The following is a 72089-nucleotide window of genomic DNA, read 5'->3' as shown; positions in this document are numbered from 1 at the left end:
TGGTAAAGAATATATCATTGATTAGAAGACTAATTGGTCAGGTATTAAAATATCTGAAGAGTTATATTAGGAAAGTTCTAACTTTGTTATCTGAATATTTACCTTGGTGCCCCAACTTCCTAGTTAATTACATTTACATGATTAGTTTAAAACCTTTTGTCAATAGGGGGAGCTGTTAGCATTATTTATTTTTTTACATTTCCAAATTAAACTGCCTCGTACTCAATTCTTGCTCCTACAATATGCATATTATTATTACTATTGGATAGAAAACAATCTCTAGTTTCTAAAACCGTTTGAATTATGTCTGTGGGTGAACCAGAACTCTTTCTACAGCGAAACTCATGACAGGACATGCGAAGCTCTGAAAAATAGTCTCTGATCTCGGATCAGTTTAAAACTCTGTGTGTGCCCTATGGCTTGACATGAACTGCACCCGCCTTCCCCTGGATGTCAGTAACCAATGAGAAGTGGAATGGTGTCTCTAGGTGTTTCTCAGAGTTTATAAAAGGGAATGGAGTGAGATGTCCCTTCTTTTCGACGCTCGCCAGGACGCAAGGGAGGACATCAGAATCGCATGCTCAAAAGCTCTCGTTATTGATCAAAGATATATCCGTCTGTGATTTAATTCGATATAGGTGTTAGAAACATCATAACGAAGTTATTTGAAACCGATTTATATCAGTTTATGCGAGTATATTGCTATTTTTCTGAATTTCCTTAGTATTGCGTTTGAGGATTTGGGCATGTGTGTGCCGTGTAGCTATCGTTAGCTGCTAGTTCCGAAGTTGAGGAGGTCGTTTTACAACAAAGCAACGATTCTTTTGGACAAAGGACACATTGCCCAAGATACTGATGGAAGCTCGTCCAAAAGTAAGAGTTATTTATGATTTTATTCCGTATTTATGTGGAAAAATGTAAACGCAGTTGTCAGCCATTTTTTGCGGCACTAGTCTGGCTGTAACTCACAATGTATGTCTAGTAACGTAAATTTAAAAAATCTAAATCAGCGGTTGCATTAATAACCAATGCATCTTTCATTAGCTGTCCAACCTGTATTTTTTTAGTCAATCTAATCGATAAATAATCGTAAACTTAGGTGCCTTTCCAAGATGGCGCCGGCCAGAATGCATGCCATGTTTTGACAGATTACATTGCATAACCACGATTTGTGATGCTAAATATGCACATTTTCGAACAAACTCTATAAGCATTGTGTAATATGATGTTACAGGACTGTCATCTGAAGAATTCTGAGAAGGTTAGTGAAAAAATTAATATATTTTGGTGGCGATAACGTTATCGCCCCTTTTGCCTTGATTCAATGCTGGTGTGATGTTAGCTCATGTGGTATGCTAATATAACGATATATTGTGTTTTCGCTGTAAAACACTTAGAAAATCTGAAATATTGTCTGGATTCACAAGATCTGTGTCTTTCGATTGCTGTAGGCTGTGTATTTTTCAGAAATGTTTTAGGATGAGTATTTTGGTAATTGACGTCGGTCTCTGTAATTATTCCGGCTGCTTCCAATGCTATTTCAGATTGCAGCTGCAATGTAGAACTGTGATTTATACCTGAAAAATGCACATTTTTCTAAAAAAACATATCCTATACCATAAATATGTTATCAGACTGTCATCTTATGAAGTTGTTTCTTGGTTAGTGGCTATATATATCTTTATTTAGTCGAATTAGTGATAGCTACTGATGCAGGAAAAAAATGGTGGAGAAAAAAAGTTGTGTCTTTTGCTATCGTGGTTAGCTAATAGATTTACATATTGTGTCTTCCCTGTAAAACACTTAGAAAATCGGAAATATTGTCTGGATTCACAAGTTCTTTGTCTTTCAATTGCTGTAGGCTGTGTATTTTTCAGAAATGTTTTAGGATGAGTATTTTGGTAATTGACGTCGGTCTCTGTAATTATTCCGGCTGCTTCCAACGCTATTTCAGATTGCAGCTGCAATGTAGAACTGTGATTTATACCTGAAAAATGCACATTTTTCTAAAAAAACATATCCTATACCATAAATATGTTATCAGACTGTCATCTTATGAAGTTGTTTCTTGGTTAGTGGCTATATATATCTTTATTTAGTCGAATTAGTGATAGCTACTGATGGAGTAAAAAACTGGTGGAGTAAAAAAAGTGGTGTCTTTTGCTAACGTGGTTAGCTAATAGATTTACATATTGTGTCTTCCCTGTAAAACATTTTAAAAATCAGAAATGATGGCTGGATTCACAAGATCTGTATCTTTCATCTGGTGTCTTGGACTTGTGATTTAATGATATTTAGATGCTTGTATTTACTTGTGACGCTATGCTAGGCTATGCTAGTCAGCTTTTTTACTGTGGGGGGTGCTCCCGGATCCGGGATGAGTACCAAGTAAAAGTTAATCATGTAATAATAATTACAGAGAATTGATTTGATAAAATAACAGTCTTCACTTTTAATGATGCCAAAGACACGACAACAGTACCTTTCAGCTCTGTGTTCTTTCCTTAGATCATCAATCTAACATTCGCTGAATTCTAGACTGTCAAATAATGCATTGATGTCCTCTCGTAATATATCCAAGTGATCAAGTTTGACATTAGACCGGTGGAAATCTATCCTTTGGTCTGATGAGTCCAAATTTGAGATTTTTGGTTCCAACCACACATGATCTCTGCATGTGTGGTTACCGCCGTGAATTATGGAGGAGGAGGGGTGATGGTGTGGGGGTGATTTGCTGGTGACATTTGCTGGTGATTTATTTAGAATTCAAGGAACACTTAACCAGAATGGCTACCACAGCATTCTGCAGCGATTCGCCATCCCATCTGGTTTGCTCTTAGTGGAACAATCATTTGTTTTTCAACAGGACAATGACCCAACACACCTCCAGGCTGTGTAAGGGCTATTTGGCCAAAAAGGAGAGTGATGGAGTGCTGCATCAGATGACCTGGCCTCCACAATCTCCCAACCCGATTGAGATGGTTTGTGATGAGTTGGACCGCAGAGTGAAAGAAAAGCAGCCAACAAGTGCCCAGCATATGTGGGAACTCCTTCAAGACTGTTGGAAAAGCATTCCAGGTGAAGCTGGTTGAGAGAATGCCAAAAGTGTGCAAAGCTATCATCAAGACAAAGGGTGGCTACTTTGAAGAATCTCAAATATAAAATGTATTTTGACTTGCTTAACACTTTTTTTGGTTACTACATGATTCCATATGTGTTATTTCATAGTTTTGATGTCTTTACTATTATTCTACAATGTAGAAAATAGTAAAAATAAAGAAAAACCCTGGAATGAGTAGGTGTGTCCAAACCTTTGACTAGTATATACAAAAGTATATGGACACTCTTTTAAATTTGTGGATTCGGCTATTTCTTCACACCCGTTGCTGAGAGGTGTATCAATTTGAGCACACAGCCATGCAATCTCCATAGACAAACATTAGCAGTAGAATGGCCTTACTGAAGAGGTCAGTGACATTCAACGTGGCACCATCATAGGATGCCACCTTTCCAACAAGCCAGTTTGTCCAATTTCTGCACTGCTAGAGCAGCCCGGTCAACTGTAAGTGCTGTTAGTGTGAAGTGGAAACGTCTAGGAGCAACAACAGCTCAGCTGCGAAGTGGTAGGCCACACAAGCTCACAGAACGGGATCACCGAGTGCTGATGTGCGTAACTCATAAAAATCATCTGTCCTCGGTTGCAACACTCACTACCGAGTTCCAAACTGCCTTTGGAAGCAATGTCAGCACAATAACTGTTAGTTGGGAGCTTCATGAAATGGGTTTCTATGGCCGAGCAGCCGCACACAACCCTAAGATCACCATGCGCAATGCCTCTTCTCAAAACTCGAGTTAAGCAACGTTGAACCCCACCATCCCTCATGCCACCTTAAAACCTCTTGACGCTAGGGGTCAGATTTTTATTTTATTTTTAAATAACGTTCCCAAGGTAAACGGACTATTTCTCAGGTCCAGATCGTAGAATATGCATACAATTGACAGATTAGTTTAGAAAACACTCCAAGTTTCCAAAACTGTCAAAATATTGTCTGTGAGTATAACAAAACTGATTCTGCAGGCGAAAACCTGAGAAAATCTAACCCGGAAGTGATTTATTTTTATTTTTATCTGTGTTTCCTGGCCTGTCTTTCTTCCATTTAAAGGGGTATCAACCAGATTTTTCCCCCAATGGCTTCCTCAGGCTGTGACCAGGCTTTAGACATAGTTTCAGGCTTTTATTTTGAAAAATTAGCGAGATTTTTCAAAACTAGTCAGGTGTCCTCTGATTAGTTCCTGCGCGCGAGAGGGGTAGCGCTCCATTTTCTTTCTCTCTTTTATTGAATAGGTTAAGGTCCGGTTGAAATATTATCGATTATATTTGTTAAAAATAACCTGAGGATTGATTATAAAAAACATTTGACATGTTTCTACGACCATTACGGATACTTTTTGGAATTTTCGTCGAACGGAACGAGGCTTTGGTTTTCTGAACATAATGCGCAACCCAAATGGCGTTTTTTTGTTCTAAAAGTAATATTTATCGAACAAAAAGAACATTTGTTGTGTAACTGGGAGTCTCGTGAGTGCAAACATCCGAAGATTATCAAAGGTAAGCGATTCATTTTATTGCTTTTCTGACTTTCGTGACCATGCTAATTTGGGGCTAGCTGTTTTAATATTGATTGATACACTCACAAAAGCTTGGATTGTTTTCGCTGCAAAGCATATTTTCAAAATCTGACACGATAGGTGGATTAACAACAAGCTAAACTGTGTTTTGGTATATTTCACTTGTGATTGCATGATTATAAATATTGTTAGTAATATTTTGCGCCCTGCAATTCAGCGGGGAGCTCTTGCGGAACAGGTGCTGCAGGCTGGGGGGCAGGTGCGTGGGGGTCAGGATGACCATCAGCCTCCTGCTCGGCTTTATAAATCAGCCTCCAACAGTCTGGGGACACAACAGAGGAGTGGAAGAAGTCTACGTTTTGAACAGTTTATGACTGTTAAAATGAACCTCTTAGAGGGCAGGGAACTGTCTAACAGAATCAACCTTCTCCAGGTAAGTGTTTCTGCTGTGGATGAAGTCTTAAGCCTCACTTCTGCTGCAGGACAGTTTCTCACAAAGTGACACTTTCTCCTCTATGCCTTGGTCTACACCAGCCATCTGGTAGACAACTTAAGCATCCTAGACCTTCCAATCTGAAAACACAGATAAAGAGGTTTCTGTCTAACCTCTGCATGTAGGCCGTTATTGTAAATAATAATTTGTTCTTAACTGACTTGGCTAGTTAAATAAAGGTTCAATTAAAAATTAATTAAAAATGAAGAGTGGATGCTAGAGATTATATTAAATTCTATTTTAACTGAAATTTAGTTATTTTATCTTAAAAGGCCCATGATTTATTACTTCAATTCTGTAATTTGAGCAAAATGAGCATCATTTTACTTTGAGCAGATAGGCTGTTACGAATCCCTTTGGCCCGGCAGTCTAGGGGAGATGGTAACGAGACCCGTAACATAACTCATGCAAAGTATAATAGTGAAAACGTAACAGTGAAAACGAAAAACCAGACAACTAAATTACCGTCAAACACTGATGGTTTATTTGGTAAACACAGGATAACGGACAAAGTGACATGTAGTTGCTAAACCAAACGAGAGATCTACAGAGAGATTGCATGACAGAGAGATTGAAACAGAGAGATCGAGCTCCAGAGAAAACAACTGAATGGGTTTTTAAACCAAGGGAAAGGGGATGTGATTGGGTAATGGAAACAGGAGGAGGTGTGTCTTCTGATTGATGACTGATTGGTGACTGACTGGGGAATGATGATTGCCACCTGTGAGGGGAGAGAAAAGATACACACACAGGATACCGGTATCCGTAACATAGGCCTACTGCAGACTATAGGCCTACTGCACTGCACAATGAGCGGGCCCTATTTAGACTTCCCCCGTGTGGTGTGACTAAGAATCAAGTGGGAGAATAAACAGCACATCATAATTAAGCATCCTAGGCCTAGGATCCTAGGTCCTAGGTATAGGATGCTTAATTACATGTGCATTTACACTGTAACAACTTTTGTAGTTAACTGTAACTACTTATGGTTATAATCTAATAAAAACATGTGCCTAGTTGTAATTGTGGTCTGTAATTACAGAACTGTAACAACAAATGCTTGTACCGTACTTATTACAAATGTGCAAGTTTACACTAATTCACCAACTTAGTGTTTTGCGTCATCTGAGCTGCATCTGATTCATGAACAACTTTGACAAAGGTTGCGATCCCTTGTGGATGTACTGGGTGTCTGAGAGATTATGCTCAATAGGCTCTAATTACTTAAACATTAATGTGCACTGTTCAAAATATATCTCCAGTCAATGTTGTTGCTGGCACTTCCCCATAAAATAAAGCATACCATCTGGTCAACTTGGTTGAGCTAACGATAACAGATTTAATGCGAGTGTCATCCCACACCATTTCAAAGCACATGTGATGTTTGCCTAAGTACAATGTAATTACTAGTTGTTACACAGCATATAGCTAGTTAAAATGAAGTGCATCTTGAGGGGAACGTGCATGTGATTAATGTGTACTTATACAGTACATTACCCATCCTGACAACCTGGCCCTCATTTTAAAGTTTCTGGAAGTGTGATCCAAGTGGGAGAAAAAACACACTAGTACTTCATAGAATACATGCAATATTCACATAAGTAGAATGTAATTACTAGTTGTTACACAGGTTTTAGTTCATTAAAGTGTATTTACTTGTAGTTACAGTGTACAGTAACACTTTACTTGACACCCAACATCATAACGAGTTATGACACGTCATAACCATGTCATAATATGTCATAACGGCTGACATAACCAGTCATAATATGGTCATAACACTGTCATGACCCATATATTTACAGCTGTTGTGACATCCATTGCGTTATTTTATGGCTGCATAAGAGTGTCAAAACCCACATTTATTAGAAATGTGTTTTTTCCCTGCCAGGAAGTTTCCTTTCGTTTGAAAGTTTGTTTCTTAAGTCCTTTGTTGTTGTAATTAATTCTTAACAGTCACGTTTTTTTAAATCATATTTTAAATAACTTGTAGAAAATACACTTTTTGAAACTGTCATAAAGCAATATGACCCTCCTGTGTAACTTTACGTGAACTAAGAAAATACATTTTATGACACTGTCAAGAAGCATTATGACCTTCATAATCATATAAGCCAGCTAGGCCTATCAGGTACATGCCCTTATGTCAGTCATTAGTCAAAAAGAGGATGTCTTGACCTGCTCCTGAAATCTTCTTCTGCATTCATCCCAGTCATCAGAAACAGAGCATTGGAGTAGGTGCATGTCTGACATCAATGTGTGCGCAATTACAATGATAATTTATCATGGTCAATTTCAAAAAAAGTTATATAACATAAACATACTGTTGACAATTAGGCTATGGTGTAATAGATTGTTTGCATTGTGTGGTAGATTTTGTGGGTTTTCACACTCTTATGTAGGGGTCATAACCAGCCATAAAATAACGCAATATACTGTGTCACAACAGGTCTAAATATACACTAGACACACAAAAGTATATGGACACCTCTTCAAATTAGTGGATTTGGCTTATTCAACCACACCTGTTATTGACAGAAGTATACAATTGAGCACACATCCATGCAATCTCCATAGACAAACATTGACAGTAGAATGGCCTGACTGAATAGCTCAGTGACATTCAAGGTGGCACCGTCATAGGATGCCACCTTTCCAACAAGTCAGTTTGTCAAATTTCTGCTCTGCTAGAGCTGCCCCGGTCAACTGTAAGTGCCATTATTGTGAAGTGGAAATGTCTAGGAGCAACAGCGAGTGGTAGGCCACACAAGCGAGTTCCAAACTGCCTTTGGAAAAAACGTCAGCACAAAAACTGTTAATCGGGAGGTCCATGAAAGGGATCTCCATGGCCGAGCAGCCGCACACAAGCCTAAGATCACCATGAGCATTGTCAAGCGTTGGCTGGAGTGGTTGAAAGGAGAAGTTGTTCCCAAACCTTTTATAGTCCCGTACCCCTTCAAACATTCAACCTCCAGCTCCTTCACCCCCAAGCACCAGGGTCGGCGCACTCTCAAATGTTGTTTTTTTGTCATCATTGTAAGCCTGCCACACACACACTATACGATACATTTATTAAACATAAGAATGAGTGTGAGTTTTTGTCAAGACCCAGCTAGTGGGAAGTGACAACAAGCTTTTATAGGACCAGGGCAAAAATAATAACAATCAATAATTTTGCTCTTTATTTAGCCATCTTACTTAAACAAATTTATTTGTTCACTGAAAATTGTGAGTAACTCACCACAGGTTAATGAGAAGTGTGTGCTTGAAAGGATGCACATAACTCTGCAATGGGTTGTATTGGTGAGTGTCTCAGTTCTTTAATCATTTTCCACACACAGTCTGTGCCTGTATTTAATTTTCATTCTGGTGATGGCAGAGAATCCACTCTCACATAGGTACGTGGTTGCAAAGGGCATCAGTGTCTTAACTGAACAGGGTTCTCTGAGCGCAGCCCAATACAGATATTTGTCAGTGGCTTCTGATTAACTTCTCTGCGCTACGGATCCCTTTTACGGGATAATTTTCCTAAACAACCGCTGAATTGCAGGGCGCAAAATATTACTAACAATATTTATAATCATGCAATCACAAGTGAAATATACCAAAACACAGCTTAGCTTGTTGTTAATCCACCTATCGTGTCAGATTTTGAAAATATGCTTTGCAGCGAAAGCAATCCAAGCTTTTGTGAGTGTATCAATCAATGCTACAACAGCTAGCCCCAAATTAGCATGGCCCCGAAAGTCAGAAAAGCAATAAAATTAATCGCTTACCTTTGATCATCTTTGGATGTTTGCACTCACGAGACTCCCAGTTACACAACAAATGTTATTTTTGTTCGATAAATATTACTTTTATAACAAAAAAACGCCATTTGGGTTGCGCGTTATGTTCAGAAAACCAAAGCCTCGTTCCGTTCGATGAAAATTCCAAAAAGTATCCGTAATGTTCGTAGAAACATGTCAAATGTTTTTTATAATCAATCCTCAGGTTGTTTTTAACAAATATAATCGATAATATTTCAACCGGACCGTAACCTATTCAATAAGAGAGAAAAAGAAAATGGAGAGCTACCCCTCTCGCGCGCAGGAACTAATCAGAGGACACCTGACTAGTTTTGAAAAATCTCGCTCATTTTTCAAAATAAAAGCCTGAAACTATGTCTAAAGCCTGGTCACAGCCTGAGGAAGCCATTGGAAAAGGAATCTGGTTGATACCCCTTTAATAGGAAGAAAGACGGGCCAGGAAACACAGATTTTCTTTTTTTTAAATCACTTCCGGGTTAGATTTTCTCAGGTTATGCATATTCTACGATCTGGACCTGAGAAATAGTCTGTTTACCTTGGGAACGTTATTTAAAAAAATTAATAATAATCTGACCCCTAGAGGTTCAAGAGGTTAAATAAATTTTTCACACAATCCGCTTAATTCAATTTCGATGAGGCTCTCTTGTTCAGATATCGGTAAATGGACTGGAGGCAGGACATGAAAGGGATAACGAATCTAGTTGTTTGTGTCATCCGTTTCGGGAAAGTACCCTCATAATTGTGCACCCAAATCACTCAGGTGCTTCGCTATATCACATTTGACATTTTCCGTGAGCTTGAGTTAATTTGCACAAAAAACATCACACAATGATGGAAAGACCTGTGTGTTGTCCTTGTTAATGCAGACAGAGAAGAGCTCCAACTTCTTAATCATAGCCTCAATTTTGTACCGCACATTAAATAAAACATCATGCAGATAGGCCAGGTGTGTGAGAAACTCATCATCATGCAAGCGGTCAGACAAGTGAAAACTATGGTCAGTAAAGAAAACTCTAAGCTCGTCTCTCAATTTAAAAAAACGTGTCAATACTTTGAAAACCAGCGCACTTCTGTATGTTGTAAAAGCGTTACATAGTTGCTGCCCATATCATTAATAGTGCAGAAAATACACGATAGTTCAGAGGCCTTTTTCACTGTAGTGTCCAAAACGTCCTTCAAGCGGTCAGGCATTCCTTTGGCAGCAAGAACCTGTTGGTGGATGCTGCAGTGTACCCAAGTGGCGTCGGGAGCAACTGCATGCACGCGCGTTACCACTCCACTATGTCTCCCTGTCATGGCTTTTGCACCATCAGTACAGATACCAACACATCTTGACCACCAAAGTCCATTTGATATCACAAAGCTGTCCAGTACTTTAAAAATATCTTCTCCTGTTGTCCTGGTTTCCAGTGGTTTGAAGAAGAGGATATCTTGACTCCCCATAAACGTAACAGACATATACCAGGAGCTGTGGCAGTCCCGCCATGTCTGTTGACTCATCCAGCTGTAACGCATAGAATTCTCCGGCTTGTATGTGAAGCAGTAATTGTTTCAAAACGTCTCCTGCCATGTCACTGATGCGTCGTGAAACAGTGTTGTTTGATGAAGGCATTGTGTGTATAGTTTTTTTGGCCTTTTGCCCAAACATTTTCCCAGCCATATCCGCGGCAGCAGGAAGAATTACGTCCTCCACAACAGTATGGGGCTTGCCTGTCCTAGACACTTGGTAGCTCACCATATAAGACACTTCTAGACCCTTCTTATTAATGGTATCTGTTGCTTTTATACATGACTTACTACACGAAAGTCGTCTTAATTCTCGCTCAAAAAACTCCCGTGGCTTATTTTTCAAATTGGCATGATTTGTTTGTAAATGTCTGCGCAAGAGTGAAGGTTTCATCGAGTTGTGAGATAGTACTTTTGCACCTATAACACACTGTGGCTGAGGAAAGGCACAACTCCCAACATAAGTGAACCCCAAATCAATGTAGTTCTCATCATATTTGCGCCTCTTCGATGGTCCAACGTTCCTGTCTGTTGTTCGGTGCTTTCCCGGGTAAGGGGCAGCAGCTCTTCAGCTGCATCAGATTCAAAACTATCAAAAACATGACCGAATACAAACAGTGTAGCTATTCCCTCCGCAAGGCAATCAAACAAGCTAAGTGCCAGTATAGAGACAAACTAGAGTCGCAATTCACCAGCTCAGACACAAGAGGTATGTGGCAGGGTCTACAGTCAATCACGGATTACAAAAAGAAAACCAGCCCCGTCGCGGACCAGGATGTCTTGCTCCCAGACAGACTAAATAACTTTTTGCTCGCTTTGAGGACAATACAGTGCCACTGACACGGCCCGCTACCAAAACCTGCGGGCTCTCCTTCACTGCAGCCGAGGTGAGTAAAACATTTAAACGTGTTAACCCTCGCAAGGCTGCAGGCCCAGACGGCATTCCCAGCCGCGTCCTCAGAGCATGCGCAGACCAGCTGGCTGGTGTGTTTAAGGACATATTCAATCAATCCTTATCCCAGTCTGCTGTTCCCACATGCTTCAAGAGGGCCACCATTGTTCCTGTTCCCAAGAAAGCTAAGGTAACTGAGCTAAACGACTACCGCCTCGTAGCACTCACTTCCTTCATCATGAAGTGCTTTGAGAGACTAGTCAAGGACCATATCACCTCCACCCTACCTGACACCCTAGACCCACTCCAATTTGCTTACCGACCCAATAGGTCCACAGACGACGCAATCACAACCACACTGCACACTGCCCTAACCCATCTGGACAAGAGGAATACCTATGTGAGAATGCTGTTCATCGACTACAGCTCAGCATTCAACACCATAGTACCCTCCAAACTCGTCATCAAGCTCGAGACCCTGGGTCTCGACCCCGCCCTGTGCAACTGGGTCCTGGACTTCCTGACGGGCCGTCCCCAGGTGGTGAGGGTAGGTAACAACATCTCCACCACGCTGATCCTCAACACTGGGGCCCCACAAGGGTGCGTTCTGAGCCCTCTCCTGTACTCCCTGTTCACCCACGACTGCGTGGCCATGCATGCCTCCAACTCAATCATCAAGTTTCCGGACGACACTACAGTGGTAGCCTTGATTATCAACAACGACGAGACGGCCTACAGGGAGGAGGTGAGGGCCCTCGGAGTGTGGTGTCAGGAAAATAACCTCACACTCAACGTCAACAAAACAAAGGAGATGATTGTGGACTTCAGGAAACAGCAGAGGGAGCACCCCCCTATCCACATCGACGGGACAGTAATGGAGAAGGTGGAAAGTTTTAAGTTCCTCGGTGTACACTTCACGGACAAACTGAATTGGTCCACCCACACAGACAGCGTTGTGAAGAAGGCGCAGCAGCAGAAATTCGGCTTGTCACCAAAAGCACTCACAAACTTCTACAGATGCACAATCGGGAGCATCCTGTCGGGCTGTATCACCACCTGGTACGGAAACTGCTCCACCCACAACCGTAAGGCTCTCCAGGGGGTAGTGAGGTCTGCACAACGCATCACCGGGGGCAAACTACCTGCCCTCCAGGACACCTACACCACCCGATGTCACAGGAAGGCCATAAAGATCATCAAGGACAACAACCACCCGAGCCACTGCCTGTTCACCCCGCTATCATCCAGAAGGCGAGGTCAGTACAGGTGCATCAAAGCAGGGACCGAGAGACTGAAAAACAGCTTCTATCTCAAGGCCATCAGACTGTTAAACAGCCACCACTAAGATTTAGTGGCCGCTGCCAACATACTGACTCAACTCCAGCCACTTTAATAATGGGAATTGATGGAAATTATGTAAAAATGTATCACTAGCCACTTTAAACAATGCCACTTAATATAATGTTTACATACCCTACATTACTCATCTCATATGTATATGTATATACTGTACTCTATATCATCTACTGCATCTTGCCATCTTTATGTAATACATGTATCACTAGCCACTTTAAACTATGCCACTTTATGTTTATATACCCTACATTACTCATCTCATATGTATATACTGTACTCTATACCATCTACTGCATCTTGCCTATGCCGTTCTGTACCATCACTCATTCATATATCTTTATGTACATATTCTTTATCCCTTTACACTTGTGTGTATAAGGTAGTAGTTGTGGAATTGTTAGGTTAGATTACTTGTTGGTTATTACTGCATTGTCGGAACTAGAAGCACAAGCATTTCGCTACACTCGCATTAACATCTGCTAACCATGTGTATCTGACAAATAAAATTTGATTTGATTTGATTTTGATTTATCAGTGTCCATGCTAGATGGGCTAAGAACAAATGTAGATCTACTGATGCTAGCTTTGGATTTTCTTGTGGAAGCAGAACAACTTGTGTCGGCGACAGGTGCAGGTGTAATACTGCTGGTTGTAGCAGTACTACAAGTAGAGCTGGTATGTGTCTCTGTAGATGCGGGCCTTACTTTTTTTTAACCATTTATACATTTTTGAGCAAACGGAATGAGCAGCAGCTACGTTTGGCTACATACGGAAAGTTAGTGGAATTCCCGCGAGAGAGTAACGGTTAATGTGATTGGATGTTAATTATTTGACTAGGCTACCTGTTTTTGACATTGTGTTGTTATTTCACTGAACACTAGATGGATGAATTCTCAGGCGAGAAAAAACCCTCATGAAAATGTATAGCCACTTTGGAAAATGTAAAGGGACTGTTTGAAAATGTGAAGAATAAAAAAAAACGAATAACAATAAAAAAATATATACAGTGGGAGAACAAGTATTTGATACACTGCCGATTTTGCAGGTTTTCCTACTTACAAAGCATGTAGAGGTCTGTAATTTTTATCATAGGTACACTTCAACTGTGAGAGACGGAATCAAAAATCCAGAAAATCACATTGTTTGATTTTTAAGTAATTAATTAGCATTTTATTGCATGACGTAAGTATTTGATACATCAGAAAAGCAGAACTTAATATTTGGTACAGAAACCTTTGTTTGCAATTACAGAGATCATACGTTTCCTGTAGTTCTTGACCAGGTTTGCACACACTGCAGCAGGGATTTTGGCCCACTCCTCCATACAGACCTTCTCCAGATCCTTCAGGTTTCGGGGCTGTCGCTGGGCAATACGGACTTTCAGCTCCCTCCAAAGATTTTCTATTGGGTTCAGGTCTGGAGACTGGCTAGGCCACTCCAGGACCTTGAGATGCTTCTTACGGAGCCACTCCTTAGTTGGCCTGGCTGTGTGTTTCCCCCTCCCGGATACGCACCAGATTGAAAGCGCTCCTGAGATCCAATTTTGTGAAGAAGCGCGCCCCGTGCATTGACTCAATCACACTGGCTATGAGAGGTAGCGGGTAACTGTACCTCACAGTGATCTGATTGATACCTCGATAGTCAATACACGGGCGTAAACCTCCATCCTTCTTCACAAAAAAGTAACTCGAGGAGGCAGGTGAAGTTGAAGGCCGAATGTATCCCTGCCCCAGAGATTCGGAGACATGTTTCCATAACCGCTGTCTCCTCCTGTGACAGAGGATACACGTGACTCCTGGGAAGTGCTGCGTCTACCAGGAGATTTATCGCACAATCCCCCCCATCGATGGGTCTTTTTACAGAAGGCGATAGCCAAATCGGCATATTCAGTGTGGATGTGCACGGTCGAGGCCTGGTTTGGATTTTCCACCGCAGTTGCACCTATGGAAACACCTACATACCTTCCCGAGCACTTACGTGACCATCCCTTGAGAGCCCTCTGTTGCTACGAAATAGTGGGGTCATGATAGGCCAACCAGGGTAGGCCCAGCACCACGGGAAACACAGGAGAATCAATAAGGAAGAGTTTAATTCTCTCCTCATGACTCTCCTGCATTATCATGCATAGGGGAGCGGTGGCCTCCTTAATCAGCCCTGACCCTAATGGTCGACTATCTAAGGCATGCACAGGGAAGGGCATATCAACAGGAACAATAGGGATCCCTAAACTATGTGCAAATGAACGATCAATAAAGTTCCCAGCTGCGCCTGAATCTACTAGCGCCTTATGCTGGGAATGCGGGGAAAACTCAGGAAATTCTATGAACGCAAACATGTGAGCAACAGGGAGCTCTGGGTGAGTCGGGTGCCTACTCACATGGGATGATCCACCAGTGCCCTGCCTGCTACCTCGACTCCCTGGAGAACCTCCCCAGCACTGACCAGCAGTGTGCCCTCTGCGGCCACAGGTGGTGCAGAGAATGGCCCCCACCCGGTACCCCTAATAGTATCACCTCCTAGCTCCATAGGTGTTGGATCGGAGATGCTGGGGGATGGAACTGATGGACCCCGATCCGGACGTCCACGGGAGGCCAACAGGTTATCCAGCCGGATGGATAGGTCCACCAGCTGGTCAAATGTAAGGGTGGTGTCTCTGCAGGCTAGCTCCCGACGAACATCCTCGCGTAGACAACACCTGTAGTGGTCGATCAGGGCTCGCTCATTCCATCCCACGCCGGCGGCCAGAGTTCAAAAGTCCAGTGCAAAGTCTTGTACGCTCCTCATCCTCTGTCTGAGATGAAACAAGCTTTCCCCTTCCGCTCTCCCTTCAGGTGGATGATCGAAAACCGTCCGGAAGCGGCAGGTGAAATCCTCATAGTTATCCAACGTCGCTCCTTCCCTTCCCCAGACGGCGTTGGCCCATTCAAGTGCTTTCCCAGATAGACAGGAGATGAGGGCGTTCACACTCTCGTGTCCCGAAGGAGCCGGGTGGACGGTCGCCAGGTAGAGCTCCAGCTGGAGTAGGAACACCTGGCACCCAGCAGCCGTCCCATCATATTCCCTCGGGAGCGCGAGACAAATCCCTCTGGGTCCAGGTGAAGGAGGGGTGGACAGCGGTGTGGGTTGTTGTGGAAGCTGGGGTGATGATGATGGGATTGCTGGAAAAACTCCTCTCTCCCATCGCTCCATGGTTTGCAGCACGCGATCCATGGCTGTGCCAAGACTTTGCAACATATTTGCGTGCTGCTGGACGCGCTCCTCCACAGGTAGTGGAGGGCTGTGTGCACCTGCTGACTCCATTGGTTCGTGTGCGTGTTTCTGTCAAATTTCTAGGTAAGACGGAGTCAGGCGCAGGACACAGAGATGAGTAATAACCGTTACTTTACTCAAAAACAATATTCCATAAAGGAGACAAATAATCCAGGTCACAAAACGAGACAACTTGACAATAACAAACACGCACAAAACCAAGGGGGAAACCAGAGGGTTCAATAGGGAACAATGATTATGGAATGGAAACCAGGTGTGTATAATGAAGACAAATCAAATCGAAAATGAAACATGGATCGGTGGTGACTAGAAAACCGGTGACGTCGACCGCCGAACGCCGCTCGAACAAGGAGAGGGACCAACTTCGGCAGAAGTCGTGACAGGTGGGAATGGATTATAAAAAATAAAAAAATAAAAAAAAATCTTCCTGGAGGGGGGACTGTGGGAGGGGTCTTGAATGGTTGAGGGACAGCTATTGGGGAACTGTGGGGGGGGGGGGGGGGGATCTTGGAGGGTTCAGGTTTCACAAGATTGTGATCATGAAAAAGGAAACTATGAAATTTTATATCACTCTCATGCACACGCACCCTCACACATAAGGATGGCTCTGTTGCGGAAAGACTGATACATGTTTGATGTTGGATTGTTTGTCCTTCATGTTCTAATACTTTAATGTTACCCCTTCCTTAAAAAAAAAGTTTAAAATAAAAATCGATGAGAAAATGTGCAGAATGTCAGCCAAAATCCATCTCGCTCCATTATCTCCCACTGTGCTTCCTCTCACCACCATATTTGTGTGTAAGAATGCTGTTAATTGACTATAGCTCAGAATTCAACACGATAGTACCCTCCAAGCTCAAGCTTGATTACAAACAACGAGACAGACTACAGGGAGGAGGTGAGGGTTCTTGGTGTGTGGTGTCAAGAAAGAAACCTCACTCAACGTCAACAAAACAAAGGAGAAGATTGTGGACTTTAGGAAACATCAGAGGGAGCACCCCCCTATCCACATTGACGGGACAAGAGTGGAGAAGGTGGAAGTTTTAAGATCCTCCGTGGACATATCACTGACAAACTGAAATGGTTCAGACTGTGTGGTAAAGGCACAACAGCACCTCCTCAACCTCAGGGGGCTGAAGAAATGGGGCTTGTCACCTAAAACCCACAACATTTTACAGATGCACAATTGAGAGCATCCTGTCGGGCTGTATCACCACCTGGTACGGAAACTGCACCGCCCACAACCGCAGGGTTCTCCAGAGGGGGGAGTGCGGTTTGCACAACGCATCACCGGGGGCAAACTACCTGTCCTCCAGGACACCTACTGTACAGCACCCGATGTCACAGGAAGGCCAAAAAGATCATCAAGGACAACAACCACCCGAGCCACTGCCTGTTCACCCCGCTGTAACTGAGTCAGGTGTGTAGGCCTCCTTGCTCGCACACGCTTTTTCAGTTCTGCCCACAAATGTTCTATAGGGTTGAGGTTAGGGCTTTGTGATGGCCACTCCATTACCTTGACTTTGTTGTCCTTAAGCTAGTTTGCCACAACTTTGGAAGTAAGCTTGGGGTAATTGTCCATTTGGAAGACGCATTTGCGACCAAGCTTTAACTTCCTGACTGATGTCTTGATATATTGAAGCAACATCTCCACATAATTTCCCTCCCTCATGATGCCATCAATTTTTTTAAGTGCACCAGTCCCTCCTGCAGCAAAGCACCCCCACAACATGATGCTGCCACCGCCGAGCTTCACTGTTGGGACGGTGTTCTTCGGCTTGCAAGCGTCCCCCTTTTTCCTCCAACCATAACGATGGTCATTATGGCCAAACAGTTCTATTTTTGTTTCATCAGACCAGAGGACATTTCTCAAAACAGTACGATCTTTGTCCCCATGTGCAGTTGCAAACCGTAGTCTGGCTTTTTTATGGCTGTTTTGGAAAAGTGGCTTCTTCCTTGCTGAGCAGCCTTTCAGGTTATGTCGATATAGGACTCGTTTTACTGTGGATATAGATACTTTTGTACCTGTTTCCTCCAGCATCTTCACAAGGTCCTTTGCTGTTGTTCTGGGATTTATTTGCACTTTTCGCACCCAGGTATGTTCATCTCTAGGAGACAGAACGCGTCTCCTTCCTGAGCGGTATGATGGCTGTTTGGTCCCATGGTGCTTATACTTGCGTACTATTGTTTGTACAGATGAACGTGGTACCTTCAGGCATTTGGAAATTGCTCCCAAGGAGGAACCAGACTTGTGGAGGTCTACAATTTTTTTCTGAGGTCTTGGCTGATTTCTTTTGATTTTCCCATGATGTCAAGCAAAGAGGCACTGAGTTTGAAGGTAGGCCTTGAAATACATCCATAGGTACACCTCCAATTGTCTCAAATGTCAATTAGCCTATCAGAAGCTTCTAAAGCCATGACATCCTTTTCTGGAATTTTCCAAGCTGTTTAAAGGCACAGTCAACTTAGTGTATGTAAACTTCTGACCCACTGGAATTGTGATACAGTGAATTATAAGTGAAATAATCTGTCTGTAAACAAATGTTGGAAAAATGACTTGTGTCATGCACGAAGTAGATGTCCTAACCGACTTGCCAAAACTATAGTTTGTAGTGGAGTGGTTGAAAAATGAGTTAACTTCTCCAATCTAAGTGTATGTAAACTTCCGACTTCAGCTGTTAAATGGTTAGCAGATGTTATTGCGAGTGTGGGGCCACCCGAGTGGGGCAGCGGTCTAAGGCACTGCATCTCAGTGCAAGAGGCGTCACTACAGTCCCTGGTTTGAATCCAGTCTGAATCACATCTGGTTGTGATTGGGAGTCTCATTGGGCGGCTCACAACTGGCCCAGCATCGTCCAGGTTTGGCCCCCACAGATTATCAAAGAACGCTGATTGGTCCAGCCATACCGTGGATGGAAGGCAGGGGCTCAAACAGTTTGAATCTGGTCGTGGACAGACTGTGTCCGTGTAACAAAGGGGTGGGCAATTCCTGTCTTTGGGCACCTGATTGGTGTCACAGTTTTGCCCCAGCTAACACACCTGACTCCAATAATCACCTAATCGTGATCTTCAGTTTAGAATTCAATCCCGCCCTATGGGACTCCCGGTCACGGCCAGTTGTGACACAGCCTGGGATCAAGCCCGGGTCTGTAATGACGCCTCAAGCACTGCGATGCAGTGCCTTAGATCACAGCGCCACTCGGGAAGCCCTTGTCATCATTTTTCATGACTGACCAGCCGTTAATCCTTTCACATCTGGCCCAAACAGAGAAACTAATTTACTGCCCCGTCAGAACACCCTGTGGCCAGAGGAAAACAGATCAATCACAGCACACGTATATGCATTAGCTAATGTACATTCAAACCTCAATCCTGATACATGCACAGCCTTTTGGTTGAGCAAATTCAATTTCATATAATTTCAAGTTTTTCAAACTGGTGATATATTTACTGCTCTGAAAACTGTCATATCCATTTAATGTAAATGTTTAGCTCATTGTAAGGGGTCTAAAGAAATGTCAGAACTTCTTAAGGCTAGGGTGCAGTATTCGGAAGTTTGGATGACTGAGGTGCCCAAAGTAAACTGCCTGTTACTCAGGCCCAGAAGCTAGGATATGCATATGCATGGTAGTATTGGATAGAAAACTCTAAAGTTTCTAAAACTGTTAAAATAATGTCTGAGTATAACAAAACTGATTTGGCAGGCGAGACCCTGAGCACAATCCATCCAGGGAATTTTGTTTTGAGGTCATTGGATTTTCCAACGCATTTCTATGGGAAGCCTGATTTATTAGGCCACAGATTGCAGTTCCTATGGCTTCCACTAGATGTCAACAGTCTTTCAAAATAGTTTTTTTTTTGTTAGGAGAAATGAGTCCTATTGAGTCCTATTCTTTGTAAGTGTCACTCAGGTGGACCCTATTCTTTTTGTGCGCGTGAACAACTGCACGCTCTGTGTTGTTTTTCTCCGGTATTGGAAACAGTTTATTCCATCTTAAATTTGATTGATTATTCACATTTTAGGGTACCTGAGGTTGGATTAGAAATGTTGTTTGAAATGTTTGGACCAAGTTTACAGGTAACTTATTAGATACTTTGTAGTCATGTTGGGCGAGTTAGAACCGGTGTATTTCTGAATCAAACGCACCTAATAAATGGACATTTTGGGGATATAAAGAAGGAATTTATCAAACAAAATGACCTTTGTGTAATAGACATTTGGGATTGCAAAAAGATGCAGATCTTCAAAGGTAAGCGATTTATTTTCTTGCTATTTCTGACTTTCGTTATGCATCTGTTTGGTTGGAAAATGGTTTTCATGCTTTTGTATGCAGGGCGCTGTCCTCAGATAATCGCATGGTGTGATTTTGCTGTAAAGCCTTTTTGAAATCTGACACAGCGGCTGGATTAACAAGTTAAGCTTTATTTTGATGTATGACACTTGTATTTTCATGAAAGTTAAATATTTGTATTTCTGTCATTTGAATTTCGCGCTCTGCAATTTCACCGGATGTTGTCACATCTATCCCGTTAACGGGATTTGATACTTAAGAAGGTTCTACAGTTCGCTTACATTTCCTCTTACATTTAGCACATTTGAGTTATTGCATTCTATTGGATATTTTCAACCAGTGCTGTTAACCTCAGTTTGTGTCTAATTCACACCTGTCGTTTAGACTCCAAACACTGTGCCAGAAAGTTTAATGGATTTGTATTTTGGCTCCTTGGGGGAACTAGATCTGCTTTTCTGGACAGCCGGGTTCCTGAGATAGCAAAAGTACCCACTTCCTCCCATTGACTGGTGAATAGCCTTCCTACCAGTCAGTGAGAGAGAAGAGAACCATGGAGGACAACAGCTGAGCAGGCTAGGTACAGGACTGGCAACCTCCCTTTAAACATACCCTAGCACAAACCCGACAACTAGTTCTGACAATCATGGCTACTTTAGAGCCTGTACATGCCCAAGTATACCTACCCTTGGTGAACGTTAGATGCCACAAACCTCAATTATACATTCAGTGAACACTCCCGTTCCTATGTCAAACTCTTGCTCATACATGAGGAAAAAAAGCCAAACTTTCCCATGGTTCCCCAGGTTAATGAGTTAATAATTACCTGATTAATTTAATCACGTAATTATGAACCATTAATCATTCGATGAGCAGCAGTCGTCACATTAATCAATACAACATCACGAAAATGACCATCAGCCTCCTGCTCGGCTGCATACATCAGCCTCCACCAGTCTGGGTACACAACAGAGGAGTGGAAGAAGTTTATGTTTTTAACCGTTTATTACTGTTTATTACTCTCCACGGTAGAGGAGAGCCACACACTTGAACTCTGACTGGAGGTCCTAGATAATCATGGTGTCTATGGTCAGGATAGCCATGAAGATAGTCTGCCTTGAAGATATCTCCACACCTCTACTAGAACTGGGAAATGCCAATGACCTCACGACACAATATTATCACGATACTTAGGTGCAAATATGATATGTATTGCGATTCTCAGGATTCTCAGGATTCTATATGTATTGCGATTTGATAGTGATTTTATTGCGATTCGATGTTCCAAGCGTATTGCTCACCATATGTCTGCTGCAGAGGGACAAGAGAAAGCCATGAGAAAATGAGTTTTGATCAGTCGTGGAAATAAATATCTGAAAATAAATTGGCTCTCTATTTAAAAAGAAGATGTAGAACAAGCTTTGAAGGAAAAATACTGGAGTTTTGGTGCACGTACATCAAACTAGAGAAAATATGTTATCAAAACGACACAATATATCAGGGTCTCAACTTCGGTTCTAGAAGTGGGGGGGACATAACCTGGCAGGGGGTCCTCCCTTAGAATTTCTTTGGTTATCTAAGCTCATTTCCTGCATTTCTACTAGGGCTGTCCCCGAATAAAACAAATCTTGGTCCACCAAGAGTAGTCTTTTAACTAGATACATAATTAATAGCTTCAATTGATTGGTAAAAATTTTTCAACGTATATTACAGACAGAAATACTCCGCAACACTGCCTCAGACGATACCGCAGGTGAAGAAGCCGGATGTGGAGGTCCTGGGCTGGCGTGGGTACATGTGGTCTGCGGTTGTGAGGCTGGTTGGACTTGCTGCCAAATTCAAAAAAAGTATGTTGGAGGTGGCTTATGGTAGAGAAAGGAACATTCAATTATCTGGAAACAACTCTGGTGGACATTCCTGCAGTCAGCATGCCAGTTGCACGCTCCCTCAAAACTTAAGACATCTTTGGAATTGTGTTGTGTGACAAAACTGCACATTTTAGAGTGGCCTTTTATTTTTTTATTGTCCCCAGCACAAGGTTTTTGTGCATATGGAACATTTCTGGGATCTTTTCAGCTCATGAAACATGGGATCAACACTTTACATGTTGCTTTTATATTTTTGTTCAGTATATAAGTCTTTGTATCTCAAAATCATTGTCTGGTTAATCTACATTCTATCTACAGTAAATCACAATTATACAAATCTAAACAGTCCCGAGCTCACTGGCACAGGAAACTCTGAGGGCCTGGAATATTTTATACAATGTTGCAAGTTCGCTAGTGCAAGCTTAATAGTTGATACAATATTTCAAGTTCGTTGCAGACAGGCCATGTAGCCAATGTGATTAGTAGGATATTTATTTTTATCAGGATAATTTCTACCTGCAGGCTGCAATGTTTTTATTTGTTGACTTTATGTAGGCTATTTTTACATAGTTGGCAATGGCAATAGAAGTTACTTTTTAGGATTGGATAGAATTTTGATTAACCACAATTTTGAGATATGAAGACGTTATTATAAATTAAATGAAACTGTTTCCCTAGAAATGGTAAGATGAATTGGCATTCAACATGAGAAAGGTTGCTGACTCCTCGTGTAACCTATTACCGGTAACTTCAGGAGAATAATGGCAGAATCTGCAAAAGCCAGCAGGAGCGGGAGGAGAATAGTTGGGTCAGGTTAGGTTTTCTTCTTCTGGTTATTTTGATCTCTGGCGCCCTCTTTAGGCAGTTGTCTTATTTCATGAAACCGTAATCTTACAGCATCAAACAAGCTCAGTGAATATAGGTGATTTTCACTACTCTCTACAGTAACAAATATACACAGAACATTCACACATTAATGAATTATCAATAGCTAATCGGGGGTGTTGTTTTCAAGGAAATGTGTACATTCTGTTGCCTTTTTCAAAAAAACAAGGGTGTGTGTGTGCCTGCATGCATGCGTGCATCCATGCGTGTGTACCATAGAGAACGATAGAGGGCTCTTTTTATCTGTCCCATTATGGCATCTGTGAGTTCTAGTGGCATGCATTCATGGATGCCAAGGGAAGCCAGACCAAAAATGACCAAAAAACATTCAAATTCATTTATCTTTTGTCTTGCTGTGTTTCATAAATGTCCTTCCATTTGCAAGAGGCTGAATATATTTCACCGGAGAAAGCATCCAAGCAAACGGAACAGCTCCCATCGGTCTCTGTATGTGTAGCTCGTCTATGCTGTCTGGTCAAAAAGAGTATGACATTTTTGCCGCCTGTAGCATTGAATTTAAGGGAAACCAGCGAGCATTTGGGTTCCCTTGATAAAAACAAATCAATAATAATAGCCAATAAGCATTCAGCTAAACTGAGTAAGCTAAGCTGTGAATTGTCCTGGCGCACCCAAAAAAAGTCTCAAGGGAAGCCAGTTTGGATTAGAAGCCAAACGTCATTGACAGAAAACTTGAGTTGTTGCATCCCATTGTGTCGTTGTTCTCCAGTGGCTAGCTAGCGAAAATCGTCCCTTTCCTGAATTAGCCATGGATGGAGATAGGGATTTGGACTTGTGGTTTTACTTAATTCTCCGTACTGGCCAATGATTATAACGGCGATTCTGATCCAACCATTAATTCATACATTGTGCTCCTTGACATTTAAAAAATAAATAAACATTGTGCTCCTGGCCTGAGAGGATGGAAGTTTAACATGTAGCTAGATGCAGTAACGTTAGGCTAATGTTAACTAGCTGGCCTGGCACATAGTTGCCCATGAAAGGAAGTTAGACTAGCGAGCAAGCATTTTACCCAGGTAGCCTAGGACAACAAAAACTAAAAGTGTGTATGACCGTTTCATCAACATGAAAGAGGAGGATGGCATTGGCGTTTCTCTACAAGTAGGGTGAGTCAACATGTTTTTTCTACTACACACACACACACACAGACACACACACACACACACACACACACACACACACACACACACACACACACACACACACACACACACACACACACACACACACACTGCTTGCTCGCACACACACACACACACACACACACACACACACACACACACACACACACACAGTAGTCCGAAAATGTCGGAAACATTAACTTGCTTGACCATGCTGTAGGTCATGTAACTGTTTGTTACATGCAATACGTTTTGTGGACTTCATCAGACAGATGTAGCTCTAATGAAACAAAGGTGTGGTTGAATTTATTTTGGCACTGTGTCTTCTTATTGTCTTGGCCTTAGGCCTAAATATCATGGTGTCAAGGAATATGAACTAACAGGTTATAGAGCAAACAACGCAATTATCACAACACATAGGTTGTAATATGGCTTTATTTCCCTGGCTTGTTTTCCTGCTGATTTTACCCACTTACCGCTACTGGTGAGCGCATGGGCAGCGCCATTGCGGCATCTCCATTTTGATTTAGTCAATTTTCTTCTTCTACTATGCTATGAGTTAGTAATCAAACTGAAAGGGTGCATACTTCCAACAGGTATAAAGCCAAGTTTGGGGATTTACTGCCACCTGCAGGTATGGAACATTTGCTCATGAGTATAAGTCATTGGCTGATCCATCCTGATGACCCGTATGGAATTATGTAATCCTTCCTTAACCCATAGAAAGTCCCACCCAGTTGACCACTTCAAAATGATGAAAGTCCTCAATGGTGCTGCCCTTGATAAAACAAGATTGTGGGCACTAGAGTCCTCTATCTATCTATATGGTCAAGTTCACTGAGTAGTCTTGCTTCTGCGACCACACTTTCTCTCCGTTCATTTCCCACCACACGTGACAGTTGTCTTTAATGTTTTGTCCACAAAACGCTTCACAACTCAACTTGTTAGTGGTGCCTATAAAGAACGAGATACTGTGAAGACTGACAAATATACCGAGCAAACCAAATCAAGCACAAATATTTGAAAGTGTTTGAGCCAGGTGTGCTCCCTACCCAGGTCAGTGGTCTCTGTACTTCTGTCTCTAGGCACGTTGTCTGAGGAGGATGGGAGGTAGAGCAGTCATCAATCCACAGCCTACTTACCTTGGACCTTTAGTCCCCTGGATGCAGAAGTGGTAAGAACCTTCCCACTGTGCTCCCACAGGCACACACACACACACACACACACACACACACACGCACACGCACACGCACACGCACACGCACACACACACACACACACACACACACACACACACACACACACACACACGGGTAGATGCCCTCATCTGCTTTGGAAGCGCCGTAAACCCACAGATAACTCTCACACTCGTTTGGAATTAAAGACAAAACAGCAGACAAACTTTTAAAGCCGAGCTTGATGATGAGTTGGGTGTTAGTGCTGGGCTACAACAAAAACACATGCAACCCCTTAGGAGCTTTAGGACAGGAGTTGAGAACCAATGGTGCATCGCTTGTGTTAGTATTCCGGTTAAGTTTCCTTTCACATCCTGACACAGTTGTTCCACGAGGGTTAGGACATGGGATAGCGATGCTGTCTGCTAGCTCTGAGATATCGCCGAACAGGACTGAGTTGTTGAACGGTTGGGCTTTGACCACAATCACCTCTGTCACAGACATGAGGCAGGTGTCTGCTGCCTTCCTCCTGGAACATAGATACATTAAAATATACAGTGTACAACAAGCTATCAGAAATACACACACAAGTCTAAATTTAATCTGTAATGAAACATTGTCATTACTAATGATCTTCTCTAACATATCAGCCATTATATTCAACAGCTATTGATAAGAAGAACATTGTCCAGTTCAACACACTTCATCATATTTTAAATGTACAGAGTCTAAAATCAACAAATAAAGTACAAAAGGTATACACAGCCGATGTGGTTCCTGTACCATTAGAGACTGAAAATAGACGTACTAAGTCAGTGGAGACCTTGGTTGAGACCATGCAGTTTCCAAGCCATCCACAGTTTATACTGACACTACTGTACATAGTACCAGGCCAGTCGTACCAGTGTATACAGTACCACTGCACTGACACATTACACTAATAGCTCTGTTATTGATAAAAAGCCTCTCAATTTGCACAATTTACGCATTTCTTAAGAGGACACTCGATCACACTGGTATCTCAATCATATAAATTGAAAAAGAAAATGCCCAATGCTTGTTCACCATTAAAAACATATGTTGTTCTTTATTATAAAAGCTTAAATAGTTGCTTAAATAAAAGTATTTGTTTTTAATGGTCAGCCAGGGAGGTCGTCCTGGCCTGCTGACAGAGTGTGTATCCGTATCGTCTCTCCAGCAGCTCAGGTAGAACCTGCAGAGCAAACGTCTCCGCCCTGGACAACCCACGGTGCTTTCAAGACAATTGAGAACAAAACAAAAAAAGGCTGAATCATGATGACATCAGTGATCTTCAGGTCGTAGATCTAGAAAGAGACCAGAGTTACGAATTTACAATTCCGAGTTGAAAGTTCAAAACTTATTTTCCCAGTCGTAGCTCGTTTTTCCCGAGTTCCCAGTTGTCTTGAACTCACTAAAGTCAGATTTTGCAGTTCCGAGTTAACAGTTGTTTTGAGCACGGCACAAATCATGCTTCATTGACAGCATGGCCAATGTTGAATGTTTATAATTTTAAACTAGGAAAAAAGAGCCTTAATCTTAGACTTGGGACCACACAGCCACTCCACTGAATAGCAGGCTAGTGATTGCTTCGCAATGCTTGCAGTTAGCCACACTGATTCCTTCCAAACCACTCATTGTTGAATTTGCATCCAATGTGCGTCTTTATGTTGAATGGCCGAATAAAACCGATATGCTTTGTCTATCATTTCTCTTCCTTATTTCTCTTATATGATAAGGATTAAAAAGGATTGGCCAGTAGACTATCGACTTGATTCATGAGGATGACTGCTAGCTAGACTTTGAAAGTATGATGTTGATCAGTCCAATCAAAGCTATTGTAGATTTCATGTGATTTGATGTCATTTTATCTGTGGTCAATGATCTTGAGCCTCTTCGAAGGGCACTTCTAATGTAACTCTATGGCAGCACCCAAGTGTCTTGAATTTTCTAGCTCTACCCTTAGACTTGGCAGTGACGTAGTGTCCCCATGAGTGACAGAACACTGAGCCAGTCACGGCTCAACGCTTCGTATTTTCTGCTGGCTTGCCCCACACCACAGAAAGCACTGAGCTAGGCCGAAACACCTGAATTTTGTAACTGCCTTACTCAAGAAAATAAAAAAGAGACCATGTTTGTATGCAGCTTTATTAACTCAATGATATATATATATTTTTTTACATTATTTGCAAACTGATGTGTGACTCGTATTAATGCCAGAATAACATGCAAAACAGGCAAGCCCCCAAAAAACTAAAACATTTTGGCTCTGCCCCACCTGCCCTGAATGACAAGTCGCAACTGGACAGCACCCACATCTCCATAAAAGAACCATCCAGAAATGAAAATCTTCCACTCTTAATGTGCAGGTGATAGGTTATGTGATGCGTAAAAGACACTGCTGAATGTAGTGGCAAGGTGGAACGCATGACTCGTTCATTCGGCAGAACAGAAATGTTGGCCTATACGCCTACAGGAGGGAGCTGTTGAGGATAGTTGGCTTTGAAGTATATTTGCCATTGCTAAAGCAACTTGAATTGTCTGAATGGTACTCTCTTTGTTTTTGTTTTCTTTACTGGTGAAGAAACAACTGAGCCAGCCAAATAAAACCTTTTGGTTGTACTACATTTTTACACTAGCACCTCTATTTCACTTTCGGTAACGTTGTTGTATTACATGGTACGGCGTTGTATTACATGGTACGGCGTTGTATTACATGGTATGCCGTTGTATTACATGATACGCCGTTGTATTACATGGTACGGCGTTGTATTACATGGTACGGCGTTGTATTACATGGTACGGCGTTGTATTACATGGTACGGCGTTGTATTACATGGTACGGCGTTGTATTACATGGTACGCCGTTGTATTACATGGTACGGCGTTGTATTACATGGTACGGCGTTGTATTACATGGTACGGCGTTGTATTACATGGTACGCCGTTGTATTACATGGTACGTTGTTGTATTACATGGTACGGCGTTGTATTACATGGTACGGCGTTGTATTACATGGTACGGCGTTGTATTACATGGTACGGCGTTGTATTACATGGTACGGCGTTGTATTACATGGTACGGCGTTGTATTACATGGTACGGCGTTGTATTACATGGTACGGCGTTGTATTACATGGTACGCCGTTGTATTACATGGTACGCCGTTGTATTACATGATACGGCGTGGTATTACATGGTACGGCGTTGTATTACATGGTACGCCGTTGTATTACATGGTACGCCGTTGTATTACATGGTACGCCGTTGTATTACATGGTACGCCGTTGTATTACATGGTACGTTGTTGTATTACATGGTACGGCGTTGTATTACATGGTATGGCGTTGTATTACATGGTACGCCGTTGTATTACATGGTACGCCGTTGTATTACATGGTACTTCGTTGTATTACATGGTACGCCGTTGTATTACATGGTACGGCGTTGTATTACATGGTACGGCGTTGTATTACATGGTACGCCGTTGTATTACATGGTACGGCGTTGTATTACATGGTACGGCGTTGTATTACATGGTACGGCGTTGTATTACATGGTACGGCGTTGTATTACATGGTACGGCGTTGTATTACATGGTACGCCGTTGTATTACATGGTACGGCGTTGTATTACATGGTACGGCGTTGTATTACATGGTACGCCGTTGTATTACATGGTACGGCGTTGTATTACATGGTACGCCGTTGTATTACATGGTACGGCGTTGTATTACATGGTACGCCGTTGTATTACATGATACGGCGTTGTATTACATGGTACGCCGTTGTATTACATGGTACGGCGTTGTATTACATGGTACGGCGTTGTATTACATGGTACGGCGTTGTATTACATGGTACGCCGTTGTATTACATGGTACGCCGTTGTATTACATGATACGTTGTTGTATTACATGGTACGGCGTTGTATTACATGGTACGGCGTTGTATTACATGGTACGCCGTTGTATTACATGGTACGTTGTTGTATTACATGGTACGGCGTTGTATTACATGGTACGCCGTTGTATTACATGGTACGGCGTTGTATTACATGGTACGCCGTTGTATTACATGGTACGCCGTTGTATTACATGGTACGGCGTTCCCCTCAGGCTTTAAAGGGATGATTTTTGACCATATATGGTTAATTAGGAGCATTTTGAAATGCAAATAGCCAAGGTCGTGCACGAGCACTGAGGCTGAGAACAATTGGTATTTATCAGTGGTTATTTTATACTGGTGTGCGTATGACACTCATAGGATTGTTTGATAAATCACACTTTTTCTATGCATATGAACATTCTAAATCCGTTCGTAAGTAGTATTTTTAGAATAGTTTCTACGCAATATTGATTAATGAGGCCCCAGGAATCTTTTGTGACCATGGGAGATTTCTACGTTTACTCACCTCTCTTTTTGGGCACAAGGTTGTTCAGTTTCCTATAGGCCAACACCAGGTCCACTTTACAGCCATAGAAAATACCAGGCAGAGACACATGCATGCGTAGAAACCACTGTGAATGGCTAAAAGGGAAGGAAGTGAGATATAATCTTATCACATTCTGTGCTGAGACAGTAGCTACTAGTCTAAGTTACTGTTACAATAACAGCACCTTACATCAAATCTCTCACAAATGGCAAGGCCAACATCCTGTTCAAACAGACTCTTATGGGCGATTTTAAGTATTTCATGTTACTAAGGAGTGTGTTTGGGGTCCTACCTGGTTGGAGGAGTAGCAGCCCTATGTCCCGACCCAGGGCATTCCTGGCGATGCAGCTGATAGGCACATTGAGGAATTCAGAACGGACCTCAGAGATGGACAGAGTGCACTGGCCATAGACCCCACTACTCCTAAAAAGGCTGAGGGTCAGATGGTGAGAGAGTGAGATGGTCACAGTCACAGTGTAGGACAGAGCTCTATAGACATATACACACACACTCACACACACACATACATACTCATGCACACACATGCGTACGCACACACACAAACACAAACTCTCGCTCGCATGCACACAGACGAACAAACACACAAACTCACGCACAAACTCATCTCTAAAAAGATGCATACTGAGATACAGAGTGTATACTACATGTTTTAAAAGAGTACTCACATTGTTGTCTTTGTCACGTTGAGCTGTTCTATGTGGTCAGTATGCCTTCACCGACCCCAAGAAATGCTGAACACACCAGCTCTATCCTTGAGCCTGCCATCAAACAGAAAACACGCAGTCAGCGGCTGTGACATGGCCCAGAAAGACTAAATTACCCAGAAGTCTTCACACCAGATTTCTATTACACACTAATGTGCAAGGGATGAGAGATAGCATTATCTACAAAAAAGCAAGACGTCATAATTTCACACTTGGTTCAACCACAACGGAACAAACACCATTGTAAATCAACCTATATTTATGTGTATTTATTTTCCCTTTTGTACATCATGGCAACACTGTATATAGACATAATATGACATTTGAAATGTCTTTATTATTTTGGAACTTTTGTGAGTGTAATGTTACTGTCCATTTTTTACTGTTTATTTCACTTTTGTTTATTATCTATTTAACTTTGATTTGGCAATATAAACACGTTTTCCATGCCAATAAAGCCCTAAAATTGAAATTGATTTGCGCTCCCGAGTGGCGCAGCGGTCTAAGGCACGGCATCTTAGTACTAGAGGCATCACTACAGACTCTGGTTCACTCCTGGGCTGTATCACAATCGGCCGTGATCGGGAGTGTCATCCGGGTTTGGCCGGGGTAGGCCGTCATTGTAAATAAGAATTTGTTCTTAACTGACTTGCCTAGCTAAATAAAGGTAAGGCTGGCTACATTACATAGTCAAGCATAATGCACCATTTCTCACACCTAAATTACAGCCACAATTTAGAAATGTTAATAAAGCCTTAAGAAATTAAGCCAACAGGTTACTTATAAAAGCTTTATACCTGTTTAATAGGTTAATAAGATAAGGAACACTGCATTAAATAGCCTACCTTATTTTGGATATAGCCTTTTATGGTGCATAATAAAGATCATAGCAACAGTTGGTATAGGAGAAGCCATTAACCATATGTGTTGTTTAACACAGCCGGTTTGCTCAAGTGAATGCATCCCCACTCTATCCAACCTGCCCATTCAAACTGAATAACACAAAGTGACACAACCTCTCATGTCATTCCCCCTTGCTTGAAGAGTGCACTTTGCTGGCTGCGCTTTCATCCTGACTTACCTTGGCAGTGGAAGATGTGGCACAACAGAGTTTTTAAAAAGCTTTTTAAAATTGTTATTTCACCTTTATTTGACCAGGTAGGCCAGTTGAGAACAAGTTCTCATTTACAACTGCGACCTGGCCAAGATAAAGCAAAGCAGTGCGACAATAAACAACAACACAGAGTTACACATGGGGTAAACAAAAGTACAGTCAATAACATAATAGAAAAATCTATATACAATGTGTGCAAATGGAGTATGGAGTTAAGGCAATAAATAGGCCATAGTAGCGAAGTAATTAGAATTTAGCAAATTAACACTGGAGTGATAGATATGCAGATGATGATGTGCAAGTAGAAATACTGGTGTGCAAAATATTTTTTTAAAGTAAATAAAAACAATATGGGGATGAGGTAGGTAGTTGGATGGGCTATTTACAGATGGGCTGTGTACAGCTGCAGCGATCGGTAAGCTGCTCAAATAGCTGATGCTTAAAGTTAGTGAGGGAGATATAAGTCTCCAACTTCAGCGATTTTTGCAATTTGTTCCAGTCATTGGCAGCAGAGAACTGGAAGGAAAGGTGGCCAAAGTAAGTGTTGGCTTTGGGGATGACCAGTGAGATATATCTGCTGGAACGCGTGCTATGGGTGGGTGTTGTTATGGTGACCAGTGAGCTGAGATAAGGCAGAGCTTTACCTAGCAAAGACTTATAGATGAGTCATGAGAAAGCAGAGGAGGAACTCCCCTGACATGATGTCAGGGGAGTGTCCTGTCTTTTAATAAACCAACTCCTCAAGGACTTGCATTTAAGTGGAATGAAACCCAGATTACGGAACCGAATTACAAAGTGCGTGACAAAACACACAAACGAAAACCCAAGGGATATCCAGCCCTATTCAGCAGTGAATGCACTTCATTTGCGGGAAATCCATTTCTAGGCCTAATGGTATTTTGCCAGAAAATTTCTTAGGCTATAGTCTACACACAATTGTTCCCTCAAGGCGCTACTCTCAGTGCGTCTCTGCTTTTAGAAGTGAATGAGTATTTACAACTAACCACCGTTTCTTTGTTGAAATGTAGACACCATAAATTATGTTCAAACTTATAAATTCATTAATAATTGTTTTGTTGTAAATTTGTCAGTCAAACTTACCTTACAAATGTAGTTGGATGCACTTTGCTTTGTTTGTGGTGAAATGGACACCTCCTCATTTGGCATGTAGCCTATCTATAGGCTCTCCCTTGGCGGAGTTCCCAGACCCGACACTGTGACCTGGTCTCAGACCATCTTGTAGAATTCTGTATGTAAATCCAATATACTCCATTTAGTATGATATGTTACGTTTCGTGTGGTATGTATTAATTTGTGGATGTCTAACACCCATTTCATATGACATATTACGAATTACGCAATTCGTATTATATATTATGAATTTGCAAAATGTATGATATTTTACGAATTTGCAAAAAGTATTATATGATACGAATTCTAGCTATGTGGCTAACGTTAGCTAGCTGGCTAACGTTAGCTAGGCTAGTGTTTAGGGTTAGGGTAAAGGTTAATTTTAGGAGTTAGGTTAAAGGGTTAAGGTTAGGGTTTAAGGAAGGTTTATCTAAAAGGGTTATGGTTAGGGTTAGGAAAATGGTTAGCTAACATCCTAAGTAGTTGCAAAGTAGCTAAAAAGTAGTAATAGTTGAACAGTTGCTAATTAGCTAAAATGCTGAAGTTGTCCTAGACGAGATTGAAACTCAAAACCTTTGGGTGGCTAGATGTTCACGTTATACGTCCACCATGACCAACCACCCTATTTTTGTTTTTGTCTTAAGCAATCATCTGTCTTATTTAACCATACCAAACATAACATATCACACTAATTTGAATGTACCGGATTAACATTTACTATGTTACGTCTAGTTCATGAGACCAGGCTGGACACTTTTAACCTACTGTACCTGGACCTGCTTTTGTCTCAAGAGTGCATCTTATGCCTGGTTCCATTACACGAGCCCGTGTTCTACTTTGCGCCACCGCCACTGGGCATTTGTGAGGTTAGAACCTGGCCTAGTAATAATTTAAATGTGATGTGTATATATTTTTGTCACGAATCCCGCTTCCTGAGTCTGGGTTTGCCTGTGTGTCTGTCCTGGAGTGTGTTTCAGGTGTCCTGGAACGCACCCTGTCTGGTTGCCGGGCGAATTAGCTCATTGGGAGATTGGTTTCACCCGCACCTGTTTCCCGTCAGTAATCTGCACACCTGTCCTGATCATCATCTCTACCCTTCAAAAGCTCTGACCTGACTTCCATTCCCTGCCGGATCGTTAGCCATGAATAGTATGTTGTGCCTGAGTACCAGACTCCAGTTGGATAGAATTTGTTTTGTTGTTTTCATTTACGTATTGCTTGCCTTGAACTTACCTCCGTTTGTTTTGTCTTCAGTTACTCACCTGGATCATTCACTCCATTCCCGCCTGGTTGACAGAGGATTCTGCTACTACATTGGATTCACCTATTTCCTCTCATCTACTCACCACCGCTGCCCGTTACGCCATCTGGATATATCTACCTTTTCACATTTCACTGTAAATAAATACTCACCTTCTTCCTACGCTCCTTGTCCTGGTCTGCTTCTGGGTTCGATCTTGAAAGATCGTGACAGAACGATCCGGCCAGTAATGAACCCAGCGGACCTGGACTCCGTTTGCCATGCCATTACCCTGCAGGAGAAGAAATTGGGACAACACAATACGGCGCTACAGGAGATAGCGCCGTGACTTAAATGACTTAAATGTAAAAATAGCGAGTTCGATCCAGAATTTATCTGCTAGCTTGACACAAGTCCAGGATCAGCTCAGTTTGCAGGTGATTCATTCACTACCGGTTTCACCCATCTCACCTGCCGTGTCTGAAGCGGTTCCATTTCGTGAACCCAAGGTACCGACGCCTGATAAATATGAAGGGGATTTGGGAAAATGCCGTTCGTTTCTTATGCAGTGTGGGTTAGTGTTTGATCTACAGCCCCATTCTTACGCCACTGACAAGGCTAGGATAGCCTTTGTTATTGAACTGTTGCGTGGAAGAGCTCTGGAATGGGCTTCAGCCGTTTGGGAACGACAGGGAACCTGCACGGCTTCATATCAGGAGTTCACGGGAGAGATGAGGAAGCTTTTTGATCATCCAGTCCGAGGTAAGGACGCAGCTAAACGTTTGTTCTCTCTTCGCCAAGGAGATCGCAGTGTGGCAGATTTTATGATTGCGTTCAGGACATTGGCTGTGGAAAGTGGTTGGAATGAGGAGTCACTACAAGCGGTTTTTTACAAGGGGTTGTCAGATGAACTTAAGGATGAGCTGATTTCTTATCCAGAGCCTAGTGACTTAGACAGCTTGGTCGCTTTATCTATTCGGGTTGATAATAGAGTCCGAGAGAGAAGGAGGGAGAAGCAGTGGGGTCTATCCAATCAATCTGTAACTCGGTTACCATTCGGTTCAGGAGGTGAACCAGGACGTATTGATCGTTATTATCCACAAGGGATTAGTGGAGGAGTCTTGCCACCAGATTCTGAACCAATGCAAGTGGGGCGACACGGGCTAACTAAGGAGGAGCGCCAAAGTAGACGTGAGACCAATAGCTCTTTCTACTGTGGTAGATCGGGACATTACAACTCCGCTTGTCCACAGCGCCCGTTAAACTGCCCGGCTCGCTAAATTTGGGAGGAATTTTAGCGAGCCAGTTTCAATCTCTCAAGGATCTTGTCAGACCCCGTTTTCCTGCGACCCTTATGAATAAGGATCAGAGTTTTGACCTGAACGCTTTTATCGATTCAGGTGCCGATGGCAACTTTATGGATGCCGACTTGGTGGAACAGCTGGGGCTTTCCAAGGAGCAATTGCCGGAAGCCATTGAAGCAACCACTCTGAACGGCAGTAGTCTGGCACGGATCACTATGAGGACTGAACCGGTTAAGATGTTGGTGTCGGGAAATCATTCAGAGTTTATCTCTTTCTTCATTTTGTCCTCGCCCCATGTTCCTCTGGTTCTTGGTTACCCCTGGCTGAAGGAACACAATCCCTCGTTTGATTGGGTGACAGGGAAGGTAACTAGTTGGAGCATTGAGTGTCATGCTAACTGCCTTAGGACTGCCTGTTCTCCTGCTGTTTCCAGTCAGGTCAGTGACTCTGCTCCTCCTGATTTGTCCCTGGTTCCAGAAACATATCACGAGTTGGGTGAGGTATTCAGTAAACAGAAGGCTCTGTCTCTTCCTCCCCACCGACCTTATGATTGTGCGATTAATCTGTTTCCTGGATCTGCCTTTCCCAAGGGACGGTTATACAGTATCTCTCGACCGGAACGTGAGGCCTTGGAGACCTACATCAAGGAGTCTCTAGCTACAGGTCTCATTCGGCCATCGTCATCACCTTTGGGAGCAGGATTTTTTTTTGTGAGCAAGAAGGATGGTTCTCTTCGACCGTGTATTGATTATCGGGGTTTGAATGAGATTACGGTTAAGAACAAGTATCCCCTGCCCTTGATGAGCTCGGCTTTCGATTCCTTACAGGGTGCTACGGTTTTTACGAAGCTTGATTTACGTAATGCTTATCATTTGGTTCGGATCAAGGAGGGGGACGAGTGGTTGACTGGGTTCAATACTCCGATGGGACATTTTGAGTACCAGGTGATGCCGTTTGGACTGACCAACGCTCCGGCGGTGTTCCAAAGTATGGTGAATGACGTTTTGAGAGAGATGATTGGGATTTTTGTGTTCGTTTACCTGGATGATATCCTCATCTTCTCAAAGGAGCTTTCTAGCCACGTTCTGCATGTCAAGCAGGTCCTGCACCGGTTATTGGAGAACCGTCTGTTCGTGAAGGCGGAGAAGTGTGATTTTCACGCCCATACAACGTCCTTCCTCGGGTACATCATATCCAGGGGAGAGATCAAGATGGACCAAGAGAAGGTTCGGGCGGTTCGGGATTGGGTCCAGCCCGGTACAAGATTGCAGCTCCAGAGATTCCTGGGGTTTGCGAATTTTTATCGGAGGTTTATCCGTGACTACAGCCGGGTGGCTGCACCTTTAACTGCCCTGACGTCTTGCACCAGAAAGTTCTGTTGGACTCCTGAGGCAGACCGAGCATTTCTGGACTTGAAGAGCCGATTCACCAACGCCCCGATTCTCTCTCAACCTGACACTTCCCGTCAGTTCGTTGTGGAAGTGGACGCTTCTGATGTGGGTGTGGGCGCCATCCTGTCCCAGCGTAGCTCCACTGACGGTAAACTCCATCCCTGCGCTTTCTACTCTGGTCGTCTTTCTCCAGCTGAAAGAAACTACGATGTGGGTAACCGGGAGCTTCTCGCTGTGAAGCTTGCCTTGGAGGAGTGGCGGCACTGGTTGGAGGGAGCGGAGCAACCGTTTGTGGTCTGGACTGACCACAAGAATCTGGCTTACGTACAATCGGCTAAACGTCTCAACGCCCGTCAGGCTAGGTGGGCCTTGTTTTTTGGACGTTTCAATTTTTCCCTGACATTCCGACCTGGGTCTAAGAACGGGAAGGCGGACGCCCTGTCCCGGATGTTCTCTAAGACGGAGGAGAGTGGGGTCAAGACTGAGACGATTCTTCCCCAGAATGTTGTCGTGGGAGCCGTTACATGGAGGATAGAGGAGGATGTGATGGCGGCCCTTCGGACGCAGCCCGGCCCCGGTAACGGTCCACCCGGTTGGTTGTTCGTACCCGAGTCGGTCCGTTCTGCTGTCCTTCAGTGGTCCCACGCCAGCAAGATAGCTTGTCACCCTGGCGTTGCTCGGACTATGGCACTACTGCGCAGACGTTTTTGGTGGCCTGCCATGGGAGAAGATACCCGGAGGTTTGTTGCCGCATGTCCTGTTTGTGCCCAGAACAAGAGTACCAATCGGCCCAGCTCTGGGCTTCTTCATCCCCTACCTATTCCTCGGCGACCTTGGTCGCATCTGGCCCTGGATTTTGTCACGGGATTGCCCCCTTCTGTTGGGAACACGGTCATTCTGACCATTGTGGACAGATTCAGCAAGTTTGCTCATTTTGTTCCTCTCTCCAAGCTTCCATCGGCTACGGAGACGTCCGAGATCCTGGTCAGGGAGGTTTTCAGGGTTCACGGATTGCCCAGTGACATTGTGTCTGACCGTGGTCCTCAGTTTACCTCTGCTGTCTGGAAATCCTTCTGTTTGGCCATTGGAGCTACAGTCAGTCTCACTTCTGGATTTCACCCACAATCTAATGGTCAAGCGGAGAGAGCCAACCAGAAGATGGAGTCCACGCTGCGTTGTCTTGTCTCCTCTGATCCCACCTCTTGGTCATCTCAATTACCCTGGGTTGAGTATGCCCATAATACCCTTCATCTGCCACTGGGATGTCCCCCTTCCAATGCCTTTACGGATACCAACCTCCTTTGTTTCCTTCTCAGGAGAGGGATCTCTCGGTTCCTTCTGTCCAGACCCATATTCGTCGTTGCCACCGGACCTGGCATCGGGCCAGGAAGGCTCTCCTTAGAGTTTCTGACCGGTATCAGATACAGGCGAACCGTCGCCGTATTCCTGCCCCAGCTTATACGGTTGGAGATAAGGTTTGGTTGGCTACACGGGATCTTCCTCTACGGACGGAGTCAAGGAAGTTGTCACCTAAGTTCATTGGTCCGTTTGTAGTGGAGAGAATCATAAATCCTGTGGTGGTTCGACTCAAGTTGCCTGCAACACTTAGAGTGCATCCCACTTTTCATGTCTCCTGTCTCAAGCCGGTTCACCTCAGTCCTCTGTTGCCTCCTCCTCCTCGTCCTCCTCCTCCTCGGATGATCGGAGGTGGTCCTGTCTACACGGTGCGCCGCATCATGGACTCCAGACGGCGGGGTCGAGGGTACCAGTTTCTAGTGGACTGGGAAGGATATGGTCCAGAGGAGAGGAGTTGGATTCCTCGGCGACAGATTCTGGATGACGACCTGATTCGTGACTTCTACCGCCTCCATCCTGGCGCTCCAGGTAGTCCGCCCGGTGGCGTTCGTCGGAGGGGGGGTACTGTCACGAATCCCGCTTCCTGAGTCTGGGTTTGCCTGTGTGTCTGTCCTGGAGTGTGTTTCAGGTGTCCTGGAACGCACCCTGTCTGGTTGCCGGGCGAATTAGCTCATTGGGAGATTGGTTTCACCCGCACCTGTTTCCCGTCAGTAATCTGCACACCTGTCCTGATCATCATCTCTACCCTTCAAAAGCACTGACCTGACTTCCATTCCCTGCCGGATCGTTAGCCATGAATAGTATGTTGTGCCTGAGTACCAGACTCCAGTTGGATAGAATTTGTTTTGTTGTTTTCATTTACGTATTGCTTGCCTTGAACTTACCTCCGTTTGTTTTGTCTTCAGTTACTCACCTGGATCATTCACTCCATTCCCGCCTGGTTGACAGAGGATTCTGCTACTACATTGGATTCACCTATTTCCTCTCATCTACTCACCACCGCTGCCCGTTACGCCATCTGGATATATCTACCTTTTCACATTTCACTGTAAATAAATACTCACCTTCTTCCTACGCTCCTTGTCCTGGTCTGCTTCTGGGTTCGATCTTGAAAGATCGTGACAATTTTAGAGAAGCAATTCTTATCTAAAAAGGTGGATGAATGTTAGGTCTACTGATAAATACAAACACTCCTTGTTAACGTTTAATTATCACACCAATGTATCTTTATAGGCCTATATATTTCATCAACATTTCACAACTCATGGATTTTGAAATCAATATAAGCCAACTCATTAACACTGTTTAATTGAACCACTACTAGAATGAGCCATTTGATTATTTCTCATATTAACTTCACTTGACATGAGTTAAAATACTTTTGAAAGATTACATAAATTATTAATTTCAAATGGCATTGGATAACAGTAAAACAGGTTACCAGTCACAGCTAAAGGCCTACTTGTATGAAGGTTAGCCATAACAAAAGAGCTGGTACACAACCAACTTCTGCAAACAGCACACCCTTTCTGGGAAGTTTATAGCAAGTTTCAGAGAACACTACAATAATATGCTTAAATATATCATATATGATATTTGTTAATAGTCAGCTAAATTTTTATAGAAATGTAATGTTTTAATTGCTTTGGTGCAATTTTCACAACTCTTAGTACTTAAAACCTTTTCTCAATAGGGGGGGGCGCTATTTCCACTTTGTAAAAAATCGTTCCCAAATTAAACTGCCTCGTACTCAATTCTTGCTCGTACAATATGCATATTATTATTACTATTGGATAGAAAACACTCTCTAGTTTCTAAAACCGTTTGAATTATATCTGTGAGTAAAACAGAACTCATTTTGCAGCAAACTTCCTGTCAGGAAGTGAGATCTGAAATCGAGGGCTCTGTTCCAGGGTCAGTTTATTAATTTGCATGGAATCTATGGGTCTACATGCACTGCATACGCCTTCCACTAGATGTCAGTAGGCAGTGAGAGTTGGAATGGGGTGTCTAGCTAGATCTGAGGCCGAACAAGACATCTTGGAACGGAGGGTCTGGTCTTTTCACCGTTTGGCTTGACGCAAGAGGGACCTCTGCATTGCGTTCAGAAAATATTTTGTTTTAGAAGTTAGATATATCCGGCTCTGATTTTATTTGATATATGTGTTAAAAACATCATAAGGTAGTTATTTTAAACCGAGTTATATCAGTTTATATCAGTATATTGCGATTTTCGGTATTTCCTTTGTTATGCGTTATTGTGAGTTGGACACTTCCGTGCCGCATGGCCATCTTTGTTAGCTAAATCGACAGATGAAGACGACATTCTACAACCAAACAACGATTATTCTGGAAAAAGGACACCTTGTACAAGATTCTGATGGAAGCTCATCAAATAGTAGGAACCGTTTATGATATTATTTCGTATTTCTGTCGAAAATGTTTAGACTATATTCCGCCCAGATTCCGGGCGCTGTCTCGCTATAACGTAAGCTGTATGTCGTAATAAGGTTATTTAAAAAAATCTAACACAGCGGTTGCATTAAGAACTAGTGTATCTTTCATTTGCTGTCCAACCTGTATTTTCTAGTAAAGTATATGATTAGTTATTTGATTAGATGATGTGAGTGTCAGAAATATATTCAGATTATTTTGTGCTGTTTGGCTAGTATTTACATTGTTCAACCACGAATTGTACCGCTAAATATGCACATTTTCAAACAAACCATATATGTATTGTGTAATATGATGTTATAGGACTGTCATCTGATGAAGTTTGAGAAGGTTAGTGAAAAAATTAATATATTTTGCTGGTTTATTCGCTATCGCTAACGTGCCTTGAATGAATGCGGTTGTGTGGTAGGCTATTGTAGTAAGCTAATATAATGCTATATTGTGTTTTCGCTGTAAAACACTTAAAAAATCTGAAATATTGGCTGGATTCACAAGATGTTTGTCTTTCATTTGCTGTACACCGTGTATTTTTCATAAATGTTTTATGATGAGTATTTAGGTATTTCACGTTGGTTTCTGTAGTTATTCTAGCTGCTTTGGTGAGACTTGTGATGGTGGCTGCAATGTAAAACTATGATTTATACCTGAAATATGCACATTTTTCGAACAAAACATATGCTATACAATAAATATGTTATCAGACTGTCATCTGATGAAGTTGTTTCTTGGTTAGTGACTATTCATATCTTTATTTGGTCGAATTTGTGATAGCTACCTATGCAGTAAAAAAATGGTGAAAATATACGGTTGGGTCTTTTGCTATCGTGGTTAGCTAATAGAAATACATATTGTGTTTTCCCTGTAAAACATTTAAAAAATCGGAAATTATGGCTGGATTCACAAGGTGTATCTTTCATCTGGTGTCTTGGACTTGTGATTTCATGATATTTAGATGCTAGTATTTACTTGTGGCGCTATGCTAGGCTATGCTAGTCAGCTTTTTTTACTGATGAGGGTGCTCCCGGATCCGGGATGAGTACCAAGTAGAAGATAACTCAAAAGAGATAATCAAAAAGGCAGTTGTTTCAAAACTCTAAGCACATTTTCAATTGACTTAGTATAACACACATAGTGTTTAACTGGAATACGTGTTTCACATTGCAATACATGTTCATATATAGTATTGGATAGAAAACACTCTGAAGTTTCTAAAAATGTTTGAATGATGTCTGTGAGTATAACATAACTCATATGGCAGGCAAAAACCTAAGAAGAAATCCAAACAGGAAGTGGGAAATCTGAGGTTGGTCGATTTTCAACCTAGCCCCTATTGAATACACAGTGGGATATGGATCTGTTTGCACTTCCTATGGTTTCCACTAGATGTCAGCAGTCTGTAGAACCTTGTCTGATGCCTCTACTGTGAAGTGGGGCCGAAGGAGACAGGAATTAGTCAGGTCTGCCACGAGGTGACCATGCGCGTTCACATGAGAGGGAGCTCTGTTCCATCGTACATCTGAAGTCAATGGTATTCTCCGGTTGGAACGTTATTCAAGATTTATGTTAAAAACATTCTAAAGATTGATTCAATACATCATTTGACATGTTTCTACTGACTGTTACGGAACTTTTTGACATTTAGTCTGCTTTTAGTGAACGCGCTTCCTGACTTTGGATTTGTTTACCAAACACGCTAACAAAAATAGCTATTTGAACATAAATGATGGACATTACCGAACAAAACAAACATTTCTTGTGGAAGTGGGAGTCCTGGGAGTGCATTACGACGAAGATCAGCAAAGGTAAGTGAAGATTTATAATACTATTTATGATTTTTGTTGACTGCACAATTTGGCGGGTAACTATATGGCTTCCTTTTGTGGCTGAACAATGTTCTCAGATTATTGAATATTGTGCTTTTGCCGTAAAGCTTTTTGAAATCTGACACAGCGGTTGCATTAAGAACAAGTGTATCTTTAATTCTATGTAAAACATGTATCTTTCATCAAAGTTTATGATGAGTATTTATGTTATTTGACGTGGCTCTCTGCAATTTCTCTGGATATTTTGGAGGCATTTCTGAACATGGCCACAATGTAAACTGAGGTTTTTGGATATAAATATGAACTTTATCGAACAAATCATATATGTATTGTGTAACATGAAGTCCTATGAGTGTCATATGATGAAGATCATCAAAGGTTAGTGATTCATTTTATCTCTATTTCTGCTTTTTGTGACTGTCTTTGGCTGGAAAAATGGCTGTGTTTTTCTGTCATTTTGCGGTGACCTAACATAATCGTTTGTGGTGCTTTCGCTGTAAAGCCTATTTGAAATCGGACACTTTGGTGGGATTAACAACAAGATTAACTTTAAAATGGTATAAAATACATGTATGTTTGAGGAATTTTAATTATGAGATTTCTGTTGTTTGAATTTGGCGCCCTGCACTTTCACTGGCTGTTGTCATATCATCCCGTTAACGGGATTGTAGCCATAAGAAGTACATTTTACTATTACTTAATCCGACTGCTTTTACCTGATAATCACCAAAAAGTTTGGTAAACCTATAGATTGAAAGTGTAAATGGTTAGTCTACAACAGATTTTAAGAACTACAGTTGAAGTCGGAAGTTTACATGCATTTAGGTTGGGGGTCATTAAAACTTGTTTTTCAACCACTCCACAAATTTCTTGTTAACAAGCTATGGTTTTGTTTAGTCGGTTAGGACATCTACTTTGTGCATGACACAAGTACTTTTTCCAATAATTGTTTACAGACAGATTATTTCACTTATTTCACTGTATTGCAATTCCAGTGGGTCAGAAGTTTACATACACTAAGTTGACTGTGCCTTTTAAACAGCTTGGAAAATTCCAGAAAATTATGTCATGGCTTTAGAAGCTTCTGATAGGCTAATTGACATCATTTGAGTCAATTGGAGGTGTACCTGTGGATGTATTTCAAGGCCTACCTTCAAACTCAGTGCCTCTTTGCTTGACATCATAGGAAAATCAAAAGAAATCAGCCAAGACCTCAGAAAAAACATTGTAGACCTCCACAAGTCTGGTTCATACTTGGGAGTAATTTCCAAACACCTGAAGGTACCACATTCATCTGTACAAACAATAGTACGCAAGTATAAACACCATGGGACCACGCAGCCATCATACCGCTCAGGAAGGAGACGCGTTCTGTCTCCTAGAGATGAACGTACTTTGGTGCGAAAAGTGCAAATCAATGCCAGAACAACAGCAAAGGACCTTGTGAAGATGCTGGAGGAAACAGGTACAAAAATATCTATATCCACAGTAACACGAGTCCTATATCGACATAACCTGAAAGGCCGCTCAGCAAGAAAAAAGCCACTGCTCCAAAACTGCCATAAGAAAGCCAGACTACGGTATGCAACTGCACATCGGGACAAAGATCGTACTTTTTGGAGAGATGTCCTCTGGTCTGATGAAACAAAAATAGAACTGTTTGGCCATAATGACCATCGTCATGTTTGGAATAAAAAGGTTGACGCTTGCAAGCTGAAGAACACCATCCCAACCGTGAAGCACGGGGGTGGCAACATCATGTTGTGGGCGTGCTTGCTGCAGGAGGGACTGGTGCACTTCACAAAATAGATGGCAACATCTCAAGACATCAGTCAGGAAGTTAAAGCTTGGTCGCAAATGTGTCTTCCAAATGGACAATGACCCCAAGCATACTTCCAAAGTTGTGGCAACAAAGTCAAGGTATTGGAGTGGCATTCACTAAGCCCTGACCTCAATCCTATAGAAAATGTGTGGGCAGAACTCAAAAATCGTGTGCGAGCAAGGAGGCCTACAAACCCGATTCAGTTACACCAGCTCTGTCAGGAGGAATGGGCCAAAATTCACTCAACTTATTGTGGGAAGCTTGTGGAAGGCTACACAAAACGTTTGACCGAAGTTAAACAATTTAAAGGCAATGCTTCCAAATACTAATTGAGTGTATGTAAACTTCTGACCCACTGGGAATGTGATGAATTAAATAAAAGCTGAAATAAATCATTCTCTCTACTATCATTCTGACATTTCACATTCTTAAAATAAAGTGGTGATCCTAACTGAAGTAAGAATTCTTACTTGGATTAAATGTCAGGAATTGTGAAAAACTGAGTTTAAATGTATTTGGCTAAAGTGTATGTAAACTTCAGACTTCAACTGTACATAATGAAAATCTGTGTCTGTAAAGTAGAAACATAAAAGTATAATATACTGTATACTTAAATGCACTGCTATGATGACCACTATTATGATTTTATTCCTTAGTAATTTGTAAAAAATCTGATATTGACAAGATCCGAAATATGGGTCTCGTGTGGCTCAGTTGATAGAGCATGGCGCTTGCAATGCCAGAGTTATGGGTTTGATTCCCATTCCCACGAAAAAGTAAAAATAATTATCCACTCAGTACTGGAAGTCCCTCTGCATAAGAGTGTCTGCAAAATGACAAGAAATGTACAGTATTTACAAATAAAAGGTTATTGGTTGTGTACTCAGATTATCTGATGTCACAGCTGAAATGCTTGTGTTTCTAACACACACAGGCAGACTCCTGTACTTGCATACTCACAAACAAATGCAAATGCAGACACACACAGCCAACACTGGTGTCCCATGTATATAGAGACTGCTGAAGTTGGGGGCCACCAGAGTGCAGTCCAACATGGTGGCATCACCGGAGTCCACGGTCCTTACAGAGTTCTGCACACAAACACAACGGGTTTTAATAGAACCGAAGACAAACAGGGAAGACAAACATTTGATGACCACGGTCTTTTTTTATGACGCCCCAATTTGAAGAAAAAAATATGTTGGGGGAAATGAGGCAAACAAAATTATTGTAAATAATGCAATTTTACAGTGTGTCAGTGTGATCTGCTAAACCTTCAGAACACTAAGAAACATGCACACAGATATTTGCAGGATTGCTGTATCAAAGATTGTAATTCCATCAACACCCACCAGAAGTCAGAGTGGAGTCATCACAAAGTGAAGGACCATGTCTCAGATTATAGTAGAGCTGTTAAATTGATCCAGTTTAGGTAACTCAAACAGTTGATTGATTAATGGCTGACTGGAAGTCCTTAGTAAAGTTTGTCCTACTTACATGTACCTCCTACTGTCTTGAAGCTGCCAGTGAGACAGAGGAATGAGAAGAGGACACAGTCCCTCATAATCAGAATGGATCAATCTCTTATTTTGTCCAGAGAGAAGAAGTTCCACATGCATCATGATAAGGCGCATCTCACACATATTTAGTCATCGCACATCTCAAGGGTTCTAAAAGTATGTCACAAACACTAACACAAGTATCTGAAGTTGATTGTGCAATGTTAGCTGTTATTCACCTTGCAACATTTCTTTTAGACTAAACTTGAGATTAAGTTTCGCCCCGAAGCAAATTTCCAGGAATGTGGCATTCAGAATATTTATCTTATTCAATATGTGAGAAATCCTAAACTGAAGATGCATTCCAACTGAGGATTCACCCCAATATCCTTTGAGTGAACTATGATGCTATGAGACACAATGAGGAAATGATTATTATGTGTACATAGCCTAAGAGATGTTTTATTATTAACTGAAATAACAAGCCAATGTCGACTAAACCCAGGCTCACAAACAAAATTCATGTGGGAATAATTTCCTCAAAGGTTTTCATTTTTCATGTCTTTCCTTTCTGTGAACAGTCCAGAGAAGTGTTCCACAATGATAATATTGTAACTGGAAAAAAAGGTAAACTGGACAAAAGTTATTATCCCATTCACAGGGCAAAATGGAAGGCTGTTCCACAAGTAAACTCATTCAAAGATAATTCGTAAAAATCCAATTAACCAATTAACTCAAATCCAATTAACACTGTTTCCCATGCTTGTTCAATGAACCATAAACAATTAATGAACATGCACCTGTGGAACGGTCATTAAGACACTAACAGCTTACAGACGGTAGGCAATTAAGGTCACAGTTATGAAAACTTAGGACACTAAAGAGGCCTTTCTACTGACTCTGAAAAACACCCAAAGAAAGATGCCCAGGATCCCTGCTCATCTGCGTGAACATGCCTTAGGCATGCTGCAAGGAGGCACGAGGACTGCAGATGTGGCCAGGGCAATAAATTGCAATGTCTGTACTGTGAGACGCCGAAGACAGCGCTACAGGGAGACAGGACGGACAGCTGATCGTCCTCGCAGTGGCAGACCACGTGCAACAACACTTGCACAGGATCGGTACATCCGAACATCACACCTGCGGGACAGGTACAGGATGACAACAACAACTGCCCAAGTTACACCAGGGATGCACAATCCTTCCATCAGTGCTCAGACTGTCCGCAATAGGCTGGACTGAGGGCTTGTAGGTCTGTTGTAAGGCAGGTCCTCACCAGACATCACTGGCAACTACGTTGCCTATGGGCACAAACACACCATCGCTGGACCAGACAGGACTGGCAAAAAGTGCTCTTCACTGACGAGTCGTGGTTTTGTCTCACCAGGGGTGATGGACGGATTCGCGTTTATCGTCAAAGGAATGAACGTTACACCGAGGCCTGTACTCTGGAGCGGGATTGATTTGGAGGTGGAGGGTACATCATGGTCTGGGGCGGCGTGTCACAGCATCATCAGACTGACCTTGTTGCCGTTCCAGGCAATCTCAATGCTGTGCGTTATGGGGAAGACATCCTCCTCCCTCATGTGGTACCCTTCCTGCAGGCTCATCATTGAGCATGTCTGGGACCTGTTGGATCGGAGGGTGAGGGCTAGGGCCATTCCCCCCAGAAATGTCCGGGAACTTGCATGTGCCTTGGTGGAAGAGTGGGGTAACATCTCACAGAAAGAACTGGCAAATCTGGTGCAGTCCATGAGGAGGAGATGCACTGCAGTACTTAATGCAGCTGGTGGCCACACCAGATACCAGAGGTGGGACCAAGTCACTGTTTTACAAGTCACAAGTAAGTCTCAAGTCTTAGCACTCAAGTCTCAGTCAAGTCTCAAGTCAAGACCGTCAAGTATCAAGTCAAGTCTCAAGTCCTAAACTTTGAGTTTCGAGTCCTAAACAAGTCATAATGTGCTCTTCACCAAATGTAATACCATTTCATTTTTTTAACAAGAGTAATAGTTAGTAAATTACATTTACGCAGATCATGAATGCTTTTAAAAATATCTCTATATTTATTACTTTCCAAATAAACATTATATTTCCATGGAAACACATGGGTAGCCATGAGAAAGACCCCCCAATAGTGATCAACTATCGAGGATTGCTATGGGGCGCAATCGGGCGATTGTAACCACACTTTCTGTAACCACACTTTCTCTCTGTGTGGTTACAGTAGGCTAACGTATGTCAATGGTTTTAGGAACAGCAGTAACATCAGGCAGGATTTAGGCTACCAACTGCCTAGCCAGTTGTAGCTCAATCTCGGGTGCAATGATCACGTTCCCACACTGACTGACTGTGTGGAGGCTCATTGATTTAACGTTACGTTAGCCTACATGATACACTAGTAAAGTAATAAAATATATAGCTGTCGGATATATTAGCCACAACTTACCATTCGTTGTGCAGCTTCAAATGTCGAACAAAGTTGAAAATTGTTGCGCCTCCGTCTGTAATTTTCTTCCCGCATGTTTTGCAAGTAGCAATTCGTTTTTTGTTGATCGTCTTTATATCCAAAAATAATAATTTTGGGTATCATCTTTCCAAGGGCTCCATCTGAATTCACCCGCCAACATTCCTCTGCACTGCCACTCACAACTTTTTCTCAGCTGGCACAATTTGATTGGCTGCTGTCCGATTCAAACTGTAATCCGTTAAAGGAAGTGTTGATGTGCTGCACACTTTTTTTAATAGCATAATTTTTAATATTTGGGCTTGAGGAGGGTATCAAGTCAGGTCGAGTCACGAGTCATTGGTGTTAAAGACAAAGTCGAGTTGCAAGTCATAATATTTGTGACTCGAGTCCACACCAAAAGTAACACCACCAGATACTGACTGTTACTTTTAATTTTGACCGCCCCTTTGTTCAGGGACACATTATTCGATTTATGTTAGTCAGCTGGCTGTCTCAGTTGTTGAATCTTGTTATGTTCATACAAATATTTACACATGTTAAGTTTACTGAAAATAAACGCAGTTGACAGTGAGAGAACGCTTCTTTTTTTGTTTAGATTTTGGTCAGTCAGCATTGTCATTCATTGATGCTGAACCCATGAACAAATACTTCTGCATAGAAGAGATAGAAACATATGTCCGTTTTAGTAGAAGGGGATTCATCTTCTGAATGCATCTAAAGTAATGATCTTTTATTTTAATTACTAACCCAATTCTTAAAATCTTCTGACTCCACCCAATTATCCAATGACATTAGAATGATTTCGCAATATGTCGCAATACGAGACTGGCAATTCTCCTGAGCAGTGTTGTTAGCCAAATGATTAAACTTGCATTTGTCGATACCTCAGGGGAAATTATACATTTATTGGAATGTTCAAGTCCTTAAGTTATTTGAATGGTATCACCTCCATGCAGCTGTTCCTCCTGTTGCATCAGCCCCAACTAGATCTCCTGAGTCTACTGGTGCCTGAAAGCATGGAGGTTTGTGTGTGTGTGTGTGTGTGTGTGTGTGTGTGTGTGTGTGTGTGTGTGTGTGTGTGTGTGTGTGTGTGTGTGTGTGTGTGTGTGTGTGTGTGTGTGTGTGTGTGTGGGTGGGTGGGTGGGTGGGTGGGTGGGTGGGTGTGTGTGTGGGTGTGTGTGTGTGTGTGTGTGTGTGTGTGTGTGTGTGCGTGCGTGCGTGCGTTTTGAGTGCCAAGATATAGTTTCCTTCAATCTGGGCAGAATTTTAAAGCTTAGCTATATTTTGCCTTTGCCTTTCATTCCTTCATTCCCACTTTTTCTTCCCCCATTCCCCATATCATGGACATTGTTGTATTTCAGTGTGCAGGACAGAAGAGGATAAATCACTTTGATGGTGAGCATATGACATTGCTTTAACTGTAACAATGTCAGTAATTTATATTGTAATTGATCTTGGTACATTGTCTGTTTAATTCGCTAAGCTGATGATACAATACACTAAATATTCACTGTTTGCCATTTGACATCAATCACAGGCAGGAGCGTCCCGCACCCCAAAAATCTGAGGGGGCACAAAGTACTGTGGGCTGTGGGGTAGTCCAGGGAGGAGCTATGCCCCCACATCTGTAAGTGTAACGCTCGTCGTTGGAATGAGAAGAGGAGGACCAATGCGCAGCGTGGTATGTGTCCATGTCAATATTTAATGAATCAACTGAACACTGAAAATACAAAATAACAACGTGAAAGACAGAAAAGAAAACGAAACAGTTCTGTATGGTGCAGACACACAACAGAAAATAATCACCCACAAAACACAATGAAAAACAGGCTACCTAAATATGTCTCCCAATCAGAGACAACGATAGACAGCTGCCTCTGATTGGGAACCACACCAGGCCAAACACAGAAATAGACAACCTAGACATACAACATAGAATGCCCACCCACATCACACCCTGACCAAACAAAACATAGAAACATACAAAGCAATCTATGGTCAGGGCGTGACAGTAAGTTGGAGAATTTTACATTTTTCAAACACCTGAAAAGCTTTTTCCTGCAATCTAGAGACATAATCATTATGCTTAATTAGATGCAAAAAATATGTAAAGATCGTTACACAAGCTAGCTACTCTAACTTGATTGATAGCATGCATTTTTTTATTGGGATCTAGTTATGTAAGGACAGATGCTGGGAGACGAGAAGCAAGTACAGGGAGTAAACATTTAATAAACAACGGACATGAAACAGAACACGGACAGCATCTGGATAAGGGAAAAATAAAGACATCAATGCTGACACGGGGATGAAACAGAGGAACAGACAGATATAGGGAAGGCAATCAAAACGTAAAGGAGTACAGGTGAGTCCAATGAAGCGCTGATGCGTGTAATGAAGGTGACATGTGTGCGTAATGATGGGCAGCCTGGCGCCCTCGAGCGCCAGGGAGTGGGAGCGGGAGCAGGCGTGACAAGTTATGAGGTTGAGAGATTGCAAACCTATCTGGGCTAGCTAAAGCTAACTTCATAAAATTGCTAAGTGGCTAGTAGTATTAGAGAGAAAAAACAAACAAACAAAATCACAAATAACAGGACAAATCTGACATGGGGCATGATGCCTCTGATCACACACTGTAAATGCAAGCAATGCCACTTTGTGAGGATCTTTCATCCCCCATGATAAAGAATACTGCCTTGCAGGATCTCTGAGCCCCATACAAATCCAGCAGTGACAGTCATCTGACAGTTTGAGATTGGCACCCCTAGCTACGCTCAGTAACTGTATAGAGGAGGATCTGCGTTGATATGCAACATGAAAGAGGCTAAAGGAACGGCACGTCCATATAGGCATTTGACTGCACTTTTTACAATCATGTTGCAGGCGTGAAATGATCTGCCAAATTTCACTTTTCACATACTTTCAAATATGAATAAGCCCAGATATGATCAGATCAACTATTCTCACACAGTATGTGGTTTAATTAATGGCAAACTGCTACTGTAGGTTTTGAGTGGATCCCAGTGAGAAAACTAATCTATGCTTCATCACTGTTGCCTATTTCTCAGTACATTTTGGCATAATTGTTTGGTTACTTCACCAGAGCTCCATTTTGGTTAGGTGTATAACCAGTAATTTAGCTAATAATTTCTGAACATTTAACATAAATTACAGTATACATAAGAAGTAAATCAGATAAAGTCCGTTAATCATTTTCATAGCATAAAATAAGAACTTTTAAATGTTAGATTTTTTGCTGTCATTTCATTTTATCTTTCTTAGTTTGACAAAGTGCTGTAATGACAATAGTGTTTCTAGTTTCCTGCCACCTGGTCTCTGCCAGTGGCTGGAGGGAGTGGGGTCAGAGATACTGGCTATAATGACGAGATGCTTATGTCTCTGCCCTAACAATGGGATACGTTGTCCACAGAGCGGAACGGTGGGATGTCAAATTCCCGCCTATTCCTCTCTTTGGTTTGGTGGATACATCTCGTTATTTTAATACTTTTTTGAGTATTCGATGAGGGGTGTTGACGTCAATTGCCTATTCAATTGCATAGACCATCTCGAATTTCAACAGGGACAACTCCGATATATAGTGTATTTTCCAAAGTTGCCAGGATGTTGCGTGCATCACACGTATATCAGTAAACTCATAATAACCTAAGCATTAAGAAACTTCTATTAGATCAAATAAGCCTCACGTATCAAAATATACATTCATTTTTATCTTGACTAAATTCGACACTCTCTCATTGGCCCCCATACAAAAACTCTTCACTTTCATAATAATTAATGATCTGCGTAACGTGGACAGATTTTGGGTGGAGTAAACCCCCTTGATTCACCTCTTCCTCTCTGGTAGGGTGAAGTTGGCCCTAGATGCTGTTCTTGGGTCAGTTTTGCATTTCTCCCAGTAATGGTTAAGTTTAGTATTGGGGGAGGGGAATCTGATCCTAAGGGAAACTTTACCCCAGAGTGTGGCTGCAGGGTATGCTCAGGTGTAGAGCTTTATGGTATTTGAGATTAGAATAAAACATGTCCGCCTGTATCTGTAGGGGTTTGTTGGGCTACTGTGAACCCTAGGGTGAGTCAGGACTGATTGTCAGTCTTTCTTTTCATTTCATTCATTTTATCAGCTTCCTATTTACTTTTTATGCTGGTCCAGCATTTTGTTTAATACATCCCAGTTAGCACTGTCTGACGCCGACATCCATGGATGTCTAAAATATATAATTTTGCTTACTGGGATTCTACATTTGGTAAATACCTGCACCTGCTCTAATGCCCAAGTATTCATACTCTGTCTGTGCTTAGCTTTTCTTGATCCTAACCTTTTATCAATCCTCCTGCAGGAGCGCTGGCCCCTTGCAGGCTTATCTGCCTCAAGGATATTACTCTACTTTAGATGTCACCCTGGGTCTGAAATAATACTGATCCATATCACCATACATCTCTCTTCTCCTTTTTTTACCCAGGCAAAAACATAACTGTTTCAACTTTGACCTGAACATGTATTGTTATGTGTGGATTTACTTTCTTCAGTGTATTGATTCAATGTGAGAAGCCATTAGCAGCAGGGACCACTGAGTTAGGCTACATGTATGTCCTCTTTAAATCAGTCCCAGAAACATTTGTTATCTTCAAATCTGTTTGAGCCAAATATCACCTCTGTCAAATTGAAATGTAGTCCTCCGTGCTGTTCTCATATTAAAGTCATGTGTCACAGCTTCCATTTGCACAGTTCTTATACTTTGTCAGTGCTAAACATGTAATTGTTCTTCAGAGCAGATCGCTCCTGAACATTTCCTGTCAATACTAATAAGAGATAAATTGTTTCATTTCATATTTTATTCATGCACCGGTTTGTAGAACATTATTCTAAATGTTTTCGTTTTTACTGTGGTTAATTATACCCTGTCTTGAGTTCATGTCAACAACATCTAAAGGTAATAATGAGGAATAGAAGCCATTAGTGAGTCATTACACACTGCAGTTTGCTCGCCTCTTATTTTTGTGTAGAGTAATTATTGTATTTTCAAATGGATTACATCCACATATTTAGTTCCCACTTTCTCTATTATCTCTTGGTTAAAGCCACTGAAGCGGGTCTAGTTCCATCTGTTGTGGTTTGTCATAGTTACTGTCTATATGGGATGTGTTACTTAAAAGGGTCTACTTCCTCTTTCTTATGTTTTACACACCCTCCTTTACAATGGGCAGTACGTCTTCATAAAGTGGCCTGTGTGCTGTGTTTTATTTCTACTGCTGTTCAAGTTGAATAGTACATGCATCGTTGCTGGCATGAATTTATGAGTGAAATAAAAAAATACCTTTTAGGTTGCGAGCATATTGTAGTTCCATTTTAATGCTGACTCTGAAGCAGCCACTCATTGACATTTTCAATACTTTTTTACAAATGGCTGAATGAGGCTTTTAAATGCAGCTGAGATTTGAATCTTGGTGCCGTACGTAAACAGACGTGGCCCAGATTCCTTTGGTTTTTGATATGACAATAAGGTATAAAGATTTTATAAGTTACTATCCTAATGCAAGCCAATTTTACTCCCATTGACAATCTCTTTACCTGAGGAAAATGGCTTATTGCTGACAAATACATTTTTAAGAGGTTGTCTCAAGGTGTGGCGTTACAGTTTTGCTTTGAAATAAGAACAGCATCATAGCTATAACACATTTAATTCGGTGTGACAGTATAAAATATATCAGGAAGCTCTGTGCTTGGCTGGGCTGTGTTGGTTGCCAGGTGCCAGTATGTCATCATTTCCTCTCAGGGCCAGTCTTAATTAGACAACAGAAACACTGCAGGCTGCTGCCAATGGGGACTGAGTTCCCTCCAAACCCACAGAACATTGTTCATACTCTTCCCAGCACCATACATTCCTATGGGGTCTGTATGAGTGAACATGTGTGTATTTGGAGGAGGCGTGGATGGGGAGATGTCACATTTCAGTGCGTGTGTATGTTGAGTGTGTGTTGCCTGTCTACAGTATGTGTGCATACGTAGACGTGTGATGGGCAGTGTCCTTGTCATTGTGTCAGTGTCCTTGTTATTGTTTCTGTGTGTGTATGTACGTACATGTGTGTGTCACACTGTATGTGTTTGAGTGCGATGTGTCCAGTGTACTCCACTGCAGATGTAAACAGAAGTGACATGCCTATGGTATATTTACGGGTCCTTACCCTCTGTCTCCCCAACTCTCTCTGAACTACCTTATTCTCTACCTCTGAATTTAAGAACAGCTCACCTTTGACATGTGCCCTCCTTGTTCACAGACACATTCCATGCAGAATGAAACTATTTAATGCATAGCCACTTCTGTATGTTCTCCCAGTTTGGGTCTTTAGGTCTTCAGAGCGCTGCATGGCAGAAGTTTTTAGGTCAGTGCTCTTGTACTTTCTGCACTGCTCAGACTCTGGCGATTCAGAAATCACCGATGGGAACTGTGCTGCTCTCAAGCAAAGCCTCTTTCAGGTTGTCACAGGCTGCAAAGGAGTCAGGTTTGTCCATCAATGTCCTGTTTTTTACTGCTGAAACTCAGTAAAGACCCCCAAGACAGTGTATGTCCTGAGTCTCAACGTTTGTGTGCCATCCATGTAGGCCTATTGATTTATCTTATTCTTTATTGCTGGCAACATTAATGTGATGTAAATGCTGAGTACTCAGATACTTTAATATTACAGAGGGTATTGACTAAATACAGTATATGTGATGTAATGGTTGTCAGATTTTTCTCTCAGGCATTTAGACCATTAAATTAATTACCCCGGTAGGCTAATCGAAATTGAAATGTCATTACATTTTGGTAATTATTTAATATTTAATTTGATTGTTACAAGGAAATTCATTTGTTCATATTAAGCCAACATAATGCAAATCATTGGTGTATTTATGCTCAGTGTTTTAGTACTAGACACTTCCCCTGCATGTCACTGTCAGTAATTGAGTGCATTGATTCAAGGTAAATTAAAAACTGCCTGATTATTTCACTACAAATTGATGAGAACAGCAGCAAGTCAATGTATCCATTTCCAAATCCAAATCGAATTGGAATTTGGAGTACATTTGTGACTGCTATCTCAGGCAGGCAGGCTTGCAGGCAGAGTCAGTGTGGCTGGTGTGGCCAAGCCAGCTAAGAACAGCTTGTTATCTGTGTCTCATAATGAGAAGAATCAAACAGATTCCTCTACTTCTCTGGGTCTTCCTTCTAGAATACATTGTCAATGTTTAGTTGTGTTCTCCAACTGAAACACTCTCAGCTTTTGAAGCTCCGTTCGTCATCATCTCGCACCAATCCGCTTAACAATGTGTGTCTGCGTGATGTTTCCATGGAAACTGTGTTTACTGCCCGGCTGAGTTCTAAAAATGGTACCAAAGTGATAACCGAGCCAGGCCTGTAAGTGGGGTGTACTGAGAGTGGGACAATGTAACAGGTGGATCTAAATGAATGCACACAAACCAATGATTGTATTTGTCTTTGTTAGGTTTTACCTTTATCAGTTGTAACATTTCTCCTTTAAATAAGATGAGAACTGATTATCAATTAGGATGATCAAACATCAGGTTTTATTTTTGAAGGTAAGGTAAATCAACTAATTAGGGAGAGCATTGTATTCGGCATTGCAACTGAAAGAAGTGAATACTTATTATAGTAGAACTGAATGTCATCTGTGTCTCTATAACTCCTGTGACCATGGTTATTGTAACTGGCATATTTAAAAGGGAGGGGTGCTGGGTAGTGAGAGCTGGTGAGTGCCAATTTAGATAGAAGCAAATTAGAAATTAAAGTTGACCTTGTGGCCATACAGTATTAGTGTGGAGAGCCAATTGTAGCATTAAAAGGGCTAACGAATGCCATTATTTCTCTTCCCTTCCCCACAATGTGGATTTCACTGGCACGTTGCCCAAACCTAGACACCATGAGATAGATTGCCTTTTTAAATTACTCTTACCAAGAGGAACCTTTGTCATCATAATTGCTTAATTTCCTCCAATTGTATCCATCCCCTAACTTACAACATATTGTAGCAGCAGTGGTTTGCACACAGTTATTTTTGTGCAACCTTGAGTAAGAGTTACAGTGTTATGTTGTTTTATGCCAATAAATGTTAATCTTGTTCACTGCCAGTTCTGAAGCCCTTTCAAGGCTAACATACATGCAAATGCAATATAAGAGCTATTTTGGTCTTTCCATTATGAACCTAATCCATTTCGTTTTGCTGGTGTCAGAAGTGGGTTTGCACAACCTCGACCAGATGGATGGGCCATTTTTAGATTATAGACATCAAAAAGGTGATTGATTTAATATGGTACGACTTGTGGTGAGACTTTAAAACAAGCTGAAGACAATTAGGGGATTTAAACTGCGATTAAAACGGTTTCAGTCTTCTCTATAATGTAATGCAGGTGAAGCAGTTAAGTTAATTATTGCACTAGTAGATGTTTCTGTTAAAACACAGATGGTGCTTCAATGGTAATATGAAACAACAGCATGTCTTGAAAGATTTTGGTTGTAAAACATCATTCTTCCATTATGTCTACATGGTCATGTTTTTCCCTATTTGCTGTACTTTCATCTTTTTATTTTTATTTTTTTGCGGCGCAGAAGATCCAGGAGATGGCCACGACAGGGGTCATCAGACTATCCAACGGCCCTTGGATGGCCCCTGTAGTCCTTGTCAAGAAGAAGGACAGCTCATGGTGCTTCTGTGTGGACTACAGGCAGCTGAACTATGTGACTAGGAAGAATTCCTATCCCCTCCCGCTCCCTCCATCTCCACAGTGGTTATTGGCAAGTGCTTTCCCTGAAAGCCAGGCTGAAGACTGCCTTCACGTTTGCATTAGGTCTTTGTCAGTTAACTTTGATTCCCTTTGGACTCAAATAAAATAAAATAAAATAAAATTGTATTTGTCACATACACATGGTTAGCAGATGTTAATGCGAGTGTAGCGAAATGCTTGTGCTTCTAGTTCCGACAATGCAGTAATAACCAACGAGTAATCTAACCTAACAATTCCACAACTACTACCTTATTCACACACAAGTGTAAAGGGATAAAGAATATGTACATAAAGATATATGAATGAGTGATGGTACAGAACGGCATAGGCAAGATGCAGTAGATGGTATAGAGTACAGTATATACATATGAGATGAGTAATGTAGGGTATATAAACATAAAGTGCTATAGTTTAGAGTTGCTAGTGATACATGTATTACATAAAGATGGCAAGATGCAGTAGATGATATAGAGTACAGTATATACATATACATATGAGATGAGTAATGTAGGGTATGTAAACATTATATTAAGTGGCATTGTTTAAAGTGGCTAGTGATACATTTTTACATACATTTCCATCAATTCCCACTATTAAAGTGGCTGGAATTGAGTCAGTATGTTGGCAGCAGCCACTAAATGTTAGTGGTGGCTGTTTAACAGTCTGATGGCCTTGAGATAGAAGCTGTTTTTCAGTCTCTCGGTCCCTGCTTTGATGCACCTGTACTGACCTCGCCTTCTGGATGATAGCGGGGTGAACAGGCAGTGGCCCGGGTGGTTGTTGTCCTTGATGATCTTTATGGCCTTCCTGTGACATCGGGTGGTGTAGGTGTCCTGGAGGGCAGGTAGTTTGCCCCCGGTGATGCGTTGTGCAGACCTCACTACCCTCTGGAGAGCCTTACGGTTGTGGGCGGAGCAGTTGCCGTACCAGGCGGTGATACAGCCCGACAGGATGCTCTCGATTGTGCATCTATAGAAGTTTTTGAGTGCTTTTGGTGACAAGCCAAATTTCTTCAGCCTCCTGAGGTTGAAGAGGCGCTGCTGCGCCTTCTTCACAACGCTGTCTGTGTGGGTGGACCAATTCAGTTTGTCCGTGATGTGTACGCCGAGGAACTTAAAACTTACTACCCTCTCCACTACTGTCCTGTCGATGTGGATAGGGGGGTGCTCCCTCTGCTGTTTCCTGAAGTCCACAATCATCTCCTTTGTTTTGTTGACGTTGAGTGTGAGGTTATTTTCCTGACATCACACTCCGAGGGCCCTCACCTCCTCCCTGTAGGCCGTCTCTTCGTTGTTGGTAATCAAGCCTACCACTGTAGTGTCGTCAGCAAACTTGATGATTGAGTTGGAGGCGTGCATGGCCACGCAGTCGTGGGTGAACAGGGAGTACAGGAGAGGGCTCAGTACGCACCCTTGTGGGGCCCCAGTGTTGAGGATCAGCGGGGTGGAGATGTTGTTACCTACCCTCACCACCTGGGGGCGGCCCGTCAGGAAGTCCAGGACCCAGTTGCACAGGGCGGGGTCGAGAACCAGGGTCTCGAGCTTGATGACGAGTTTGGAGGGTACTATGGTGTTAAATGCTGAGCTGTAGTCGATGAACAGCATTCTCACATAGTTATTCCTCTTGTCCAGATGGGGTAGGGCAGTGTGCAGTGTGGTTGCGATTGCGTCGTCTGTGGACCTATTGGGTCAGTAAGCAAATTGGAGTGGGTCTAGGGTGTCAGGTAGGGTGGAGGTGATATGGTCCTTGACTAGTCTCTCAAAGCACTTCATGATGACGGAAGTGAGTGCTACGGGGCGGTAGTCGTTTAGCTCAGTTACCTTAGCTTTCTTGGGAACAGGAACAATGGTGGCCCTCTTGAAGCATGTGGGAACAGCAGACTGGGATAAGGATTGATTGAATATGTCCGTAAACACACCAGCCAGCTGGTCTGCGCATGCTCTGAGGACGCGGCTGGGAATGCCGTCTGGCCCTGCAGCCTTGCAAAGGTTAACACGTTTAAATGTTTTACTCACCTTGGCTGCAGTGAAGGAGAGCCCGCAGGTTTTGGTAGCGGGCCGTGTCAGTGGCACTGTATTGTCCTCAAAGCGAGCAAAAAAGTTATTTAGTCTGTCTGGGAGCAAGACATCCTGGTCCGCGACGGGGCTGGTTTTCTTTTTGTAATCCGTGATTGACTGTAGACCCTGCCACATACCTCTTGGGTCTGAGCTGTTGAATTGCGACTCTAGTTTGTCTCTACACTGGCACTTAGCTTGTTTGATTGCCTTGCGGAGGGAATAGCTACACTGTTTGTATTCGGTCATGTTTCCAGTCACCTTGCCCTGGTTAAAAGCAGTGGTTCGCGCTTTCAGTTTCGGCGAATGCTGCCATCAATCCACGGTTTCTGGTTCAACGCCTCAGAGAGAATTTTTACTGGGCTGGAGCAGTATGTGTATGACTGCGAAACCTGTACTGGCCACAAAGGCCCAACTGGACGCTCCCATGCCCCATTACAGCAATACCAGGTGTGGGCCCCCATCAAGCGGGTCCTTTCCCCAAGACTGAGGCGGGCAACCGGTTCGTACTTGTAGCCATGGACTGCTTTACCGTGGCCAGAGGCCAATGTTGTTCCTGACCAGGCCACCACAACTACTGCCAACAAGCTGGTGAAGGAGATGTTTTGCCGGTTTGGAGTACTGGAAGATGTCCACAGTGAACAAACGAGAAATGTTGACAATAATGTGTTAAAGACAGTCTGTATGGAACTGGTGGTGCGCAGGACGAGAACCAGCTGCCTGCTCTTTAAAGCAAAAGGCTCGTCGAACGGTCTAATCAGACTTTGGCGATACATCTGGCTACGCTCACCTCAAACCACCAGAAGGACTGGGACAAACATCTGTCATTGGTCTTTTGGGCTTACCGGTCAGCAGTACAGGAGTCCGCTGGCTGCACCCCAGAGGCGCTGATGTTAGGCAGATAACTAAACACTACAGTGGACTTGTCCTTTGGAATACCTCCTCAACCTTACAGTAAGCAGTGCTTGGACACAGGCCATAACTTTGTACGGTGTCGCTTGATGGAATGCATGGTCAAACTTACGCTGTGAGGTCCAGGGACTTGGCCTCTCATTATGACTCATCGGAAGGTATCAATCAATCACATTTCTTTTATAAAGCCCTTTATACATAAGCAGTGCTATACAGATACCCAGCCTAAAAACCCCAAAAGGAAGCAATGCAGATGTAGAAGCACAGTGTTAGGTGTAGAAGCACAGGGTTAGGTGAAGAAGGACAGTGTTAGGTGTAGAAGCACAGTGTTAGGTGTAGAAGCACAGTGTTAGGTGTAGAAGCACAGTGTTAGGTGTAGAAGAACAGTGTTAGGTGTAGAAGGCAGTGTTAGGTGTAGAAGGACAGTGTTAGGTGTAGAAGCACAGTGTTAGGTGTAGAAGCACAGTGTTAGGTGTAGAAGGACAGTGTTAGGTGTAGAAGCACAGTGTTAGGTGAAGAAGGACAGTGTTAGGTGAAGAAGGACAGTGTTAGGTGAAGAAGGACAGTGTTAGGTGTAGAAGGACAGTGTTAGGTGTAGAAGCACAGTGTTAGGTGTAGAAGGACAGTGTTAGGTGTAGAAGGACAGTGTTAGGTGTAGAAGCACAGTGTTAAGTGAAGAAGCACAGTGTTAGGTGTAGAAGCACAGTGTTAAGTGAAGAAGGACAGTGTTAGGTGAAGAAGGACAGGGTTAGGTGAAGAAGGACAGTGTTAGGTGTAGAAGGACAGTGTTAGGTGTAGAAGAACAGTGTTAGGTGTAGAAGGACAGTGTTAGGTGTAGAAGGACAGGGTTAGGTGAAGAAGCACAGTGTTAGGTGTAGAAGGACAGTGTTAGGTGTAGAAGGACAGTGTTAGGTGAAGAAGGACAGTGTTAGGTGAAGAAGGACAGGGTTAGGTGAAGAAGGACAGTGTTAGGTGTAGAAGGACAGTGTTAGGTGTAGAAGCACAGTGTTAGGTGTAGAAGGACAGTGTTAGGTGAAGAAGGACAGGGTTAGGTGAAGAAGGACAGTGTTAGGTGTAGAAGCACAGTGTTAGGTGTAGAAGGACAGTGTTAGGTGTAGAAGGACAGTGTTAGGTGAAGAAGCACAGTGTTAGGTAAGGGGACATGTGAAATGAGTTCACATTGAACAAAAATCTATACTCTATCTAGCCTACCAGGTCTGACAACATCCTCCCTGTCTCCATGACAACATGTTTGTAGAAAATTAAACAAATATCCCACTGGGCACAGACATCAGTTCAACGTCTAGTTTTGATTTACATTTGGTTGAGTTGTCAAATACAGTGAATTCAATGTGAAATCAACAAAACATTTCACCATGTCATTGGATTTAGGTTAAAAGTTTGGTGAAAGAAAGATGTAATTCCCTTACGTTGATGACTTTTTTCAAATCCAATCAGTTTACCATGTTGATTAAACGTCATCACATTGAATTTGTTGGTTGAAATGACGTGGAAACAACGTTGATTCAACTAGTTTTTGCTCAGTCGGATGATGCCCAGAGAGAGACACACATGGTGGTGGTGCAGGGCTGACTGCTCATTTTTCTGTCACATCAAGAAAATGCTTTTTTAGCAAACTGACAGCCACAAGTACATACAGTACTGTACTGAAGCTTTCCACAGACACACAACAGCTGTTCGAAAAAAAACTGTGGGTTTATGAAAATAATCCTTGATCTTAATTGCTCTTCAATACCAGAATACAGTCAAGTAATATAGTGTATGTAACGATTGTCTATTTCGTCCTCCTCATCGGACGAGGAGAGGCGAGAAGGATCGGACCAATATGCAGAGTGGTTCGTGCTCATGATGAATTATTAAAACCGAACTGAACACTGAAATACAAAAAACAATAAACGATGTGCAGAAAACCGAAACAGTACCGTGTGGTGAAAAAACACTAACACGGCAACAAACACCCACAAAACACACGTGAAACCCAGGCTGCCTAAGTATGATTCTCAATCAGGGACAACGATTGACAGCTGCCTCTGATTGAGAATCATACCAGGCCGAACACAAAATCCCAACATAGAAAATCACACATAGACAACCCACCCATCTCACGCCCTGACCAACTAAATAAATACAAAACAAGGGAAAACAGGTCAGGAACGTGACAGTGTAGGCATATGTCTTCATATAGATACTGTATATGATTGATTGAAAGTAAGTTACATTTGAGAAAAGTGAGGATATTATGCAAACAAAAGCTCCAGGACCTATAAAGGTAGAGTAAATTAAATTATTTCACAGATATTTTCAGTTGTCCATTGGCACTGACCAGTGGCTAGCCCCAGCTCTGTGGAGTGACGCCAGGCATAGCAATCATTCTTCAGTAATCAGAGCTCACTGGGCTGTCTCCTGGACCTTGCCTGATAGACTAGATCAATGTCCTGTCAGATCCTAGCCTTCAATATCCCACGTAACTGGGCTCCCCACAACACAGGAATGACCTGCCATCTCACAATATCCAGTCTGTCTCCACTAGTATTTACCTGCCGTTTCGTAGGTGGCAATTGAAAGCAATTCAACATAATTGGTAATTACCTAGTGTCACATCGGTATCTAGAGGTGTTTGTTTTTATAGGATGAGACTATATTTACTTCAAAGACAAGTCATTGTAGGCCTCGCAAATCTTGTATCCATATAATAATTATGTATGCAGTAGCTGTATGGCTCTGGTATTGGGCTTCAAAATGTGGGTTTTCAATATGTTTCCATAACTACTGTATGTACAATTAGACTGGTGCAGACAAAACACATGATTTTCACACAAAGTCATTAACTTGCAGCAAATTTAACTTGCAACCTTTCAAGCTTATAATAAAGGTGGCAATACATTTAGTGAGGCTTATAATTGTTTGTAAAAAAAATAATGATTCCAACATAGCTCCAGTAGTTTGTGGAGGTATCTTTCCAACTCTAATTTGTTTGAATTAGCATTCATGATTATATATAGATATAGGATCTTAATTTGATAACCCTGGTGTTGTAGGAAATGTCAAGCCCACAGGAAATGCAAACTTGTAGTGTATTCAAGGTTTAAAAAGGCTTCTAAAGTTTGTAATTTCAGCTTAAACATTTCAGACTTGATTTGCCCTCACTAAAATATTAACGCCTACAAAATGTCCATTAATTAAAATCCACACAATAATTCACATTTCCTGTTGCTGCAGGTTAATTTTCCTGCTGTTAGAGAATTATACAATTTTGATCCTACACTTGTATGAAGATGATTAAATGTAATTTCTGCAGTAGAATCAAAATAAAGAGACTGATCATGAATGGGTTCAAGTGATGAGAAAATAATGAGTCAAAATATCCAGAGAATCCTCTGAACAGTCTGCATAACATCTGATCTATATACAAACAGTAACAGACAAAAGTTTGGACACACCTACTCATTCCAGGGTTTTTCTTAATTTTTTTACTATTTTCTACATTGTAGATTAATAGTGAAGACATCAAAACTATGAAATAACACATATGGAATCATGTAGTAACCAAAAAAGTGTTATATATTTTATATTTGAGATTCTTCAAAGTAGCCACCCTTTACCTTGATGACAGCTTTGCACACTCTTGGCATTCTCTCAACCAGCTTCACCTGGAATGCTTTTCCAACAGTCTTGAAGGAGTTCCCACATATGCTGTGCACTTGTTGACTTCTTCTCCTTCCCTCTACTGTCCAACTCATCCCAAACCATCTCAATTGGGTTGAGGTCGGGTGATTGTGGAGGCCAGGTCACCTGATGCAGCACTCCATCACTCTCCTTATTGGTCAAATAGCCCTTAAACAGCATGGAGGTGTGTTTAGTCATTGTCCTGTTGAAAAACAAATTATAGTTCCACTAAGCGCAAACCAGATGGGAACCAGATTGAATGAGTAGCTATGTCCAAACTTTTGACTGGTACTTATATATGTTTTATTGTCACACACACCATGTTGTCTGGATTCTCTTTGGCTGGTGGACCATTCTTGATACTGAAACTGTTAAGCGTGAAAAACACAGCAGCGTTGTAGTTCGTGACACGAACCGGTGCGCCTGGCACCTACTACCATATCCCGTTCAAAGACACTTCAATCTTTTGTCTTGCCACTTCAACCTCTGAATGGCACAGATACACAATCCATGTCTCAATTGTCTCAAGGCTTAACAATCCTTCTTTAACCTGTCTCCTCCCTTTCATCTACACTGATTGAAGTGGATTTAAATGACATCAATAAGGGACCAAAGCTTTGACCTGGATTCACCTGGTCAATCTATGTCATGGTGTTCTTAATGTTTTGTACACTCAATACAAATCATGCATTCTTGCAGAGTTCAGTCAATGAAATGCAGCTTGTTAGATTCATATAGCAGGATATACATGACCCTCTGTGTATATGGTGCATCTGTGATATGAGTCATTGTTTGACTGTTCTCACCATGACAAACGACATGTGGACAGGAAGAATTTCCAGCTGGCTAAAACCATCACTTGTACAGAAATGTTGATTAATGTGCACTGTCCCTGTAAAAGTCTGCGTAATAAAGTAAAGTAAAGTAAAACATGGCAAGTGAGGGCTCCAGACACTGATGTTGAATAATGAAAGCGGTGTTGGCTCTGAGTTTAAAAACCTACTGTAGTACATGACATCATCACCATACATGAATAATGTACATAAATATAATATGACCATGAATAATGTCATTGTGTAATATAGTTTTATCCATGATAATATCAATGTACAGTGCAGGTAGAGGTACAAATAGATGTTTTACATTATATCAGTTTTTCAATGCTGCATATAGCCAGAAACCTCACTTTAACCATATTCTATGTATGGGAGCATATTCAGTGTCTGACGGTTAGCCTTCCATTTGAGCCTTCCATTTGACATAATGCTTGCTAATCACTTAAATGAAATAATGTTTTGTGCAAGCACATCATGTGATGTTTTATCTGTTTACAGTGAACCCATAGATATACTTCTTGCACATACATACTTTTCTATTCGTAGCCCCTGGCTCTGCTATAAAATAGAGTGACAGCAACTATCAAGGGAGGAATTTCCCAGCTTCCTCTGACAGACCTCGGCGGATGTAACAATCAGTTGCATCAGCCAACATTCCTTACCACAGGGATTATCCAACCAGATATGTGAGACAAACTGGGTTGGAATCTCAACCTACGGTAAAATCCTACACAATCCGCTGCATATTTGAGACGAGACTCACCAGAAATATATTTTAAGAACAAGAAAATAAGTGATCTTCCTTTGTCGTTCTCCGTCTTGTTGGTAACTGGGTCTTTAACATACTGCTAAGCTCCACTGAGGGGAGAGCTGATGTAAACAAGTTAAGCAATTGGAATTGTGCTCAATCTCCCCTTATCCTTCTGACAGCCATGCACAGATCCAGTGACATTGCTCAGTGAGACAAGCCTGCCAGCCAGAAATAGATGAATTGTGAGCCAGTGTCAGCATCAGCATACGTTGAACCAGAGAAATGGAGTGTGTCTGCCTTTTGGGTTTGGGTGACTGCATCTAGAGATTCCAACCTAAACCTTAGACAGGAGAGGCAATGAGGCAAGCAGGTAAACTAATCCACGCAATGGACTTGTTATACACGGGCAACCCCAAATTATTGTTGTAAAACTATCATGCAGTACTTACAATTGAATGTCCCCCTTCTACCACATGAATCTCAACATTGTTGACCTTGTATTTTTTTTCTTCGACATAGCCCCTGAAAACGGCAGTGGAGTTCAGCTCAGTAAGCCCTTCCCACTGGGCACACACTGGTTGAATCAATGTTGTTTCCACATATTTTCAATGAAATTACGTTGAACCAGCGTGGAATAGATGTTAATTTGACATCTGTGCCCAGTGGGTTGCTCCAGAGACACTGTCATCACACAGACAGACAGACAGACATAGGAGGGTTTTATTGTGATTTACCAGAGTGAGTATGGAGCCTCCCCAGTGCCTAGACTGGGGATCAGTGGGGTTTGAGTGCTCAGTGATGAAGAAAGGAAGGCTGAAGAACAGCCAGGTTGGTCTCACTGATGGGGGAGGGGAGGGCTGTGATTGACATGTGTACTCTACTTGAAACCCCAGTTCCTCACCTGCCCAGGGGGAGAGATGACCCTGAGATAAGCATCCTCCTATAGGCCCTGAGGCGGGTCACTCACCCTGGATCCACCAAGCACAGAACAGCATATACTGTCTGTTCACACAGAAAGCCCCTGGAAGCTCCATATCTCCACAGAGAGACCAGGGCCCCTGTCTTCTCATAATGTGTCTGTTATCTTCAAATCAAATCAAATCAAATCAAATTTATTAGTCACATACACATGGTTAGCAGATGTTAATGCGAGTGTAGCGAAATGCTTGTGCTTCTAGTTCCGACAATGCAGTAATAACAACAAGTAATCTAACCTAACAATTCCGCAACTACTACCTTATACACGCAAGTGTAAAGGGATAAAGAATATGTACATAAAGATATATGAATGAGTGATGGTACAGACGGCATAGGCAAGGTGCAGTAGATGGTATAGAGTACGGTATATACCTATGAGATGAGTACTGTAGGGTATGTAAACATAAAGTGGCATAGTTTAAAGTGGCTAGTGGTCCATGTATTACATAAGATGGCAAGATGCAGTAGATGATATAGAGTACAGTATATACATATACATAAGAGATGTGTAATGTAGGGTATGTAAACATTATATTAGGTGGCATTGTTTAAAGTGGCTGGTGGTACATTTTTACATAATTTCCATCAATTCCCATTTTTAAGGTGGCTGGAGCTGAGTCAGTTTGTTGGCAGCGGCCGCTAAATGTTAGTGGTGGCTGTTTAACAGTCTGATGGCCTTGAGATAGAAGCTGTTTTTCAGTCTCTCGGTCCCTGCTTGGATGCACCTGTACTGACCTCGCCTTCTGGATGATAGCGGGGTGAACAGGTAGTGGCTTGGGTGGTTGTTGTTCTTGATGATCTTTATGGCCTTCCTGTGACATCGGGTGGTGTAGGTGTCCTGGAGGGCAGGTAGTTTGCCCCGGGTGATGCGTTCTGCCGACCTCACTACCCTCTGGAGAGCCTTACGGTTGTGTGCGGAGCAGTTGCCGTACCAGGCGGTGATACAGCCCGACAGGATGCTCTCGATTGTGCATCTGTAGAAGTTTGTGAGTGCTTTTGGTGACAAGCCGAATTTCTTCAGCCTCCTGAGGTTGAAGAGGCGCTGCTGCGCCTTCTTCACAACGCTGTCTGTGTGGGTGGACCAATTCAGTTTGTCCGTGATGTGTACACCGAGGAACTTAAAACTTTCCACCTTCTCCACTACTGACCCGTCGATGTGGATAGGGGGGAGCTCCCTCTGCTGTTTCCTGAAGTCCACAATCATCTCCTTTGTTTTGTTGACGTTGAGTGTGAGGTTATTTTCCTGACACCACACTCCGAGGGCCCTCACCTCCTCCCTGTAGGCCGTCTCGTCGTTGTTGGTAATCAAGCCTACCACTGTAGTGTCGTCCGCAAACTTGATGATTGAGTTGGAGGCGTGCATGGCCACGCAGTCGTGGGTGAACAGGGAGTACAGGAGAGGGCTCAGAACGCACCCTTGTGGGGCCCCAGTGTTGAGGATCAGCGGGGTGGAGATGTTGTTACCTACCCTCACCACCTGGGGGCGGCCCGTCAGGAAGTCCAGGACCCAGTTGCACAGGGCGGGGTCGAGGCCCAGGGTCTCGAGCTTGATGACGAGTTTGGAGGGTACTATGGTGTTAAATGCTGAGCTGTAGTCGATGAACAGCATTCTCACATAGGTATTCCTCTTGTCCAGATGGGTTAGGGCAGTGTGCAGTGTGGTTGCGATTGCGTCGTCTGTGGACCTATTGGGTCGGTAAGCAAATTGGAGTGGGTCTAGGGTGTCCGGTAGGGTGGAGGTGATATGGTCCTTGACTAGTCTCTCAAAGCACTTCATGATGACGGAAGTGAGTGCTACGGGGCGGTAGTCGTTTAGCTCAGTTACCTTAGCTTTCTTGGGAACAGGAACAATGGTGGCCCTCTTGAAGCATGTGGGAACAGCAGACTGGGCTAAGGATTGATTGAATATGTCCGTAAACACACCAGCCAGCTGGTCTGCGCATGCTCTGAGGACGCGGCTGGGAATGCCGTCTGGGCCTGCAGCCTTGCGAGGGTTAACACGTTTAAATGTTTTACTCACCTCGGCTGCAGTGAAGGAGAGCCCGCAGGTTTTGGTAGTGGGCCGTGTCAGTGGCACTGTATTATCCTCAAAGCGGGCAAAAAAGGTATTTAGCCTGTCTGGGAGCAAGACATCCTGATCCGCGACGGGGCTGCTTTTCTTTTTGTAATCCGTGATAGACTGTAGACCCTGCCACATACCCCTTGTGTCTGAGCTGTTGAATTGCGATTCAATTTTGTCTCTGTACTGGGACTTAGCCTGTTTGATAGCCTTGCGGAGAGAATAGCTACACTGTGTGTATTTGGTCATGTTTCCGGTCACCTTGCCCTGGTTAAAAGCAGTGGTTCGCGCTTTCAGTTTCACGCGAATGCTGCCGTTAATCCACGGTTTCTGGTTTGGGAATGTTTTAATCGTTGCTCTGGGTACGACATCGTCAATGCACTTCCTAATGAACTCGCTCACCGAATCTGCATATTCATCATTGTTGTTGTTGGACGCCGTGCGGAACATATTCCAATCCGCGTGATCAAAGCAGTCTTGAAGTGTGGATTCAGATTGGTCGGACCAGCGTTGAACAGACCTGAGCGCGGGAGCTTGTAGTTTTAATTTCTGTTTGTAGGCTGGAATCAACAAAATGGAGTCGTGGTCAGCTTTTCTGAAAGGAGGGCGGGGGAGGGCCTTATATGCGTCGCGGAAGTTAGTATAACAATGGTCCAGAGTTCTGCCAGCCCTGGTCGGACAATCGATGTGCTGATAGAATTTAGGGAGTTTTGTTTTTAGATTAGCCTTGTTAAAATCCCCAGCTACGATGAATGCAGCCTCAGGGTGTGTGGTTTCCAGTTTACAGAGAGTCAGATAGAGTTCGTTCAGGGCCATCGATGTGTCTGCTTGGGGGGGAATATATACGGCTGTGATTATGACCGAAGTGAATTCCCTTGGTAGATAATGCGGTCTACATTTGATTGTGAGGAGTTCTAGATCAGGTGAACAGAATGACTTTAGTTCCTGAGTGTTGTTATGATGGTCACACCACGTCTCGTTAATCATGAGGCATACCCCCCCGCCCCTCTTCTTACCAGAAAGATGTATGTTTCTGTCTGCGCGATGCGTGAAGAAACCAGCTGGCTGCACCGACTCCGTTAGCGTCTTTTCAGTTAGCCATGTTTCCGTGAAGCAGAGCACGTTGCAATCCCTGATGTCTCTCTCGAATGTTACCCGTGCTCGGATTTCATCGACCTTATTCTCAAGAGACTGGACATTGGCGAGTAGTATGCTAGGGAGTGGAGCGCGATGTGCTCGTCTCCGAAGCCTGACCAGGAGACCGCTACGTTTGCCCCTTTTTCGGCGTCGTGTAGCTTCGCCGGCTGGGATCAGGTCCATTGTATTGGGTGGAAGGCAAGACACTGGATCCGTTTCGGGAAAGTCATATTCCTGGTAGGAAGGGTGGTTAGTTGACGTTAATCGTATATTCAGTAGTTCCTCCCGGCTGTATGTAATGAAACTTAAGATCACCCGAGGTACCAATGTAAGAAATAACACATAGAAAAACAAAATACTGCATATTTTCCAAGGAACGCGAAGCGAGGCAGCCATCCTGTTCGGCGCCGGAAACAGGAGTGGATATTCAGTGGATATTCGTAAGATTCTGCCAAATAGCTTCACATTACTTTACTATGAGAGAAAGATCAGGGATGTTGTTGAGGGATATTGTCTCTGTGTTGGATTGGTAACCCATCCCTCTCCTCATGAATCCTCTTATTGAATCGTTATGTTTCCTCTTTCCAGATAAAGCCCACCCCAATATACTGAAGCTATAACCACCAGTCACAATCCACCTCGCCTCTCTTCTTGGTTTAAATCCATGAGATGAATGATAGAGGGAGAAAGTCATTTGGTGGGATAAAAATACATGGGAATCGATGATGCAATGGATACTCCCCAAAGCTTGATGCTCCACTCCACTGAACATGAGCATCAGGGAGACTCCAGTCTGCTTGTTGTTTCCAGGTGAACTCACCAGTCCAGTCTTATCTCTCTCTCTTCTCTCTCTCCCTCTCTCTGTCTCTCGACTTTCCTCTTTCTCTCTCTCTCTCTCTCTCTGGTTATTGGAGGATCGATGGAGCTGCTTCCCCCTGACTGGGGAGAAAGTAGAGGCTTTCAGAAGGTGACTACCTCAAGTATGTTCTCCTGAAGATAATGTCATGTCGATTTAAAGTCACAGCCATCATGTGGACATGCCCTGCAGTAACAGCCTGTTCCATCAAAAACACTCATCAACCTGGGCATACTATACTGTGGCACTGGAGAACAGTGATGGAGCTAACACATTGACTTATTCATTATTCAGATCCTGGATGTTTTCCCTCCTTGTTACCCAATGATGCAAAAACAGAGAGAATCTGATTAAGATGCTGCGATTAACAGATGATAGGTAACAGTATTTAATATTGCAATCAATTTGATAACATTTAATTTTTAGAGTAGATTACTAATTTCCTTGTAAAGAAATATCTTAAATGATATCAAATGACTAATGATTTCTAATGGAGACACCCATACTGCAATTAACCAGAGCAAAACAGCATCCTCTGTGAGCAATACCAGAGGGGTATACTACAAAGCAGGATCAAGGAGTTAAATATTCTGAAATAACTTTAGATGTTTGACTACGATAAGCTTGAAATGGGCATGGTCGAATTGAGTCAACAACCAAAAACACATATCTCTGTTCAGCTTGCCTAATGAACCAGAAAACAGACAGTTATTTCTGTCTGTTTATTAAAGTTCTGTTTATCAAAGTTCTGTTTATCAAAGTTCGACATTTTGGTGTAAAACTATTTTAGACAGCGGAGTCTAAATGGATTGCACTATAAACCTGGCAATGTAAAACCCTCAATTCCCCACAGCAGGCAGCAGCAGCCAATCTCACTTGTATCTGGGCAGCTTTATGAGAGGCTTGTCCTGCATTGTGCCTATCTTTTAATGGCCGTAGGAAGTCCTGGGTGAGTGAAAGAGACAGCTCTAGTCGGGAGATTAGGGTTTTTTATTCTTCTTAAACCCACAGTACACAGATGGATACATCTCTCTTTCCCTTTGGTGACGTGCAGAATGGGATTTCACTTCCTTAATTATCTGACGGTTATCTGACCCACCTGCCCAAAGGTCCTTACTGATGGGATCTAATGGCCAGTTAGAGTGGGTGCTGCCGGTTGGAACATGGTCAAGACAATTGTAGCTGTCTTTGAGATGGACACGGAGTGACCACAGGGTCAAGTGTGTCTTGACCCTCTGTATCCTGTCTCATTAATCATATGTCATACTGTACATCTTGCCTGTGTTTATTTAAAGAGATAAGGGAAGAGTTTCTGGTTGATCTGTGAAACCTTAAGGTAATGTTTGCCAAGAGGAGGGATGTTAAGAGATGTTCACTGGGATCTGAGGCAAGATACGTTTTTATGTTGTGTGTCTTCCTATTGACCTAAAATAAGATGGGAGCTGTTGCAGCCCATTACAGTAGGTCAAGGCTAGTGAACTGGTGAAACCTGATGTATGTACAGTGCATTCGGGAAAGTATTCAGACTGCTTCATTTTTTCCACATTTTGTTACATTACAGCCTTATTCTAAAACTGATTTAAAAAAGTGTTTCCTCATCAATCTACACACAATACCCTATAATGACAAAGAAAAACTGCACAGTGGTCTACGGCACTGCATCACAGTGCTTGTAGTGCCACTACAGATCCCGGTTCGAGGTCAGGCTCTGTTGCAGCTGGCCGCGACCGGGTGACCCATGGAGCGGCACACAATTGGCCCAGCAATGTCCGTGTTAGGGGAGGGTTCGGCCGGTAGGGATGTTCTTGTCCCATCGCGCTCTTGCGACTCCTGTGGCAGGCCAGGTGCAATGCATGCTGACATTGTTTCCAGGTGTACGGTGCTTCCTCCGACACATTGGTGTGGCTGGCTTCCGGGTTAAGCGGGCATT

The 72089-nt window shown here is 42.6% G+C and overlaps 3 long non-coding RNA genes across 3 annotated transcripts; 1 reads left to right on the top strand and 2 right to left on the bottom strand.

The window, feature by feature from the left end:
- Nucleotides 1-26371: 26371 nt before the first annotated feature.
- Nucleotides 26372-32218, bottom strand: LOC139546492 (uncharacterized). The gene is made up of 4 exons (XR_011669240.1): nucleotides 30450-32218; nucleotides 30056-30195; nucleotides 29743-29858; nucleotides 26372-26636 (listed from the first exon to the last, which is right to left on the bottom strand). It is a non-coding gene; the product is annotated as an uncharacterized lncRNA (long non-coding RNA).
- A 1539-nt stretch (nucleotides 32219-33757) lies between these two features.
- On the top strand, nucleotides 33758-34156 carry LOC139546491 (uncharacterized). The gene is made up of 2 exons (XR_011669239.1): nucleotides 33758-33882; nucleotides 33988-34156. It is a non-coding gene; the product is annotated as an uncharacterized lncRNA (long non-coding RNA).
- A 10595-nt stretch (nucleotides 34157-44751) lies between these two features.
- On the bottom strand, nucleotides 44752-45755 carry LOC139547215 (uncharacterized). The gene is made up of 3 exons (XR_011669360.1): nucleotides 45621-45755; nucleotides 45084-45214; nucleotides 44752-44949 (listed from the first exon to the last, which is right to left on the bottom strand). It is a non-coding gene; the product is annotated as an uncharacterized lncRNA (long non-coding RNA).
- Nucleotides 45756-72089: the final 26334 nt, after the last annotated feature.

The sequence above is a fragment of the Salvelinus alpinus genome, chromosome 20 (assembly GCF_045679555.1).
Source record: "Salvelinus alpinus chromosome 20, SLU_Salpinus.1, whole genome shotgun sequence".
Lineage (NCBI taxonomy): Eukaryota > Metazoa > Chordata > Actinopteri > Salmoniformes > Salmonidae > Salvelinus > Salvelinus alpinus.
This window is presented reverse-complemented; position numbering and strand designations above follow the sequence as displayed.